Source organism: Chaetodon auriga, chromosome 21 (assembly GCF_051107435.1).
Source record: "Chaetodon auriga isolate fChaAug3 chromosome 21, fChaAug3.hap1, whole genome shotgun sequence".
NCBI lineage: Eukaryota > Metazoa > Chordata > Actinopteri > Chaetodontiformes > Chaetodontidae > Chaetodon > Chaetodon auriga.
Window position 1 is genome coordinate 3,260,560 of NC_135094.1, and position 72,089 is coordinate 3,332,648.

The 72,089-nt window shown below is 40.9% G+C and overlaps 1 protein-coding gene across 1 annotated transcript; it reads left to right on the forward strand.

The window, feature by feature from the left end:
- Nucleotides 1–7,704: 7,704 nt before the first annotated feature.
- LOC143339907 (cadherin-10-like) lies at nt 7,705–36,832 on the forward strand. The gene is made up of 12 exons (XM_076761459.1): nt 7,705–8,033; nt 12,981–13,322; nt 21,439–21,733; nt 23,751–23,870; nt 27,606–27,773; nt 27,901–28,082; nt 28,906–29,159; nt 30,175–30,311; nt 30,422–30,543; nt 31,053–31,161; nt 32,130–32,381; nt 35,557–36,832. Exons 2-12 carry the CDS (start codon nt 13,113–13,115, stop codon nt 36,045–36,047), a joined length of 2,340 nt encoding a protein of 779 aa, XP_076617574.1. The 5' UTR covers nt 7,705–8,033; nt 12,981–13,112; the 3' UTR covers nt 36,048–36,832.
- Nucleotides 36,833–72,089: the final 35,257 nt, after the last annotated feature.

Here is a 72,089-nt window from a genome sequence, read left to right on the forward strand (position 1 = left end):
CCATTTAATATTACTGTCTTAAATATCACGATGCAAATTACATCCACAATGTTCACCACTCTTAAGGAGCGCAGCGCAAAGTGTTGGTAAGCAGCCACAATGAGAACTGAGATGAGGGCAAAACTGGTTTGTAATTGAGGAATTAAAATTCACTCTTCACTCGTAATGATCAACAGGACTCAACGGGCCAACATGCCACGACACCACCAGAAACATCTCTAAATGCGCAGGACATTGCAGATTCTAGAGATTATTTTGGTAACATCTTAGCTGTGCAACACCACACTGAATCCTGCACACATTCTGCTTCATCATTGTCCTACTACACCAACAAATATCAGCAAAGACACCTTGCAGGCCATCAATCAGGTACCTTCAAGGTAGAGATGATTAGCTCATGAAATGTGACGTGTACACAGACACCTGGAACGACCTAGCTGCTTGGGCCGCAGCCATAATCAAGGACTAGAATCGTGTGTTTGTGGGAAAGTACTGCACACCGAACTGACTACACACATGAAGTCACAAGGACGACTACTCTGCCTGTGAAAACAGCTGCGTAATGTTTTTTTCTGGCTCTCAAAGGAGTTTAGAAACATAAAAAGAGCTGAAGTGAAAGCTGGGTTCTGTTCCAGAACTAAGAAAACCTCATACAAAATTCCATTTACATGTAGAATTACACTAAAATATAGCCTTGTTTCATATGTTTGTATAAGGAGGCTTAACTAATGTTGTTTACTCGGTTTTTATGTTTATAGCAGGCCTTAATGAACACCATTTCCCATAAGCCCTTGATGTTCATGGGCCAAAAGGCCACAGCTCGACAGAAGAGACCATGAATGAGTCGGGGTGTTGTGGCTAAAGAGCACTAAAGAAGTTTTCAGACAGCCAAGATTACTTACTTACTACATGTTGGTGAGTTTTACGTATTGGGACGAGTTACAATGATGTAAATGTAGTTTTTCTTCATGATCATAACAAGGGTTTGAATTTTTTATCTTGATCTTGACAGTACAAACCTTTATTTGTTTTAGCTAAATTATAAACCAAAGGTGTGGGGTTCAAAGGATTTGGGCATCTAGCAGGCAGAAAGGGGTCTAATGGAAGACATTACCATGTTGCATTGTGGGAAATGTCACATTCAGTGGTTTTGAAGCTTGAACCAAACAAGGCACAAAATGTCAGGACATCTCAGTCTTTACTGCTTTGAGCTCTGCCATTCTATTAATATTTCTCTTGTAAGTGCTCCAATTTAATGGAAGCGCATTATCAAATCACTGGAATATGTTTTTCACAAAGACACCACTTCATGTCCACATTTTTGGTTTCTTTCTTTGGGGCTTTGAAAAGTCACATTGGCATACTGTGTGACTACTTTGTGAAAAAGGATTTGAAGATTTGCTGCATCACATGGTGGAGCCACCAACATTTGACCGAGCAGATGACGCAAGTGCAAATCCCAATAATCCTTGACATCGAAAGCGCTCTGTTGTCATTTGATCGCTGTGGACATAACCCCTCCCACGTTCCTCCATTTTCACTTTGGTCCAGTTTGTGCAAATCATCCAACTCTTCCCACACACTGTCACAGAAACTCCAGGTGACTTCACCATTCAGCCTCAGCCGATGCTTCTTCTGCTGCAGAGCGGTCACAGAGCTAATTTGTTTTCAAATGTAAACTTTAAGGATGACCTTGCAAACTGCAGCCAAAGTGAAAAAAATTGACTTGTTTGCACAGACAGAGTCATTTTCTATCTTCATGACATGTCGTGCAGGGTATGTTCATGCTAAATACAGGTGTTAGTGTAGCACTCTGGTTTTTGCCCTCATTTCGAAAAAGACAATATTCCTTTTAAGTCATTTACATGGTGAATAAAAATGAATATTCCATTAATACTGCCATTTGCATGCAGCTGTGCACACTCTGAATACTCAGCCTCCCCCTTTCATTTGATCAACCACCTTCTTGAAAAGGTTGGTGTGATATTTGCACGTCCAAAAACCTGTTGACATCCAAATCTTCCATAATGTTTAAAAGCAGGGGTGTTTCTCCTCCCAGCCAGAAATGTGGGATTTTCTTTGTGCATGCGCCTCATGCAAACTGTTAGTGAGTCAACACGCAGAGCTGACTGTAAACAGGGAAGAGGTGTCACAAACTGCAGTAAAAACCCCAACTGAGACGCACATTCTGAATGCGCTGCATTCAAAGAATGCTCTGAAAACCTGAATATTATCGGCACAGCCACATGTCTTAATTGCAAAATGCAACACTCACTGTCGTATTAGCTATGCGATCACTTCTTCTCTATAATTGCTGCTGTTTGCTCTTCTTGTTCTTCATGTGTGACACAAAACATGTTGCATATGGGAGGTGTATAAATAAAGATATATTATGTAAATGGACACTCAGAATAATTATGTTTCAAGTAACAAATGAGTTACTTCCCCAGCTGAGTGCAGCAATACAGAATCTGGTAAATGCCCATGAGGAGGGAGTGGACTGTGAAATTTTTATGATGGTGGCAATTTAGTCAATAAAAGCAGATGTATCGCCTGCTGAGCACCTCCATAAGTAAGTGTTCACAGACTGAGTGAAGTGTCATCACTTTGGCTGGGACAGGAGCATCCTCAGGGCTTTTCTTGTGAAACCATCATCCAGCACTTCTTCCTACACACCAACTCCACACAAATGTCACTGTACATCGGTGGGGATTGTGCCCACCGGTGATGGTGGTTATTTCCCTGTCCATGCAACACATTTTGTGAACTAAATACAGCATATTTACACGAAATCTGTTCCTGTAGCCTACAAACACAAACACACTTGATTTGTAACTCAAGTTAATCGTTTGAACACTAGTATTAACGTGGGTAATAAAGCAGCTGTACAGTACAGATACTGCAAAGGGAAAAAGGTGAAGAGTAATTTCTGCTGGCAGCTCACCTTGGAAAAAATGAAATATTTCATCCAATGCAACAGAAAAAGATTCACTAACGGAAGAACATAGCAGCAAGCAACTATAGGGTTCAAAATGAATATATGCAAATGACTATCCATTATTACTATGGAAGCCTACAGACATCCTAAGATGCTTTTGCTAAAAAGCATGAAAAATACTGCAGTGTCTGTGAATATTTGCATTAAATCAAACTGGCCCAAATTCAACTTTGCTTTTTTCTCAGAGCTCCAGTGCATAATGAAATACTCATCACATAGCTTATGTCCTACGAGTAGATGACTTCTGGATAACCTCTTAGAAAAAGGCAGCGTTTCTCAAGCAGCAAGCAGGAAGAGTGGCCGCAGAACCACGACGGCTACAGGTGCAGTCCCTGTAATAGCTAACACGTGTCCATTAACAATTAACTGCCAAAGTGTCCTTGAGCAAGGACCTGAACCTTTAGTGTACCCTCTCACCCAGCACTAGCTGGTCTCACTAAGAGCCTCAGCTGCGATGAATGTGTGAAATGTATGTAAATGAAAGTAAGTCATTATAAGCAGACTTCACTCTCCCATTCTGTGGGTGGAATTATGGAATAATTTCAGAGAAATCTTACGAAGAGATGGCTACAGGTGGTGGCCGATGCCTCATCTCTTTGATGTTGATACTAACACAGTTAATGACTACTTGTAATTCCAGCTCCAGGTAAGATGTGCTTGATTCTTGAGTCAAACATAACATGCGAGTAATGTTCAATTATTGTGAATCTCTCTGCTTTGGATTGCAATTTTTCATCCGGGGAGACGACTGAGAAATCAACTTGGATGAGGAACCACAGCGCTAGGTGTGCTAAATCAAACGATGCTGTAAGGTATTGTGTTTTCATGCTCCACAGTTTGTAATCAGAGAGAACGTTTGTGACATTTGCGATATAATAACCCAGTCCTGCACCATCACCAAACTTCTCAAAACGATGGAGAATCGTTATTAATTTACTGCCGTGCTTTCTACTGAAGCAACAGCTCTGTTAGAGTATTCTACTCCTTCAGTTATTAAACGGGAGAAATTGAGTCACCCGTTGCACTCAACAAGAATCAGAATCCTCTCTGAAAAGGCAAATGTCGCTTTGTAATACTTAACTGCTTTCTGGCAGATGTTAACCAATGCTGCTGTATTTCAGAGAAGGGAAATTATTTGCCCACTCAGTTCTGGCCTTGACAAAACCATTTTTCTGCTGACTGTCAATTTTGTATTTGTTTCAGCAATTCCAACAATACAGCTTTTTTACTGCAAACAACGCTGTCTGAGATGAAGCCAAGCCACAAACCACAATGCACAGCTGCACACCTGCCAGTCAAGGATTCCTGTGAAGGGATACTGACTGAAACCGTACTGAATTTCTTTACAGTTTGGGTTATTCCGTAAAGTGAATGGTCGTCCTAAGGAAGACTGACATCTTTCAGCATGTGATCCATCCCCGCCGAACCTGGAGCAGCTTGGTTCAGTCAGTCCAGGAGTCGGTGTACGCTGTGGACTGGGGCCATTCGTCAACATGCCTGTTAGCAAAGAGTCCACTTGACTCACTTTATCTACTTTTAATTCAATCAATTTAATTAAAACCTTGCAAATTTGCTGTTATTTTGTTAATTGAAACGTGTTGCTGCACCAAATTCAGAATAAGCATATATTTACAAAAACCAATGAAGCTAAAGAAGAATAACATGAAACAAATTGTCTTTTTCCACTGATTTAATTGAGGATATGTCAAGAAGGATGAGCAAATTATCTCATTCTGTTTAATTTACGTTTTAGACGAGAACTCTTTTGAAATTGTTTGCTGAAAACCACACAAAGAGGAAAATGTCAAAGTCTATTGCAATATGTTTTTTTTTTTTTTTTGAAGAAAGTATTCTCAAATGAAGCTTCAATATACATCTCATTGTTCGCTTTCACACATACACACTGTACGGATTGGGGAAATTACATTAAACTGGAGAAATGCATATAAAAAAGAAATTCAAATTCCATTTCTATACCTTAGAAAAGAAGTCCATAGAAAAGGTGAAATATATGTAAAATACTAAATCACTGTTCTAATAAATGTCGAATAAATCAAAAGGGGCATCGTGAGCTCCGGCATGGTTCAGACTGCCACGCCATTGAGATTTAGATTAGAAGACCTTGGAGTGTCTCACTTTCCTTTTTGATAGCGACTGGAATCTGTTGTTTGGACAAGAAGAAGAGTCTGCAAGCCCCTCTTTAAGACCTTGAGTGTATCTAACCTATTGGAAGTGCTTTTGTCAAGCAAAACTGCGCCTGCTCAAATGATGTGTAAGGGTAATTCAAATTACCACCTAAAAAGTATGTAGAAGTTGTTGAAATAAGAAGTTAAGGCGAGTTGAGAGGAACATGAATGCTTACGGGAAGGTCAGGGCTAATGCGGAAAAAAAAAAAAAGAAAAAGCACTTCTGCTGAAAAGGGTGAATTCATGGCACAATTGTCACTGTAAATTGCTGTGATCAGGATGAGATTCTGCACTAGTTTGGAAGAGATCATGCAAATGTATAATTGCATTTTTTTGTGTCAAACGCATTGTTTCTTGATAAAATGGGAGGTGCAGAAAGCTGTACCTTCAGCCTTTTCCAGCTTGTAAAGAAGCTTCATCTGTCCGCTAAAAGCAGCAACAGGACGTGGGATTTGAGTGTTCAGCCAATGTGGTCTTGTCATTGCCATGCAGAGAGCTATATCAATAACCTATCAGCAGCTGCAGCTGTTATGCTAGCACAGCAAACAGTGGGTCGACATCCGCACTTGAGCGTTCCTTTGGGAAGGCAAGGGAAATCAGAGAACTAATCAGCAGCGGCTCGGACTGTGGAGGTGAATGCAAGTGCAACAAGCCGGTGACGCTGATGGGAGCTGACACTGAGAATTGGGAGAGGATCAGGAGACAGCCTTACTTAAGGAAGCTGTTTCCTCAGCCAGGAAAACTTTGATTTAATGTAATGGAGTCCTCATCAAGAGAGGGAGAAGAAACAATGGGAATTTGGAGATTGTTTGCCTGGAAGGTCTGTGAAATTAAGATGAGAAGATTGGAATTTTTTGCCGTTTGGCTCGGAAAGCATGTTTCTATATTTCCTGAAACAGTTGGGTACAATGCTTGCTCTTGTTCTCTGATGTTTGTTCACAGTTGTTTGGGCTCTGTAACAACAGTGTTATTAACGTCCCAGGAGTGTAGATAGCAGGTAAATTAATACTAATTCTATGCAGAGATGTACAAATTAGCCTGTTTTTTGTTTTTTTGTTTTTTTTTCCAGTGGCTTGTTAGTGAGGAACACCACGCATGCACATATGCATGCACACACACTCGCAGAGACACACATTCGCATCTATTGCGTATACACATGGGTATAAGTAAACATGACACACCTCTCCTCCCCCAGTCATACATGCAAATACAGTACAAAAAAAAAAAAAAAAAAAGCACACGCACACGTGAACAAATCCACACACACACCTACTTCTTAATCTCCCAGCACCATAAACACAACGAGGGAGTGAATTATGAACTGTGAGGACTTGGCTTGGTATCAGAGGGAGGCTACCTCGCTGCTTGTTCGGATGTTAATTAGTTTGGCCTGTTTGCATTTTTATTTATCTGCTGCAGCGACTTTGAGCTGATAATCTATTCACACTGATATTGAGAGATAAAACTTGAGCTCAGATGAGGTTGGCCAGTGAAACCGCTGCTTTTCTTAAATTATTCATCGACAGTGCAGCTCTGAGTGGCATCCCATGCATTTCAAAGTCACTTTAACCAACCGTTTATCTGCTCAAGGTACATGTTGGGGACGGCTAGCGGTATCTAATAACGCATCGCTCCCCGTCCCCCTCTGCCTCACCCCTCAGCATCAAACAGTTGCTTGATATATTAGCCCCCACTCCATCCCCTTCAGTTGAATTAAAATGCTACGTATATCACTCTCAACAGTTCGTACTGTACAGAGACGTATTGATATGCATCCAGAATGGGGCACGTAATGAGAAGAGATGACAGAGTGCCTGGACTGCATGTGCACCTGCCGCGTCCTGCCGGCCAAGTCAGCGGGACGAGAGACGAAGATGAAGATGAACAGGGCAAAAAGCAGCCACCCGACCCCCCGCCCCTCGCTGCATGGCTGATTTACAAGTTATGGCCTTTTTCTCCTTCATTCCACTATCATTGAGAGAGAGATTAGATGGGGCCGATTGCTTTAGACATCAAACATCATGCAGTCGATCTGTCATAGCAGCGGCTTTCAGCGCAGCCTCTTGTGTGGAGAGCTTTCTGGATGCATTCACAGGAAGAAAAAAGGAAAACACTCTGTGCCTTCCCAGCGTCCACCCTCTTCTTCAGTCTCTAACCTCCCCTGTTTCTCCATTCCACAGTCAACTGAGGCTCACTGGGATGTAAGGGCACTATTTTCTCCTTTACCCCCCCCTCCCCTCCCCTCCCCCTCCCTCTCCTTTTTACCCTCCCTTTGCTTTTCTTCCCCCTTTTCTTTCTCCCTTTTCTTTATCGCTAACTTGTGAATGGCAGCCAATCAGGGGCAGAGTCGCCTCAGCTTCAGCCTCGGTGACATCCACCGCCAGAAGTGATGCACTGCTAGAGGAAGAGAGAGGAGGGGATAGAGAGAGAGGGAGGGGGTGAGGGGGAGGAGGAGGTAGAGACACAGAGAGAGAGAGAGATGATAGAAAGAAAGTGTAGAGGAGGAAAGGGAGAGAAGCCAGAGAGCAGGGAGGAGAAATGGAGCGAGGGAGGGCAGGGAGAAAGAGAGAAGCATAGAGCGAGGGAGGGAAGCAGGCAGGAGACTCTCTCTCTCTCTCTCTCTCTCTCCTGCACACACACACACACACACACACTCACACACACACACACACACTCACACACACACACACTGCCATACACATTCACACCAGCTGTGCTGTTGTCAGTCTTGGAATGTAAGCACTGCCGTGAGGAGTCAGATTCTCCGCCGCTAAGCACTGCTCAGGAGTAGGAACACAGTCGCCGCGCACTCAGTGACACAGATGGATGCTAAGCTGTGAAAATCAAAGGTAAGGGCTTTTTCTGATTAATGTTTTAAGGATATATTTATATTTTGTCTGCCTCCAGACTCCAGGGGATGATCTGCTCCTTGCACTGTGACAAAGCCCGACTAATGCAGCAGTGTGGGTATCTCAGGAAAAGTGTTGCAACTTCAAAGAGGCTGATAACAGCTAAATCGACCGAACCAGCAAATGATTAGATTTGCTGTTCAATATTCTAATTTGAATTTGTCCTCATTATTTATTTATGGATAAGGTGTGCTTGGAAATGAAATGAAGGAAAGTGTGCGTGGCGGTGCCAGGGGAGAATCTCAGTAACCTGTTTTTTTTTCCACTAATTGGAACTTTAAGCTCATTAATGATAAAACAAACCTAAAAATGAGTACAAGGAAGAATTTTTAACATATGTTCACTCCTTTGAAATGTTCCAATAGTCAATCCATGAGGCAGTTTGTCACACAGTGAATAACACTACCTGTGCAAGTTAAAGGTGGGCACTGCTGTTTGGTCATACTGCGCTTTCATAAAGATGAGCATTAACTTTGCCACTCCATCCGAAGTGTTTCATCCAACTAAGTGCAATTGCGACTCCATACTGTGCACCAGTGGGTGCACGCACACCTTATGTGCATGTACAGATGCATGCCCCTGTCTATGTGCACGTATGCAGTACATATATGAATGTCTGCAAGTGTGTGTTGCATCTGCGTTTGTGTGTGCACCTGTTCAAGTGGCCATGCCAAGCTCTCTCTGCGTGTGTGTTTCTGTGTGTGTAGACATGTTTGCCTGTCTGCTGGGAGGCAGTTGGGGCAAATCGTACTTGTGATGTGCTCTGGGCAGATTTGATGGAGAGGCACTGTACCATTCATATCTCTGAGAATGCATGGACGTGTTTATCGCCGTGTTCGAGCAGCGCGACGCGAGCAGCCAACAGTGTTGCAGAGTATGTACATGTGCATATCCTCCACGGCACAAACTTAATCCACCCCTCACTCTTCTTCGCTCTCTCTAACCGCCTAGTCCTCCGGCTGCTGCCTGACACGCCGGCAGCTTTACAGTCACCAAAGCCATATTTGATGGGTATGGCAGCGTGCACCGGGTCATCCATGTAATGGCGTTTTTGTTTAGTGAAAATTAGCCACTAACAGGCTCCCTGAATTATTGTCAGATACGGGGTGACCTTTCAGTGTTGAGATGAAAAGAGGTGGGGATGCATTCTCCCACACCGGCACAGAGGCTCTCAGGAGCGTTCACACAGCTGGTTTAGGATTAAGGATTAAGCATGAATATTACTGTATAATGTTAGTGAGGAAAACACTAAACGGGAGGGAGGAACAGAGGATATTTTCCTGACAAAATTATGAAATTAATATGGAGATTTTAGTCTGTTTTAAGTGAGTCAAGTATTTTTAAATTCTTGTGGTGTCATTTGCTCATGCTAACCTGTACACACTTTGCCCACATAGCCGCTCCATCTTTAGCGAGACAGATGTTTTAGTTGATTAATAAGAAATTGTTAAAATGCATACAGCCTTCTAGAGGCATCCCAATATAAGAGATATTATAATGATGGGGTGGATTTTATGTTATATTTGCACTGTGAACATACCCTTTTCAAGAAAGAAGGCCCTCCCTCCCTTTTGGAGTAGCTTTTCAACAAGGAAGTGTGCACTGTATCACAAAATTGCTTAGAGGATTTCAAAACATGAGTAAAGCTTGCTGAGGTTTGTCAGAGACTGCAGCCAGTGGAGGCAGCCTTGGGAAGGTCTAGGGCTCCACCAAGTGGAGGTTTGTATGGGTGCCGCGTCTTGGTGCATCAACGCCCCTCATGCTAGATTTACACTCTCTATGTGCTGGCCTGTCAATACCAGCGAGCAATCACTGGAGCTGTTCAAACCGCCAATCGCATCACACGAGTTTCCTGCTCCCGAGTCGCACATATGGCGAGCGTTTGTCACAACAAGAATACCGCAGTCACCAGTCATAAATCATGTGACTGGATGAACCGTGCAGGTGCAAATGATCACCAAGACTAATCATGACACCAGTTTTATGACCTTGCAACCTCCCGTTGCCCTCTCTGCATCTTCGCCTTTTTCCTCTCCCCACTAATGTCGCTTTATTTACGGCTCTCACACAACACAGTCACTTGTTGAATTCCTCGACACTACAGCATAAGACTACAAGTAAAACGGTGCTTGAATGCCAGCAGTTTTGAAATTTGGTTGATGTTTATGTAATAGGTGGGAGGTTTTGGATGGCAGTTGCTTAATTACGGCGTCCCACCACTGAGTAACTCTGCATTTGTGTATGAACGGTTCTAGAGGTGTTTGTGTTTCTACAGCTATGTGCAGTAAACTAACAACAAGTCCATAATTATATGATTGTTTTTTATTAAAATATGACTTCAGTGAGCCCACTTCATGATTCATTTGTTTCTCCTTTGTAGTAAATGGTAAAATATGTCATAATCAGGAGGTTCTGGGAGAAAATACAGTGTTAGATTAAAACCTTACAAACAGAGTGACGTGTTTAATCACCTCTGTGCCACAGATTGGGGCAATGTGCAGAACTGATGGTCAATTTATGGTCTTATATTCTGTATAAGGACAGCTATCAATTTACTGCGCTGGAAAAGGTTTACCAGCCGGAGCCCTGCTGCACATTGTGCCTACAGTATAATTAGTGTCCAGCTAAAGTCAGAGAAGCCATAAAAGTGCTTAGTTGCAGTGCTCAGTTTAATGTTCGCAGAAGAGCCTGCATGTTCAATTTTGGAACGCATGTGCATACAAATTTATACAGACTAATGTGCCAGGCTGTGCTTTTCTAGGAAGCATATCCTGATGAACAGCTAGTTTATATCTGATCAAAGATATTCTTATTCAGCAAAACAAGAATGTATAATTTTGCAGATTACAGAAATGGAGCACAGCGGCGCTCATGCCAGAACGCGTCTTTGCCAAGATTAAGAATAACAGCCCAAGACAACACTTTAAAAGCATATTTAACAATTTTGTCCCTTCACATCTCTGTTTTTAATGCCAAGCCATATAAGCTGTCTACAACTTAATCTAATCATAAACAACTTTTTTTTTTAATAAACCCCACTATTTAATAGGCTGAGTAAGTTGAGATAATTCAGCTTGAGTCTATAGGATCTGGCATGGACTCAGCGCGCTCACTCATCCTTTAATGGAGTGTTTGGAAGAATTCTGAAAAGACACACTGGCCTAATGCTTAATAGGCACGCCACATCAAAGATTAATATCCAGAATGCTATTAAAACTCAAGGACAGGCTGGAATGATAATTAGAAAATGCAATCACAAGCATCAGACTAGATTAATTGCAAGGCGGCGTTTCCTGATTTCGGGGATGCACGTGTCACACTCATGCCACATTATGGGCATGCACAAGAAAATAACATAAAAACTGTAGCACTGATCGGCAATTTACAACACCATCTATGTTTTACCTCCTCTATTATAGCAGTACTTGACTGAACGGACATTTCAGTACTTTCTTCAAATTTAGGTTTTCTGGTTCAACGTGTTTACAGATTGGTTTGGTTCAGTTCTACCACGCCGCTGTGGCTGGAACCGACATTAAGCCTCAACTGCAACGCTCATCCACACAAAACTTTCATCAACTCAGGCCAAAAGCATTCTGAAGGTTGAGTGTTATTTGGGAATTATTGCTGATTAAACAGATTCAATTAGGTTAAACTGTATGAGTGACTAAGAATGAGCAGAATGAGCGATGCTTTACGTTGAGATCTCGTTAGCTCAGTTATTTGATTTTCTGTTCAAAGGATTGCATCCATTTATATTCCGTACTTCACATTAATCGTGGAGCCATAATACTAATTTGTTCATAGTGAATGCCTCCGCTGACACCACGGTCCTTATTTAAGAGCTCTGAACAAAAGCAGAAGAATTGCTAAACTGGAATGGGCCTTTCCCTGAGGTGCACAGTGAATGCTTGTCAGGATAGCCTTTATACAAGAAACCTACTAAATGGGCTCTATTAGAGAGAGAGGCAAGATTTATCAGGATTAACTTCCAAAAGACTATAAATTATACATGCATACCCAAATTACCTATCAGGACGAGTCCTGGTGGGGACAGAGCCTTCAGCAAAGTATCGGAAGAAGACTACCAGTAACACAAAAATGCTTTATCACAGCACGTGGCACGAAGCCTGATAGATGCCTGCTCTGTGGTGCTGAAGCAGGACATGGAAACAAGCAGCAGAGTGTTTCACAGTGGCCCCTTTGCCTCATCTCAGAAGCTTTCTGACGTGCTTGTATCGGGCTATTCAGACATGCTCACCGGCTGCGACGCACTGTTTGCGCATCATCAGTAATGCGACCTATAACGAGTGAAGTGTGGCTCACTCCTGGGTAAAGGAGGTGGCACGGCAGGGAGTTGTAGCTGCACTGATTAAACTTCATCTGAATTATGACTTTGACTAAGATGCACTACCATGGTCGCAGTCTTCTGGTGGCACGTTTACATTGCAGCAGTCTTAATCACTTCTGTGGAAGTTTGTCTAGTGACTCCCTTCTGCATTGGTTTTGCATATTTTCTTATTATCAGATTATTTACATTTTCCGAAAGAATATTCCCAAGTAAGTCTTCTAAATTTGGGTTCAAAATGATCTTATTTAATCAATTTGTATTTTTCATTTTCTTTTTTTCTGCTTAATATCTCCTTCACTCACACAGAAGGACTCCCTGTTTGCTGATCGCACAATCGGCTGCTGCCCTTGCAAAGCACAAACTGAAAGAGACATCGCATAGAGAAATTAGTTTTTGTGTTCACGAGTGTTGCTCTATTGTAGTCTGCATGCCGTCTCAGTGGTTCTTCCACCCTACAAGGATTTAAAGCTTATTGTAAAAAAAGATACATAAGTGTTATGAAAGTGCTTCTTGACTGAAGTTTCATCTTTTCACAGGGATCTGAAGGACATCAAAGAGAGGAATACAATGTCTGTTCTGATGACACTGCCTTCCAGTGTTCATCCTATCACAAGCTTATTACCATAATTCAGAAGTCATCCAGGACATTTCCCAGCTGATTGGATACCATGATAGCCAATCAGGTTCTACTCCTCCTGATGCTCTCCATCCTGTGGCCCAGCACTGCCCTGCCTTTCACGCCTGGGAATATTGGGAATCTGTTTGGGATGCCAGACAGCGACGGGAGGATTCTTCAGCGGTCCAAACGTGGATGGATGTGGAATCAATTCTTTCTGCTCGAGGAATACACAGGAAATGACCATCAATATGTCGGCAAGGTAACGTGTCCAAACACACTGTCTGCAGACTAATTATAGAAGGTTTAGCTTGTTGAAGTAGTGTTTGATGTAATTGGCTGAAGACAAATGGGCTGCCAGAAATCTGGCTCTTACAGGCACAGTTAACTGGAGCTATCAGATACACAGCAAGTGCACATGAATCGCTCTCTCTGCCTCCAGTCCTCCACAGTTCTTTTGAACAGTACTCTTTAATCACATTGTTTGTTCAGTGAAAAACATACTATTATATCTAAAATCAAAGTTCCATTTACTCCTTCTTGGGCAGATGTCATTAATGCGATGAGAATATGTCATTGTCAAAAACAACAATGTGTGGCTTTACTTCAGCGGCTAATATGAAGATATTTTCATCAGACAGGCCTCGTAATCACTGCTCAAATCTGTCAATAATGCCAAGGGTACATGAGTCATGAGCCAACTGAGCTGTTGGGAAGCCCTTATCAAAACCAGAGCCATAAAAGAAAATAGACTTCAGCTTTTCTTTCCTCCCACGAGGGGGTAAAGGGTCACTGTGACACACGACAGACCAAAAAACCCTCAAAACTCCTATTTCACAGTAATTGAAATCACTCTGGCACTACATACTTCACAAAGTGTTCACTCAGAGCGTCTGGGGTCTGAAAAGTGAAGTCAAGGAGAACTGCCGCAAACCTGCATTCTTTCTGATGGCCAGCTGGGGGCGCTGGCTACAACTAGGAGTCAGATTGTCTGAAAGCTTATGAGAAAATGACCCTACCCTAGCTGGTTTTAAGTCTGCTTCAACACAGCATGATGTTCATTTTGTAAATTATGGTCTCGTTTCGAGTAAAACAGATCATAAAGCACAGTATGGGTTAGGGCTTGGCTAGCCTGTGACTGACGAGTCGCTACCACGGCGTGCTCTCAGTCTCTCAGTCACATCCAATCAGGATAGAGGCGTAGCAGTGCTTATCCTCCCCACCTCCAACCCCCATCCAAATATGGCCACTGCACGCTCCAGAACATCAAAATGGCCACGGCCAAAATGCCAGCCTCGAGGCTTCAAAATGGTAGTAAACAAACAAATGTGGGACATCACAGTGGTTGAGTCCATGTCTTTTGTGTTGGAGGCTGCATTTCAAACCTGTATTTAAAAGTATTTGTAGGCACTCTTCTTTACTGTGTATAGAAGTTTACAAAGACAGACAAACAGACAAATGAGGTACAAATTTCATAATCTATAACAGGTCCGTGCCCAGAGAAGTGCCATTAAAAAGAGACTTGTGTGTACCAGACTCAGGTGTTGGAAAAGTGGGTTGAGACCAAATTCAAAAAATACAGCTCTCGCAGACACTTTTCTCCCAAGAATGACTAAAAAGGAGAGTTTTGGGACAATGCTCCTCCTCCCCACCCACCCAGATCAGAGAGGTTCTTGTCAGCTCACCCGTGCTAGCACTGTAACGACAGGTGTGATGGGGAACGCTACAGTTATCAACTCGAGGGAGGAAATGAGGTGACTGTCGACAGCCAATTTTCTCAGAGGAAGCTGGCTTTCATCACACACCTCATTCTCCGGAGTAAACAAGTGTCTTGTGCAAGGTTGAGTAGGGGGATATGACAACTTCCTTTGCAGAAAACCGTCATCCTGATGTGGCGAAGGAAAAGAAGCAGCGAAAATAAATGGAATAGGGAGAGGAGGAGGAGGAAGAAGAAAACATATCAATCACAAAGGCCAATGATATTCACCTTGGTGTGTTATGTGATGAAGTAGCAAAGCAAATGCTAACTATAAATGGGGCCATCCCTTGATATGTCAGCGACTGGTGTGATGCGGCTTTCTTCTCGACTCTTTGATGCTTTCTGGCGCCCAACTTCTGCGGCATGACAGCGTTGCATTCACTAGTTCCCCGCTCTTCCTGTGTCCAATATCTTTCACTATTCAAAGTGTCAGAAAAACACGAGGCTGTAATAAATTACTGAAGGGGAAAAATGGGGCAGGCACATTCTGCCACTCTGCTTTACAGAGAAAGCTGTGGTGATCGGGATCACTAATTCCATCAGGTTCACTTTGGAGTGTTAGATAGAGAGAGACGATGAAGGCGACAGACATACTGCGAACAAGTTATAAGATAGCAAGAAAACAAGCAGAGCTGCAACAAACACTCAATTAAGGGATTCTTCTGCAGCCATTTTGATCATCAATTAATCACTTCCATGAATCGATTTCAATAATCATTCTCTGGATCTGTGATGCTTCGCTGTTTTTGTTTTTGTCATATGTGACGGTCAAGATATCTTTGAATATCTTGAGGTTTTAGACCATCAGTCGGACACACATTTTAATTTCTTTTTCTTTACATTTCATCAGCCAAAGGGGTAAATTAATTAAGAAAATAATCAGCGGTTTTGTCAATAATGAAAACAATCATTACTTGCATGGCTCTAAAAACATGCAATGTGACGGATGGATGCACAGAAAACAAGCAGAGAGATGGATATTACAGCTGCAGTGGCTAGTCTATTAATCAATTAGTCAGTCAATAGAAAATTAATCAACCATTCTGATAAATGACAAACCATTTTTCAAGTAAAAATTACAAAACGTGTTGCTTGTGAGTATTTTTATGTTGCTGACTGTTGGTCAGAGAAAAGCAAGCAATTCAAAGACATCACCTTTGTCTCTGGAGAACATAACGAGCATGTTTCACGATTTTGTGGCATTTTGTAGACAAAACAATTAACCGATCAATCGGCAACATATAATCTCGACCGTTGCAGCCGTCGTAGATCTGGCAATAGACAGATAGACTGATGGATAGATAAAACACAAAGAGCCAGATAAATCGAAGCACAGAGAGAAAGACAGACAGACTAATAGATATAAAGACAGAGGCAGAACAAGAGATGGAAAGACAGATAAAAAGACAGACAGAAATAGAGAAATAGATTAGAGAGGTAGAGGGAGAGAAAAGAGATGTAGAACCAAGACCAAATGCAAAAAGCACTTTCATGCCCAGCACAGAGCCATCAAAGCCTTGATGGTCTTCCTCATAAAGATTATTTAATGGCCTTCGCAGTGCACTGTGAGAGACCTTGTTTATTTCACATTCAATCAAACCTCTCCAATCAGCCCACACACACTCACCAACTGTCACTTGAGGTTGATTTCTTGATTACGGCAATCAAATTTGATGTAAAGAACAGTCACACTCTTGCATCGCTCGCTCCTTGGCTGAAAAGGAAGCAGCAAACCACTGGGACTGCAGGAGTGCACTGCTGCAACTGCACTATATAATAAATGCAGCTTATATTGCTTATCAAGGTGTTCCAAAGACACGCTGCTTTGAAGCTGACACGCTGAGTGCTGCTGACTGATACCTCACTGAATGATAAGAAAAAGAACTGCATTAGTAAAAGGAAGGTTTGGAGCACTTCCTCAGTAGCAATTGTCAATGCTCAAAAGAAGCATAGTATATTTTCTGATTGTAAATACACCAAGCTGCGGCCGTGCCTGTGTCGAGCGTAACACCCTCAAATCTCATTTTAACTGACTTTCACGGGGCCATTAATGAGTGTGAGCGCTCACTGTGTGCAGCTGTGGTGCCCTACTTCTTAAGCGGGGCTGTGAAGTGTGAACACTTGCAATGCTGAGCAATACAACAGCAAACTTTGGATTTTGGAGCATTTGAGTGGCGTGTTTGAAGTGAGCGAAATCCTATTAAATTCTGGTACGTTGCATTGTCTTGTATAGAAAATGTGCCGCCCAGAATTTGAATATTCAAGGTAGCTCACTTTGTTGTGGTAATATTTTGCCAATAAGTACCCTTGAGGTTTTGCAAGGTCTTGTTAGATACAGTTTAGCACGAATTTTGCAGAACTTGTATGATGTTTGAAAAATACAAAGCGCACAAGAGATACTGTAAGCCGTAACTTTAACCTGCATAATATACATTATAGTACAGTGTTCCAGTAGTAACGATTTTTTGCCTATGTCTTAAGAGACAGAGGGAGGAAGAGTAATTATTCTGTATCCGTTCTGTGCTCTATTTTGCTATCTCCTCTTTGCAGCACTGAGCAATGCTTACCAGAGACCTGACAAGAATTGCCAATGATTTTGCTGCTTTACTGACAATTCCTCAGTGTTTGTGCAAGGCGATTTAACTCATCAAGGCTCTCTTCTGTGCTTCTGTTGTACGGCCTTGAAAAGGCTGTGTTTGTGCTGCAAGGCCTTGAAAGGAGAGCCACTAAATCCCTGCAAATATAGTGTGGTAGTGCTAACATTTGATTTTGTTAAGGCTGTGTGAAGACACTTTGTGCAGCACTTTGTCAAGAGTATCAATGCTGTTTTTTCCCAGCTCTGCTCGATATAATAGGTTTACACTCCATATTCGATGCAGAGTTTGGTGCACTACAACGTATGCAAACTCACCTCACATGTCCATGCAAATCTATTCAGCCTGGTTTCTACACTTTAAATCGCTGCACTGCAGGTTTGTGCCGAATTGTTCGAAGCTTTATTCATAACATTCATATTTAAGTTTGTAAATCAACGTTTGATTTCTTATTTTTTGCTTGTCTATTCATGTTGTTTAAAGCTGGTATATCTGCACATTTGGAGAGAATTAGATTCCAGTAGGATTATTTCCATCTGTGTGATCAAATTTCCAATAACTTCAGCATTCAGTCCAAAACACGAAATGTATTCAGTGCCTGCGTGTTGACAAAACTGATATTCATTGAAGAAAGTTGGTTTAATAAAAGAAGACTAACTCATTTAATCCAATCCTCAAACTGAGGATTTTGTTGAAAGATTTTTATCATTGTTTTTCTTGGTGATGATGTACATTGTGACAGCAAACATTCAACGCTCCATATGAAAACATCAACAGAAGCTTTGAATGTAAAAAAAAAAAAACTGCACTGCATACATTAAATTACACTGTTTCTCTGGGATGTCCCTGCAGAAATCAAACCTTGAACCTCTTCGCTGCTGGCACAGTGCCTCGCCAATTTAGACGTACAGGACCACTTATTTTTAGATGGCCTGTTATCTCATAATAACACAGTACAGCATTGCTTAGTTCTGCAAACCCCCTCTTTAATGGCACTATCACTCAGTGAGAAATCTATATGACCATGGGGAGAAGATCTGTTTACCCATGTGATTAGGAAGCTGATGCTATGTAGACATACAATAATTAGTAAAAATGCATGAGGTTAAGGTGTTCATGCTCCCACGTCAACTGAGGGAAATATGTAAAATACATACCACACGGTTCTGCAAAGACTGTAAAATTCATATCATCCTGTCGACGGCTTGGCTGCACAGGGGACACGCTCCTTTGATGGCTAGCTGTTTGTTGTTTTTGCTTCTCAGGTTCCTTTTAGCAGGATTAACAACCAAGACTGGAAATATGGTAATAATCAGATGAAAAACTCTCAGAGAATACAATCAAAAGACTTGAAAAAAAAAAAAATGCTCCGCCTGTGGTCTAACACAGTCTGAAACTGCACTGGCCTAATTATTACACTCGAAGCATATGTGTGTTTGAATGGTAGCAATATCAGTAATGAAATATGTTCGTATGTGGCAGAGCAGTTCAGCATCGCCTCGTGAGCATGTTCTCATGTCTCCTACAGTCCATATACCACGACATAGATGATGAATTTCAAAGCAGGGAAAAGGTGACTGTGGCGCTACAAGGCATTTTTCCAGGGGAGTAAATGTGCATAGCACAGATACAATGCCCATTTGAATGCACATATTCATACAAACACTCTCCTTCATAGTCAACAGCAGGAGCAGCCTTCACATCCATAACACGTCATAAATTCTTGGTTCACTGCTCTGCAGCTCAGGAGAGAATTTATATTCACAAACAATGAATAGATTGTCCCAGAACACAAATATACGTGGAAATTCAAGCTGAGTGATATTCACTCTTTAATAGACTTTGGGTAATGGAGTTCATCTGCGTGAAAACATTTTCAAACGCAAGCCCAAATACTGCGCACATTGTTCATTTGAACTCGACAGCATCTTGTTTCCACATACGTCCTCGTTTTTTAATTCTGCCTGAGAATAGCTAGCACTGTGGCAATGCATTTCTGATTTCCATCCAAAGTTGTACTGTTGACATCACTCTTCCAACTGCGGGAAAAAATAATTAGTTTCCTCACAGCATGCAGACATTAATATTAATAAGTTACTGACGTACATTCTGTGTCCCTAACTACATGTCATTTAAAATGTGAACCCATGAGATAGTGCTCTAAATATATCTGCTGACAGATCCAGTACAGTAATGAGCCTGAATCAAGTGTCTGTCACAGTATGCCGCCATTACTCTTCCAAGACGCTTAGAGCCGCTTCAAGGTGATGGATAGGTCAGAGGTGACTAATTTTAGCAATTGATGCTGTAGGTCAGGTTTTCATCATTTTTCAAAGGCACAATTTGGAAGAAAAATCTAAGGCTAATTTGATCTGAACTAATGGAGTATGTCACGCTCGACACTGGCGACGTTCTGTTCGGAGACTCGAACAGATAGATCCCTCAGTGGGTTTACACCATTACTTCAGTGTTCATGAGTGTCACAAAGTTTTTATACATCCAGACTTTGGTGCAAATGTAGCTGAAGTCCCCCTGGTCAAATAGTATGTACATGTACTTAATGTATTTACTGCATGGTAACACTTTATATTCTGGTCCACTAATTCACCCTTAACTAGTTGCTTATTAGCACACATATGAGTAGCATATTGGCTCTTTCTTAATCATTATAAAGCACTTATTCATACCTCATTCTATGTGACCATATTCTACTACTAGGCCATCAGGAGTTTCCCTCAGTAACCTCCCAATTACTGCTTATTGATAGTAAGTAAGGAAGTTGTTTTTACTGAATAACCCTAACCTCTAGAATAAGGCAGGGATGCACTAACTTGACTTTTTGAGCCCCGACGCCAATACCTGGGCTTTGTGTATCAGCCCGTAGTGAGTACTGATCTGATACCGGTGTTTAATTAAGAAACTGTAGGCCCCGCTGAGTGGAAGAGACTGGGATCATCCTGCCATGTGTACTTGTAAAACAAATAAATATCTAGATATTAATTCACAGACCTGCAATTTATTAAAATAAGGGTAACAGGCTCATTGCTAACGGTATCAGATGCAACTATTCCAGTCAGTATCAGATCAATATCCAATACCAGTATCAGCGCATGTCTGGAATAGTGCAGCAGTAAGTGCTGGAGTAAAGAGTGAACATGTTATTAATAACATGCTTTTAAGCAACTAGTTAATGGTGAATATGTGTCCCTAATATCTAAGTGTTACCACTGCATGTTGAGTAAATAAACCTGAGGATGCAAAATACAAATGACCTCAGTCTTGAGTGTCTATGAGGGCATGTATTGATAAATCTGGCACTTGGATGTTTTAAACATCTGGAACAAAACACAAGGCCGGCCAAGTCGATTCTAATCTCATATCTCAGGGTTCCAAGAGAAAATAGCAAAAAAAAAAAAAAAAAAAAATAGCTCAAGTGGCCAACCTAAGAGGTGTGTGAAGACTGTAGAGAGGAAAGAGTTGACAAACATTACCTGGCACCGGCGTCTGTAAATATATTAAAAAAACAATAAAGAGAGAAAGAGAGAGAATTGGCAACCAGGGCATAAAGCTAAAATTGGAGATATGTGGAGAAAGCACATTTCTCTCTGTAATGCCTACAGACAAAAGACCCTTGGGAATAATCCTAAATTGGGAGATCCATGGCTGGGCGTTTTTTATTTCATTCTACTTTATTTCATGTGTACTGTTAAAATTTTCATCCAGTTTCGCAAACAGATGAGATGTGAGCAGCGAGGGAGGCAAGGATTTGTTATTGTGCGAAGAGATGCTCAGGGGCGATGATTAGGACTGTAAATATTCTAGATAACTTTCTGTTCTTTATTTCTTGGTTTTCAGTAGAATTTAACTTTAAACACTGGTAGCACAAAATGGCAAGAGTGTGTTGTCTTGTCAGCCTGAAGTGCATGACAGAAGAGTGTGCAATACCCCTAATTAGAAGCCCATACATCACTCTGTTTGTACAAGTTTGACTCCACATGTATAAAATATGCCCCTCTTGTTTTCAGCTGCACTCCAACATGGACAAAGGTGACGGCAACGTGAAGTACGTTCTGACTGGAGACGGGGCCGGCACCCTGTTCCTGATTGATGAGAAGTCCGGGGATATTCACGCCACCAAGAGGCTGGACAGGGAGGAGAAAGCTATGTACACGCTGAACGCAAAGGTGTTGGATAGGAACACCAACGCAGAGCTTGAGCCTGACACCGAATTCAACATAAAAATTCACGACATCAACGACAACGCGCCGAAGTTTGCGAAGGAGATCTACTTCGCCAGCGTCCCTGAAATGTCTGAAGTCGGTGAGTTCAGGTTGTGTTTTCTTTTTCTCGATCAACAGAGACGAATCAGCCACAATTTTGATAACCTTAGATATTTTTGTTGTCATTGTCACGCTTTATTTAGTTGAAAATTGATAAAAAATGACATTGTTAATGGCATTCTGCAAGAAAAATTATTCAGAAAATGAAGAAAAACCCAAACGCTGAACGGTGTTCTTCATCTCAGCGGCCCATTGTGACGCCGTAGTCAATTCTTCAAAGTCACTTTTTAATTGTGATTGTTGTTTGCTTGGTCAGGCTCATTGGGCATTCATAACAAGTAATGCCATTTGCCAATTTTAATAGGCAATAGAAATATTGAAAGTTTAGATTGTCACAGTCTTTCCAATTAAAGATTTGCTTCATTGCACTCCACTTCATTCCATTCAAGTAATATAAATAAACCAATTGGCATGAATATAAACAAAGCTTATGAAAATAATGCATGCAACTTGAAATCAATCCTCAATTACGCAACCGCAAATTAATACACGGGAGCAATCAAGGGTAAATCAAAACCCAATTGTCTATTGGTGACAAATAACAATGGCCTAATTGGAATTCATAATGCACTGTTCTTAGATTTCTCAGCTGCATGGATACTGGCAAAAGGTGGGTCGGGGTCACCAGTACTCGTCTGCGGCCTAATAAACTGCCTTATATGTTCAGACTGAACACACTGGTTAATCAAGCCAGCCAGCCATGAAAAATCAGCAGCTCCTTTTTATGCTATCAGTGCTTGGACTAAGTGGGACAGATGTTCAAGGGTTCATTAGTATGCACGGAGACAGTCAGACCCAAACAGGACACGGCAGAGGTCTCCTGAATGCCAAGGACAGTATTTGCAATGTGGTGATATTGAAACGCTCGGCTGGATTATGCGGGACTTAATATGGAAGTGACTCAATGACAGGATATCTAAGAGGAAGTGAGCTCTGCCTAAGCTTACATATCTATTCATCTTACTATTTTTATTTATTTAGAGCACAAATGGCACATATTCAAGCACCTATCACTTGATTGCGGAGGCTTGTGCGTAATGTGTGTACAGGGTGCCTGTGCTTGGATTTTTAGTGATATGCAGGTGACACTGTTTCATATTGCCAAATAACACGTTCAGCACAGGTTGCTGCATCTACTCTCATCTGGAAATGTGAAAGGCACTGTCCACAAGCACATGCAAATATAATATCTATGAACATATGCAGACAAACACAGTGTCCATGAGCACATACAGATAAATGCAGTGTCCATAAGCACAGTAACTGTATTCCAGCTCCTCAGTCGAAGCCTGTCAGTATGAACCTTATGCTGCTACAGCTCTCGCTCTGACAACAGAGGTCAGGGGAAAAAAAAAAAAAAAAAAAAAAAATGCATCCGTAATATGACCTTGGTGAGCTAAAGGCAGCTCTGGTTGAATGATTTTGAAAACTGATTCAGCTACACCTCGTGTTTTGTTTTACAGAGACTGCATAGGCACATATTTTCCAGCTTCCCCTGATACATAACTGAAGATAACTAAAGGATAGAGAAACCTTTACTTCAAGTCTTGATGACGTAGAAACTTTCAGTCTCACTGATATTTAAGAGATCCATCAACTAGGACACCAGAGTTAATCAAGGCGATAATTCTTACTGAGATGCCAGAGGAGGACCCAGCTACAGCCTGCATGCACATCACTTCAGTTTCACAGCCAAGCCGGCTGCAGCAGCTAGCTGCTAGCTTCTTTAAAAAGGGAAGAAGTGAGTGCTAATGCTATGTTTCTGACTGACTGCTAATTTGCTTTTCTCCTGAGCTCTGTTGAGTGAAATCAAAATCTGAGATGAGTCAGTATGACTCATTGTATTGCTGAAAAGTGCCGTCAGGTTTACAGCAAATCCCTTCCCTGTCCATAGAAAGAAAATAAAAATAAGTGAAGTCATTTGCTTGATTGTGTCTTGACTATGTGTTGCATCAGTCGTTTGGGATTAAACTTGACTTTGCATGTTCTTTTTGCAGGTACATCTGTTGTCACTGTAACTGCCACCGATGCCGATGATCAAACGTATGGAAACAGTGCCAAGCTTGTATATAGCATCCTACAGGGACAACCCTATTTCTCTGTGGATTCAGAAAATGGTAAGCCAAACCCAGCAGGATTCCTAATATCAGGCAGGTCTGTAAACAGATCTCTTGCAGCGCTCGGTGTTTTATCTGCTTGTCAGTGCTGTTCTTCGCATAACACTCAAGATTTTACTTCACTAACACTGCAATTTAAGCTGAAATTTCAAATTCTGTAAAGCTGGTTTGTTTTTATTTGGCTGTATCTTTCAACTGATCTGGAATGCTGTTTGTAAATCCTTCATCAGTTTGTGCTTAATATCCTTCATAAGTTTCGTAGTAACTACTAGCAGGTTTCACACTAATGAGCTACTAAATTGGATTGCACCAATCAAACATGAGTCACGTCTTCACTGGAGGAGAATTCAGATGTTTTCTCACTTTTCGCATTTAATAACCTTTTCAACTGACAAGTGCTTACAAGCATCAACGGGCGATTTGCTCTTAAAGGTAAGTTACTGTTAGAAATTTATGGATTTTATTGTTACGACGTTTCAGATCAGCTGATGTCATTTGTGCAGCGTAAAGTGAGGCTGTTCAAACTTAGTCCTAGTCCACCCAATGGACATTTGTGGACCAAATCTGCCATGGTTAACGAGTCTGGATAAGCAAATTTAATTCAAAAAAGGAACATCATAATGTTTACAGTCGCATAAATCAACTGAGGTATATTAGTGCAGCCAAGCTGTGGATTAAGAACATTTTGATCTAAAAAGTTGGATCAGCCATTCTCACAAAACAGTGTTGAGTAAAAATTAGATGTAGCTACACTCTACCCTTTGTTAACTCATTTCCAATGGCCTTGCAGATAGCACGGTACACTGTCTAATGTGGCAGTAATGCTTGTGGTTTCTGACATTTAAAGGTGAAAAACTGGAGAACGAGCACATGATGAGATCATATTATTAAGTTGTGAAGGAAAATAATTCATCCCTTGACTTCAAGTTCAATAAGAGCATCTCCAACAGAGTGAAGTTTGAGAAAGGGCAAATGATGAACACAGCCATGAATTTCAAAGGAATTCATGCTCTAAAGTGACCTAAAAAGCCAGGCGACAGAGGACTTTCCCAGGTCAAAACACTGGGTGGAAGTGAGGACGCTTCACCTGCAGTTTAAGTTACTGGCCAGTCATCCTGCTCTGAAGACCATCAGCCAACGTCAGATACCCAGCCCTCCAGCCACTGTGTCAGACAGCCAGTCGAGCAGCCTGTCAATCAGCCTGCGGGTCTGGAATGCAGCCATCCAGTCAGATGAAGAGCCAAGATGCCAGCTCACACGATAATACTTCCATGGGTCAGCAGGCTGACACAAGCACCTCCACAGACCCCTCTCCTCATGAAACAGAAGCTGTTCCCTCAGTCCGTCTTAAAATCAACCTCAAAATCAGGAAGCTACAAAAGATACTGAAGCCTCGTGTGTGGACATTTAACACAACTGAAACTGGAGGCGCATAAATTACAAACAGTGCTGCCCATGAATCAAGTGCAAAACGTAGAATTTATAAAAACGACATTGTTACAATTTTGTAGAAATGTGAAGTCAAATGATTTGACTGACTACCTGCTTTTGGTGTTTATTTTAGATGACACTTTTGAAACTTTGTTCTTGTTCTTCTGTCTGATTTATTACAACCGCTTCAATCTTCAATCTTCTCCATCTGCATTCATGCTATAGACGTCTCTGGTCTTTTCAGTGGCTCGTTCCTCAAAGAGAACTTTCTCTAACTTTTTTTTTTTTTTTTTTTTTTTTGCATTTACGGGAAGTGACTGCTCAGCTGCACAAATAATAGGCTTTTAATGAGGAAACATTAAAGACGACATTTGTTTCACGAAAGTAGCGAAACAACAGTGTGCATTTCTATGGTAAACCACACATCCACAAAAAAAGCGTATTATTTCTATCACATTATTTTTACATGAACATTTTTTTAAATCATTTTATACCAAGGCCCCTTTTGATGCATTTGGATAATTGCTTTGAACTCACTTACTTCAGGACCTTGACAGCAACTGCCAGGCAAGTTTCTCAATTTATCTCTGATACTGTCTTTGTTTTTCCATCATCAAATTCTATTTCACCATCATTTAATAATGTCTTTCATCTTTTTATCTGCCCTTTAGGAATCAAATATGGGAATCAAAGACAATATATAGGGCTATTTTATCATTTTTGTTTGAATAAATCATAAAAAGCACATATTATTGTCACAACAATCCCTTTCTGACACAAACAATAAAGCCCCATTCAAGAGGCAAATCATGTTAAAACATTTTCCACCAACTACTCTGTCGCACTCATAGTTGCTCTTTCAACAAGTGATGCCAGTATGGCAAACCCGCAGTGGCATTTCTGACAGTCTTCCCTCTTCAACATGAAACCAGAGACTGGACTGGTGCAGGATGAAGCTGTCACACAGTTTGCTATGTGGAGACTGTGATCGCAAAGAAGAGCATCAACAGAGTCTTCCCACATCTGGGAATCCAGCCACTTCACTAAAGTTGTGTCTGACAAGGTGTTGCCTGGATCCTGATGGTATTTTGACGAAGTTACTGATGCGTCCTTGTAGTGCCTTAAAGTGTGCCTCAGAGTACATTCTGCATCGAGACAGTAGCACAAGTGAAATCCTAATTATCTGCTCGCATAATGACAATGGGCATGGATAGATGGAGTGGGTGTAGCCTGTCCCATATTACCTGCTGATGGCAAATGTGTCCTTTTCCATTTAGTTTGTGAAGTCGCTTGTATGTTTTTAATGTCATGAATCTTAAAATCTTAATTACTGACAACTAAGCTTTGTTAGAAGTAGTTTGCATGGTGCAACACTCTTATTTATTAACACGCAAATGTCTTCTTTGTACTTATAGAAGAAACCATTTATCAATGAACCATCTACTTTGCCTTAGACTCATAAAAGCTTTCTAAGCCATTATTCAGATTCTTTATGCGTAACATGTCTTTAAATAGACTGAAGTAATATCTGACATTTAAGGAGGTGTGCTTATTTGCTGCCTTCCCAAGAAGTAGATGTGATGATCAGCGTCGGTTTAATCTCTGGACGTTCAGTACAGAGTACAAAGCTTTGTGACACTGTTAGCTGGAAGCAGAGACAAACAGATCGCCACTGCAACATCTTCAAACTGTCTTATTTACATATTGGATGTGTTTACTTAACATGAAAAAATGTGAAAGGGCCATGTGGTTTAACGTACAGCTGAGGCAGTGAATCTGTCCAACAGCTAATAACAGCTGGCTCTGTTTACATGTAGAACCTCAGAAATGTGGTCTTCATCTTGAAGTTGCCAGTTTCATACATTTGGGGACCTTGAATCAATACCAAACTCACCCTTGGATGTATTAGCAACTCGTGACTGAGCTAACAAGATAAGCAAATACAATATTTCTGACATATAACCAAAATCACATGCAGGATGTCAAACTCCTGCGCTTTGTACACCCACCCACACAACCACCTGCTATGACTTGCCTGCAGTCCATAATGCAGCACCTCTGACACTCAAACCATTGCCAGGGAACATAAGCCAGGTGGCAATTACATTTCCCCTCAAAACATAATTGGCAAAACAAAATTAGCAGTACATAAATGCATTTTTTTTTTTTTTTTTCAGAAACATAATTGAGCACAGAGATGGAACTGATCTTAATCTTATCTCTCTTTCAGTAAATCAGATAACTTCCCAGAATGAAAATTTCCTTTAAATTGGCAAAAGTGGTGTAAACAATGTTGTTTTTCAGGCACCATCAAGACAGCCCTGCCTGGCATGGACAGAGAAGTGAAGGAAAACTACCAGGTCGTGATCCAGGCTAAAGACATGGCTGGACAGATGGGCGGGCTCTCAGGAACCACGACGGTCAGCATCACCCTCTCCGACGTGAACGACAGTCCGCCACGCTTTGCTAACCGTAAGAGGGCATTTCTCTGTGAAAGACTTCTCAAACATGAGTGAACTTTAGTCCCAAATCTCTGAGGGAAGGACGAATGTGTGCTCATGACACACAATGAATCTGTGTAAATCCCTGTCCTGAGCAGATTCCTTTCGAGTGACTGCTGTGGAGTCGACAGAGATCGGAGGTGCCATTGGCCGTATTAAGGCTGATGATCCAGATGTTGGGCGCAATGCTGAGATGGAGTACAGCATCGTTGGTGGTCATGACATGTTCAACATTATCACTGACCAAACCACACAGGAGGGAGTCATCATAATAAAAAAGGTAGCTTATTTTATGTACGAGCTTCACAGTCCTCTTTCATGTGCTTTACTGAGCCATGCCTGTAGTCTGCAACCAGCTTCAAACACAGCCGCCGTTAGCAGTCGAGTAACCATTACTTGATTGATAATGGCTGCACAATCAGACAAAACACTTCACGAGACGAGTGACATGTTTTCATACAGCTGAAATGAACCACTTCCCTCTTCAAGAAAAGTGTTTCTTTAAACTTATTTTTACACCTGCATGAACAATAAGACAAAATGCAAAACAGTAAATATGCTCCTCTTTGAATGCCATCCCTGATAATGCCCAGACTTCACAAATCTGCCATCATTATTTCTCTTAAAAGACAGTTTAATCCTTTAACCTGTAGGAGTTTCTCTTGACTCATTAAGTTTTATGTATGTTTTAATTCAAATATAAATGTGAGCTGCTGCCTTTTCATCACTACTTAATACGCACGTTTAACTTCAATAGAAAGGCAGAATGGCAAGGTTTCAGCTTAGAAACAGCCCTCTGATAACATTTATTCATATAAGAGAGACATGTGACAGAATTTATTTTTGAACTGGTGTAGAATCAGATACCCTAAGCCTGTGAAATGAATAATATAAAGCAGTCTTTTGCTAGAAACTCTTTTTAGTTTTCCCCTAGGATCTCCCAGATCAGTATTCCGCACTTGGATTTGTAAGCTAGAATTTAGAGTATGAATAAGATAAAGGCAGACAAATGAAATGCAATGAATTGCCTATCAAAATCCTGGGGGCGGACTGTTTTTATGGAAAAGTCTACAGCTTGACTTCTGATGCTCTTTCATCTCCAGGCACTGGATTACGAAAGTAAGAGGGACTATGAGTTCAGAGTGGAGGTGAAAAACACATACTTAGACGCAAGGTTCATCCACGGTTTGCAATTCAAAGACTACGCCACGGTCAAGGTAACAGTGGAGGATGTGGACGAGCCTCCCGTTTTCACCAGGAACCCTTACATCATCGAGGTGCACGAGGACACAGCTGCTGGCAGCTTCGTCGGCGTGGTGTCGGCCAGGGACCCTGACGCTGACAACAAGCCAGTCAAGTATGCCACAAGACACAGCGAGAGGTGTTTCAACCTTAGACAGGGCCAGACTGTCAGAGCCAAATGCCAAATCCCATCCCAACCCTCTCACAACAAACCCGTCCTCTTTGGGACTGAAGTACTCACATTTAAGTAAACTTCGAAATGAATCAGTGGCCTGTCAAGTTCAGATTTCCTCAGCCAGTTGGTTGCTTTATTGTAGTAATTTCAAAACTCACTGGTTCAGCTTTAATTGTGCAACTATAAAATCAATAAGAAAACAAGCAACACATGGTAGAAACATAAACTGTCCTCTCATCAGTTTTTTTTTTTTTTTTTTTTTTTTAGCGAGAGGATGGAAATGTTCCCACTTGGCAAAATCTAATCCATCAGCCCAGCCATGTGTCAGTCCGGGAGGGGGGGGGGGGGTTGAAAAGGATATTATTCATGGTTCCCTCCTGGTCATTTCCCTGTGGAAGATGGAGGCGGCCCTGTGAAGTGAATACAGACACTGTTTATTTCCCAGAATTATGTAAGCCCTCTGTGGCGCCGCACGAAGTCAGAGTGAAAGAGCCTAATTTGCTGTATCGATTCACGCGGCTCAGTGCCACCGTTCCACGCATATGGCGCCTGCTCACCGCTGACACACAGATACGCCACTCTCGGCGAATGCCACATGCCGCACTGTGTTGCATATTCAAATTTCAGCTGAATATGAGAGTCGACTATGACAAACGAGCAGGCACGAGGACAGATGTATCATGTTCTGACAATGGAGAGCGTGGAATATATTTCCTTTTGGAAACGAGTGATGTACTGTGCAAAACATATTTGTCGAGTAGAGATGTACTTCAGTGTGTTTGTGTTATGAAGACAGATCTGTACGAGTAGAAAGGATCATTACTGCACTTGATTTAAAGAGAAATATTTCAGCATTAGCTTTGCACATGTTGCAGAGACCTACAGGTGTTCACAGTCAAAGGAGTGTTCCTTTTATTTGGATTAACACTGACCTGTTTGTGTGCCATTCTTTCAGATACTCCATCGATCGGCATACAGATCTAGAGAGGCTGTTCAACATCGACTCTGTGAACGGCACCATCACGACACTGAAAGCTCTGGACAGGGAAATGTCCAAATGGCACAACATCTCTGTGGTGGCCACTGAAATAAGTAAGTGTCTCTACTTTCTAAGAAAATTCTTATGTTGTACTTTGCTGAATACCGTCATGGTCTTTTCTTTTAATTTTTAATCTATGTTATTTCTTAATCTCTTTTTTCAGATAACCCACGTCAGACAACTCGAGTGCCTGTGTTCATCAAGGTGTTAGATGTCAACGACAACGCCCCCGAGTTTGCAATGTCCTATGACACATTTGTCTGCGAGAATGTTAAAGCCGGACAGGTGCTTAAAGTTCATGGTGTTATATATGAAATCCTGAAAGAAGGATGCGTTATTCGCATTGCAACGATGCAGTAATACCTCTGCAAAGTGAAGTTGCACACCGCTTCCTCCATGTGCACGGTGCATACTGACAGATCTGTGCTGAGGGACAGTCAGCCACATGTGTTTATCGTTTTGGTTTCGAGAGACAGCAAATCCGTTAATTATCTCAACACTCCTCGCTAATTGCAGATTAGTCTGCTATGCGTCTGATTGGCCTCAGTTTATGCTCAGTGAATGTTATTATTATTATTTTTCTTTCTTTTTTTACAACAGTGAGTCTCCAGGGTGCAGTCTTGATTTGCAAGGCAGGAAACTATGAGCATAAAAATGTTTAAGATTTGAATGTAACCAGAAATAGTTGATGGAACTGCTTGCTTTCAGTCATGTGCTTCAGATTAGATGTGTTTAGACTTCCTCACTCGGAGGCTTTTCCTGTGTTTTCTCAAACTTTGCTCTGCTCTTCGCAGCTGATTCAGACGATAAGTGCTGTTGACACAGATGAGCCCCTCGTTGGACACAAGTTTGTCTTCAGCATCAGCGCCACCAACCCCAACTTCACTATCGTGGACAGGGAAGGTAAGATCATCTTTTTTAACACCTCCACATCTCCAACAACTCCATATGAACTTCATCATAAAACTTGAAAGCTGTAAGTCTTAAGATTTCAGTCTTGGCTGATTTGAGTTTGATTATGTAAATTAGAGCTGATTATATACAACATTTGACAGGAAAAAACAAATGTCCATTGTGTAATTGCAGTCTTTTGATTGACTTCTTGAAAAGTTTTTAATGTCAAGAGTTGTTTGTCATACTTCCATTTGCAGAAGAGGCATTGTGAAAGTCAGCCGTCGGGCTGTCATCCCACATCTATCCTGCATTGTCTTCCAGACAGACTTTGGTTTCTCTGTCACACAATGAGAATATCTGTAGTTGAAAACAGTGGTAATGCTCACATTGTTTTTTTCAAACCACCCTTCTGAGGGAGAGAGAAACGCGGTGGTAGCTCAGCAAGCTTGCAGTAACAATTTGGACAAATCTGTGTGTTTTCTTGCTATTTAGTACATGTGCTTCAGCAAATATTCACCAAAGCTCTTCAACTACTGGGCTGTATTGCAGGAGACAGGATGAAAAGACTGCAGCAGAGACTGGAAACTAGAAATTCCACTCTAAGTGGAATTTTAACAACCAGACTTTGGACTTTAATTAGTTTTGCAAGAAACTGTGGCCATGCGTAACCACCACGCTTTTGTCCTTTTAGAAAGAGGACTACTATATGATTACTAATTAAGCTGTGCTTGAATTTACTTTTGAAGACTATAGTGTTCGAGCAAATAACACAGGTTGTTAATGATATGCTTAAGTGTTTGTTTCAATTACTATTTAGACATCTTTACCCAAGATGCCAGTAATTCTAAACGGCCCTACAAAGTTATTACCTGCGGTCTGTCCAGGGAAACAAAGAAAAAGGAAACAGAGATTGCAATTCTTTCCTCAAAGATCATTTAGCTAAATAAAACATCTCCTCGTTTTGCATCTTCACACAGATAACACTGCCAATATCCTGACGCGGAGGGGCGGTTTCAGCCGGCGCGAGATGAGCATGTACTTCCTGCCTGTAGTGATCTCAGACAATGACTACCCCATCCAGAGCAGCACCAGCACGCTGATCGTGCGCGTGTGCGCTTGCGACAGCCGTGGAAACATGCAGTCGTGTAACCCCGAGGTCCTGCCCTTCTCTGATGGCCTCACAACTGGAGCTCTGGTGGCCATCCTGCTCTGTGTCATTATTCTCCTCAGTAAGTGCCCTCGTGTGCGAGCATCTTATTTGTTTGATATTAAAAGTTCAAGGTAATCCACTGTAAAGTTGTTTTTTTAAGTGCAATAAATGCATGAGGTTTCCAAAGTCAAAGAGTAGCTGACCAAAAGATTTTGCTTCTTGTGACGTTTGTTTCTTTGTTCAGCTGTGGTTGCAGTTTCTGCTTCAAGTGACTAATTTCTCCTATTCAAGTACATTTCATTTATATCACCCATCATCAAAAATTACAATTGGCCTTGCATGGCTTTGAAATCTATTCAATACGCCGTGTTAGATTCTCAAACCCTCCTTCATTACTGCTGCTATGCTTAAGCTTTCCATTCTAGCAAAACACGTGTAGTTCACAGCAAAAACAGCACATTTTGAAATTTGAAGTTATTTTTGAAACAATTGCTTTACAGTGTCACACAGAAGTTAACAAAAGCAGGCTTCTCGCTTCACCCACAGATGGCTCAGTGGTTGGCGCTGTCGCCTCACAGCCAGAAGCTTCTGGGTTTGATTCCAAACTGGTGCAGGGTCTTTCTGTGTGGATGCATGCATGTTGTGCGGACACTGGCTTCGAGCTGGAGTTTGTCCCAGTCGCTGCCCACGGCTCAGGGATGGGTTTAATTTCACTACGTTGTACCGAGCATGAGTGAAGAATCTTCTCTGTTGCTGTATTTAGCTGGCTGAAGCAGCTAATTGGTTGAAAATGGCATCTCAAAGTCTTAGACATCCACTTGACAGCTGAAGACTGAGGCTGAAACTCCATGTAAAAAAAGCAGCCTGTTCTTGTATGATTGGGTAGCTCAAGTACAATATAACAGGAATAAGTTTTCGTAGTTTATAGTGTGGACACATGACACACAAAAAATATGCTAAATTAGCTCTCCAGGCAGGTCTTCCTTTCACATGCTCCATGCTGCAGCCAATTCAGGGTGTTAAAGCCAATAACAAGGCCCAGAGTGAGTTTCTTCACTCAAGTGTGTACTGCTGAGTTCCCACATGAGGGAAAAAAAAAAAAAAAAATTAGTGAATATTTCACTTATAATAAGGTCTATCACTACAAACAGGACATGACTTTAGAGCCTGGAGTCCCAAACCGAAGCATCTCAATACATTAAACCATGGCTGTGACACATTAACAATGGCTGCATTAGAAATAATGCACAGAAATGATTCAGTGTACTTTTCATTGAATGGCTGTGCAGCACATGCTTGATAAAAAAAAGCTAATAAACTGAAGCTGAAGCACATGAATGCTAGCTCTTGATATCTGATGCTTCATAGCTAAATAGCACAAGAGTAGACTCATATGAGGACTCAACCTACTGGTAAAGTTTAGTAAAGGATCACTGTCATGGAAAAAGAGGACAGACGCTTGAACTTTATACACTTTGGATGACTAACCACCCACCTTGATGTCTTCCCCAGGAACTATAAACACATCATGTTACAGAAATTACAATGGCTTCAGAGAGAGGACATTATTCTGATGATCACAAGCGGCTACTCGTCAAGAAAACACAACAATGAGCCACTTAAGGCATTTCAACAAAGCACGGATGCTGTCTGCTCTACTGCTGTCAACCCAGCAGTATCAAGGACACTGCAGAAATCTGTCAACAATGATATGACCTGCTGCAAAATTTCTTTTAACATGTAAGCGATAATTAGTCATTAAAGCAAGCCCGACCAAAGACGGGTTACTTTGCATATTGAGTCAAATGTGGCAGTTCTCGCTCAGAAAATAGCCCCGACTGTGGTTCTAAGCTCCATTCATTAGCAAACAAACCCACTTAAAAAACACAGTCTGCATAGAATAGGTCGCGTGTTACATTGCTCACATCCCAGAGCACCACTTCAGCCCTCCTCGTGGTCTAATGCAGTATGTAAAAGCACACAGGGCACGACGGCAACGGCGCCTATCGTTTTATGCAGCAAAAAGCAGAGATGTGTAGTGCTTATGGCCGAGGGCACCTGCTGTATGTAAGTAATGGCTTTTAACTGTCATTGAACCTCACCTTGCTTGGCCAATCATAGTGAGGACTCAGACATTTTGAACGTAGAATGAGGGCAACGCGATTAAAAAAATATTCAATAAAAGCGTGCTCATGAATGCCTGCATGAGCTTCCTACCCTTTCCATGTGTTGAATTTGGACCCCCCCCCCTGTCATGATCCCTTGTTTTCAAGTTTGGTGTGCTATTTGATCCGCACCCTGACTGAACTAGCGACACAAGCAAATTAGTATTGACCAGCTTTCCTTCCATCTGCTTGTTTTAACTCCAAATTTCAAATTGTGGGTCTGGTGGTGGGCAGATCTTCTCTCACATAGAGTGCACTGAAGGTTAAACTCCATGCTCTCCTCTTGAGCAAAATATCATGACATCTGCTCATTATCTGACGCTTTTCGCGCTTGAACCCCCTTGACAGACTGTCTCATTCACCTCTGCTTGACTCCGACAGGCAGGCGCTGAGCTGGAACGGCTCGCCCTATCTGGTCTTGCTCATTGCAGCCCTCTGCGCTGTCTAAAAACATGGCACTGGTCAGTCACAAATGTTCCTAAAGAACCTTTATAAACAGCCACCTCCACCCCCATCCAACCCATGTTGAAGGCATTGTAATTAACACCCAGGTGGGAGGCAAGTAGACAACTACAGTGCCTGCTGATAGGACAAAAAAGGGAAAGGAAGGAGGAGGACGGCAGCACAGGTGAAGCAGGATTTGTGCTAGTCCTAAATGAGAGATTGCTTCCTCTTCTTCCGAGAGAATTATGGGTTTATTTAAAACTTGCTACCGCACAGTGCCACTCTCTGGAAACATGCTCACTCTGCAATCTCTCATTGTCTTATACTGCTGAAAAAGAAAGAAGATGAGATATGAGGCTGTGTGCTGGAGACTAAAAAAAAAAAAAAAAAGGATTCTCCAACTGCTGCGCATTTTATACAGTGAATGTGCCGTTCAAGGGAAAAAGAAAGAAAAAGCTTTTTCACTGAATCTTTAATAATAGGAGGTGAATGCCGGAGGCAGTGTTGGGGATTTATCACTGGTAGCAAATGTGTCTCCCCTCTGCGCTTTCGCTCCCCTGCGCTCTTTAATGCATGACACATGTTAGGAGGCACACATCTTATGCTGAGCTTTCTCTCTCTGTGTTTCCCACTGTTTTTGTGTAGTGATCGTGGTGCTGTTTGCTGCCCTGAGGAGACAGAGGAAGAAGGAGCCTCTGATCATCTCCAAAGAGGATGTCAGAGACAACGTTGTCAGCTACAACGATGAAGGGGGCGGAGAGGAGGACACTCAGGCCTTTGATATTGGCACACTGCGCAACCCAGAGGTGATGGATGCTAACAAGCTACGCAGGGACATCATACCCGAAATGCTGTTTCCCTTTCGGAGGACATCACCTATAAAGGATAACACGGATGTCAGAGACTTCATTAACGGGAGGCTTCAAGAGAACGATTCAGATCCCACAGCGCCCCCCTATGACTCCCTGGCCACGTATGCTTATGAGGGCAGTGGGTCGCTGGCAGAATCCCTCAGTTCGCTGGAGTCCGCTGCCACTGAGGGGGACCATGATTACGATTACCTCAGCAACTGGGGACCACAGTTCAAAAAGCTGGCAGAGATGTACATAGGGAAGAGCCCTGACAGAGAGACCTAGACAGAGCCATGAAAGTCTCTCTTTTTTTCCAAGCCCATTTTTTTCTGTCTGTTTATCTAGCTAGCTAGCCAGACAGCGATTTGTCTAGTTAGTTAGCTAGTCAGCTAGTTGACTGTCTGTCTACCTATCTATCAAGCTATCTATCTGTTTATCTGTCTAGTTTGCTAGCTAGCTTGCTGGTTAACTAGTAGTCTATTTGATTCTCATACACATGAGTGCACACATGCACAAACGCGTTCAGACAAGAAATCCTGCAATCCTTTTGCAGGTGCTGAAGTGGAAGTTAAGACTTGAACTGAGTTGAATTTTCTCATTAATGGAGATACAGTATAATTCTGTTTTTGGTCATAATCAGTAAAGATGCCTTTGAATTTTAGGATTTTTTGTGAACAATGGTGTGGACAATGTGTTTTGTAATTGACCTGAGAGATAGTAGTATTGTATACTATCAATGTTTAATGGCACTCGACCGGGTTTGGGTGGGGTAAGGAAGGAGTCAAGTGGTTTTTCCAGCCACCTCCATTAAATACTGTAAATGTACAAAGTGTTTTTAATGATGGACATCCTATATACTATTTGCTATCTTTGTTTGACAAGCAATGTTCATGTGAGTGGTTGGTGCAGTTTATTTGTCAAACTGTGAATTCATTTCATCATATAGGTGTAATATGTAATGGAAAGTGTATGTTGTAGGAAAACTGTCATACACTGGATTCACGCTGTTTGAATGCTGAGTCATTTTGTTTTATATTTATATTTTTATACTTATTTTCTTAATAAAATGATGTTTAAAAAAAAAAAAAAAAAAAAAGCAGCAGCAGCTATATTTCCAGTCCATTGCCTGCTTTGGTGGTTACTGAAAGGGTATTTCTGTAGTATTGCAGGTTTATTAAGGATACACAGAAAGGACAGAAAATATCCAAATTTGACACAGTTTGCAGGGGGGGGATAAAGCATCTGTAGAGACACAGAAAAACAAAAAGGAAAAGACATAGAAAATGAGTTCTCTTATAGTATTGAAAACAAAATACTTGTCATGTTAACATAATATGATGAGTATTTTATTTTCAACGCTGCAATAACAAAACTTCCCTCCCAGTTATGCTGGCAAACCATATGTTGGTCCTGAATTTGACAAGTTGTCTGAATTCTGCAAAAAGTCAAGAGGTGCCTAACAAACGAATATCCCATAGAGAGGTGGAAAGAAGGAAGTGATTCATGTGATACTGCAGTGCTATATGTACGTCTGGGTAGCTGTACTATACATGCAGAGTCAGATCATTCTAATCTGTATTTCTGATGACATTTAGGGCCCAGGACATGTTGCATTGTCCTCTTCATCTCATCTTGAATTGACTTGAGATGTCAGAAAGGATTTGGAAGTTATCACATCCTGTTTAATTTATGTTCTACCGAACATCCCAACGTTTGGAATCGGGGTTATATTTGCTTGGGTCTTTGATTTTGTTTGGTTTTGGGTTTTGAGAGGAGATTATGTCTTCTTCTTTAAACACTGACTTTAAGAAGACTTGCTTATTTAGTGTTTGTTAAACCTGTCTAGATAAACAATACCTGAAGAGCAACAGCATTTTCGAGACACTGTGCTGATTTGTGTAATTTGCACAGGGAAATTATTTTTCCCAACTTAAAGTATCAAACTCCATGTGGTTAATTACACACTCATCTTCAAATGGTCTGTTTTTCAACAGTATACTCGCTGATTAGTGGACAGCTGTGGAGACGACAGTACCTCGAATCAATGCCCTTCTCACGTTGCTTCACTTGGTTTCAAATCTCAGCAGCTGCCAGCTCACTGTTGCAGAGCTTCACATGTAGCTGCTGTCCTGCTTTTTGATGTATGCTTCCTGAAGTACTTCAAACATGTGTACCATACCCAGAGGGATTATCTGAAAAGTTGTCCTGTTGTTAAGTGTCCTCGTGTCCACTCAGTACGTATTTGGCATAATGATGCGTTATGATAGCTATCAGTGAAAACAGAACAGCACAAAGGAGGACTTCTGAGCTCGCTTTACGAGAGCACAAACAGCGGTTGTACAGTATGGCTGAATAAAGAGGAACTACTATAGAGGCTCAATCCATTTAAAACACTGCTAACAACAAGGCAGCTTCTGTTTTGTGCTTTGCAAAACCTCGTGACACATTTACTCCTGTACAAGTAATTAATCACTGTTAAAATAGACATTCACGCTCGCTTTGAGAAGTTGAGTCAGACCTGTATAAATAACAGTTCATAGAATTAAGAGGTGGTAATGTAAGCTAATGTAACAGCCAAGCAATAAAGCCCACGTTCAGCCATCACAGACAGCATTTGACCAAACACAGTTGGAAATTTTGCGGCCTTTGTTGCGCTGGACTGCAGTACATGGACAGATGTTTCAATTGCTTTGCCCAGGCTTATTATAATCCCCTCTGACAATAATTCAGTCCAACATTCACCAAGGACTCAAAAAAAGTTTCATCAATATCTCTCTGACAGTGTTTACACATTATATAATTCAACAAAGAATTTTCTTTTTTGCAGGGCTGAATTTCATTGGATTGTACAGGTATAGAAACTTATTGTATTATGTTAAATGTGTTGCCAGACGAGCTGCAACACGAGGGAGAGGTGGCTGTGCTTATTCCTGTGGTTATGATTATTCTAGAAGTGAAGCTGGAGGGAAAAGCTGGACCTAATTCTATGAAACCTCTCGAGTCTCTTCAATTCAAGTCCCGTCCACACTGCAGCACATAACAGATTTTCTACGTCACTCTCCTGCTTCCTGCCACCAGCCACAGCTTACAGAGTCCTCAGACCATACAACAACATGTCAACATGTCACTGGATAGATATCTTGCCAGCTTTCTTGATCTTGGGACAAGTTCAGGCATCCTGTAGCTTATTCAACACATACAAAACACTAATACACACAAGAATATCACATTAAAAACAAGAATGTAAGAAAAAGAATAAAACCACAGCAGTGAAGTGATAATGAGGCCACCAGAACTACAACAGAGCGCTTTTCCTAACCCTAACCAAGTAGTTTTTGTTGGATGAACCAAAGCAAACTGTGTTATCAGCGAGCCATATTTTAAAGTCCAACAGGACGTTGCATATTTATCATGACTAACTTGACCACAGTGTATTGCATGTGCAAAACGACGGGTCCAGAGAGCATCGTAGTTTGAAGCACATGGCCAAAGACCAAGCTGGTGTATCTGATGAGTTGGGGGAGAGAACATGTTGGATTAACAACTAACAGTGCAGGCACTGCAAATGTAAGGTGATCAGAAAGTAAAAACTGCAAAAATCTGGGAGAAATATTAAATGCAAATTGAAGATAAATATTTAAATAAATACAATACTGGGAGGAGTTGAATGGCCAGAAGGCCGAGGGACAAAAGACATCCTCAGTCTGTGGAGCAGCACTGTGGAACAGCTAGTGAGTGAGTGACCCTGATAAAGGATGTTTTGGAAGTCCTGTGTTGTAAAATTGGCTGAATAAAGAGCACACACTCCCAGTAAGTCAGTTAATGTTGCCAAGATGTTTTTTTCATTTTAGTTTTTTCAGTACATTTGGTCTATTGTTGAGTACCCAGTTGGCTACTGAGATAGCGACATGTAAACCCTCTTATAAATGTATAATTAAAACTTGTGTCAGGGGCTTGCTCATGTTGTTTGGTTGATGTAGCACATGCACATTCATTGAAATCCCCAGCCACACAAATTAGTTGTACAGCAAATCAAAGGAAATGCTCTGGATTTGACCTGCTATGCAGGGACACACGCTCAGTGAAAAGTGATTATTATTCCATCATTTCATTAATGGTGTATTCCCATTATGTTTCATGTCTTGCCACTATTTTCACCACAGTGACCTGTGGTGAGCCTGGAACACAGAGAGAGGGCTTCTGTTCTCGCCTGGTCTCTGTTGGCTTTCTAAGCAAAAAGAGAGAATTTTCTCTGCTCGCCTCAGTCACATGTGGCTGTATGATTAGAGCTTAAGTAGAACATATCCTGTTTGATGTATGAAAGGCATTTGCATGTCATATGGAATAATACATGACAGATAACTCCTCATGGTAAACCAACGTTGTGCTATTGGGGCTATATTGGGTTAAGTGATGTCCATAAAAGAAGAACTGCTGATATTTTCCTTCTGGTGGACAAGCTGCAGGCTAACAGGGTGTCTTCTTCTGGTTCTTTTTTTGTTCTGTTTTACTTTGTTTAGTGACAAAAGCAAGTCACAGAAAATGCTTTTCCTAATGCTGAGGGGTTGCATCCATGTGAGGCAGCTGAGCTCCAAATTGCAAAAGCTCTGTTCCATATGGTTTGTGCACAGCTGCTCCAAGATTACCGCAGAAATACGACAAACAGCAGGTTAATGCCATAACTTCAAGACTGTTTCAGGATGTTTTTATGCCCCCTGCCAGGCTCATGAGAAAAAGGCCTCATGTCAACATTCATAATGCATCATGTTTCACATGGGTCTATTGTGGCTGGAAAAGACTAAACGATGCAAAGTACTGCAATCAATAATGCAGGTGAAATATTGGTATGCAGACAAGATGTGACAGCACTTCTAGGCCACCTGAGGCTTTCTTTCCTTGTCCTGTGCCTGGACTATTTAAAATAGTCCTTTCAAGCACATTTCCCCATAACCAGTTACAAGCAGATGCCCAAGATACCTGGTTTCTAACGTGCCCTGCATATCAGATAAATGTGGCTGAAATGTAACTGAAAGGGTGTTATTTTTAACACATATTGATTACATAACTGTCCATTTGGGTACTTGTAGAGTCTCAGCTACCCAGCGTGAGTGCAGAATTGATTTTTCCATTAAGAAACTGAAACCCCCATGTGCCAATATAGGCCGACTGTTGCAAAATAAAATCTGCTTTAAAATAAACCACAAAGAGCATTGTATTTAAAGCTACTAATGGAAACCTACATCTATATGTGTATACGTATACATTGATGCTGCTTTGACCATGTAGTAAAACATTAGCAAGCTCTGTTCCTGCCACAACATCACTGTTTGTTTTAGCTTAGCTTAGCTTGTAACCATGCTGCCTCAGGTCTGACTTTGGTGTGTCTGGTTTAGTCATGGCCTGGCAGTTTTAGCCAGGTTGTACACCTTAGGACAGATTGTCACACGTTTGTGAGCCAGACAAGTCACAGCATGGCCAGGTGAGGGCCAGTGAGGAGAACAGAAGACTGTGAAGCTTAGCTGAATCCTGGGGACTTGGCATGTGGTGACACCGGCTTTGTCTCGTACTCCTATAATGACACTTGTGCTTCTCATAGAACGAACAATTTGCAAAGCATGAGGAAACAAACAACACACGATAACCAGTGACTACCTTGATGCTAGATGGCTCTGAACTAGAATGCAATCAAGCTAAGCTCAGAATTCAGGCTGAGATGGTCTCTTATGCATTTTTGGATCAGCTACATTCAGAGGACGGCCATGCCAGCCTCTGACATTACAACTGATGAAAACCACACTTCTAAAACTCCCGATGAGAGAAAAAAGAAGCTAAAAAGTAACCAAAGACATTGCAGAACAGTCAAGAAAGTAATTGTGCGGAAAACAATATCAGTGGTTTCAAACTCCGAAGTCAAAGCTGGTGCCAGGGTGTCTCCTTATTTCAAAACTCAAAACTCTTTGGGCTGCATCTTATTTTCAATTTGAATCTATATCTGTTCAAAGAAATATTAACTCGTGATTACAGAACAGAGGACTGAAACTGCCAAAACCCCAAATAGATCAATAAATAAATTACTCACTAAATGAATATGGCAGTAATTGCACCAAAAACATTAAAAATTAATGTAGGCATTCATTTGTAACATGTAAGAAATGAATAGTTGTCTTAATTTGCTTCTGTATGTCTTTGTATTAATTCCTTTTGCATTTTTCAGATTGATTTATGTCCTCATGTTCTTATTTACATTTCTTTATGCATTTCTGCTTTATTAAGCTAATGAGGGGATGACTTTTGAGTGTGTCATGGGGTTGCCTATTGGTTGACTGAACTCAGAGTGTACAGACGGACTACAGAAGAATGTCGTAATATTTTGAAGAAGACTGATTAAAAAAATGGATGTCAATATTTTAAACACAATTTAAAAACAGAATCCTCGATTTCTCTTAACCTCATAACAATCAGAACCTCGCGTGGAATTTCATAACAAAAATCCTGCTCCAACCATTTTTTTTTTTCCCCTTTTCTTGCAGCGGCTGCAATCTTGGAGCCACTCTTCCAGGTTTAAAGCGATTTCAGTGCTCTACTGGCGAGTAGTTATGGACGTGGGTTGAACATTAAAAAACACAAGGCAGCTTTTTTCCCTTAGGAAAAGAAAATTACTTGTGAGCACAAAGGGAATGCATCAGTGGCATGGCATACTGCCTAGTTTGTTATAATTACAAGCAAAAGCAGTTCTGAATAGGCATCTTAATGACCAAACAAATTGTTGCATATTTCAAACCCATCTGGATAATTTTCTTAGGGGATATGTAATTGCTGTTCAGAAATGGTGAATGCTATCTTTGTTGTGGTGAGTGTATGCACACATAAACACATTCACAGCACCTGAGATGATGTGTAATGCCACTTCCTTTGCTGCCGATGTAATGGTTTTCTGTCAGGTTTCACATAATGCAGGTGCACATGTGCCTGCCTTCTGCTCGTCTGTCAATTAGGCCTGTGATAGTCTATCCCAGCTCAGCTGGAGAGCTGATTTTACTTGTGCGTGGTAATATACTTTGACAGAAGACTTGATGCAATTTTCAGATTGAAAAAAAAGCATCAGCAGAGAATCTGTCACAAAGTGTCTGTCCGACACAGTGACACAGCTTGGATTTTGTAGCTTTGGAGATGGCTTAAATCCAACAAGTTGTGCCAATGTGCTTTAAGAGCCCAGCTCCTTACTACTGCAATGGTAGAATTCTTTAACTAGCCTTTGGCTCCATCTCCTGGAACCACAAATCCACAACATGCAGATGCTCCAATACTGCCATTATTTGTCATTATTCTCACAGACTGTCATTTACGATTAAATGAATGTTTCTGGATAATGAAAGACGTTTATAAGAAATGTCTGGATGGCTACTTTGTTAGATTCAGTTTGACTGAAAACAGAACTACAAACTTGATGTACAGCAGTTATATCTGCTGGAATTATTGGACAGTCAAGAAATAATAAGGTATTCATTGAATTGGACAGTTAATGAGTCAATTATACAGTATAAAAGTCTGTCTCACACCTATGGCGTCTAACATGATATACTGTGCAGTACATGGGCTGTTTGGTTTGAGATCTTTGGATGGCCATCAACAGAGGGCAGCAGAGATCTGTGAGCAGGTTGTGGGCAGCTGTACCAAACCTTTGTTGCTCCACAGACTCCCGTGTACTAACCTATAGCACCTCCAAGATATAAATTATTTTTTATAGATTGCAGTTTTCATCAAGCTTTTACACCACCCAAAACTTTATAACACAGGAGTGAAATTATCACTGAAAGTGCCTGTCGAGTAGTTCATATATACACGCAGCAATAAAAGACAATGACTGAGGGAGGAAAAAAAAATGTTGACAAAGGTTTGTCCACATCACCTATGTTGGTCCAACCCTATGTTGGTCCAACCCTAAATATATTTTAATTGCAATCAGTTGGTAAGAAAGTGAATTTGCCAATTATGCCATATTCCTCAAGCATGTGACTATAATTAAAAAGGTGAAGAACATGACTGATGGAGACTTCAAGCTTCTTCAGTGCCAGTTATGTATGAGCAGTATCAAAAAGCACTGGATGAAACATTAATACACAGAAGTCAGGTTAACTCACATCTAACCGTAAAATGTTTGTTTTACTATATTCACGCACGGTTTAGGACCAGCAGACACCCATCTTTGCTCATCTTTCTGTGTAGAAGAACAGTGAAAAGCTGCAATTAAAATGTATATTACTTATCCAGTCTGGATTAAGTGAAAATGGGTTATGACTACGTTTAATGAGAAAGGGGTCACCGGCAGTGATGAACCCACAGAAAATAATCACTCACCCCTGCAACTCCTCTTGGCTCAACAGAGCATTTTAGCATCTTTCAGCTAATTGTTTTGGTCTTACAACCAGGTGATTTCAGTGAACTTTAGAAGTGCTGGTAGGCAGATTTTGTCACTTTGGTGTAAAACCAGGCTAACTGTTTCTTCCTATTTTCAGTCTGAATGCTAATGTAAGTTAACTGTCCCCTGGCTGCAGTCACATATATTGATTTTCATTGTCACCTTCAGGTAAGTGACACATACTCAGGTACTCATACGCCAAAAATTGATTTAGTGCATTTTAGAATCAGCGTATTCATAAGCTCTCAATTCGTCTCATCATCAGTTGTGTAACTGGCAGCGATCTAACCTATACCTCCATAAATTCACACCCCATTAAAGGGAATGCTTCAGTTATCAAACAATGATAAAGCATTGCCCATACAGCATAAGGTGCTGAAATGACTGCCACAGTTCAGGATGCCTTTTCATTAGGTGACTTACATGAGTTGCATCATTCAGCATGGCGTTACGCAGATGAAATCCTGCCAAATCCATACACCCTTCGTACGGATGATTACATTTCCTGACTTGTCCTTGCTCTCACCCTGCTCACGATGAAAGTAAACAAGGTACGTAAGTGTCTATCGAATAATGTGCATGAAATCTTTATGACGTGTCTAATTTCACCTGATCTTGCTGAATCTGCCTACAAAACAATCCTCCTGCCCAATATTTGACCTCTTAATAATCAAATTACCTAAAATCACATATGGAATCCTTTCATCCATCCCAGTCCAAAATCCTCAAAACTTCATAATGTGACAACATCATGAAAAATATAGTGGTTCTGCATAAAACACAGTATATTAGGAATGGCCATTGGCTTTTTGTATGTGTATTTTGCAGTGCCAGCATTTGACAGATTACAAAATGTTCATACCACCCCCTTTAGATAATCTCTGTGACTGCAGCCTCTGGCTTTTGTGTATGGAGTGTGTTCCAGAGGTCAGCTCTGATCTCATCTTCTATTTTCTACGTTCGTTAAGCTCCATTCTGCTAAGCGTGTCCAAATAGGGTAATTCTGTGTTCAATTAAGCAGGGCCGACACAGGACATTCAACACAATGTCAATGAGATGCCACTAAGAGTGAGCTATCAATTTGATAGACAGTCAGAGAGGTGGATAATAAGCTGTTGTATGTCCCCTGATTCTGCACCACCCAAGGCCATCCCTACAATTGAATTACACCCGTGCCTTGGTAAGTCACAGCTGATAGGGCCTCATGCATTGCAAAAAGCCACCTTGCAGCCGCTGACTGACTGTGCTGTATAATTGTGCGGCTGTCTGTAGCTATCATGGCACTGTCCTACTACCAGCCACGGCCATGAAGCCAGTATAAAGACACCCGGCAGGCCACACAAAGCACTGCAGTTGTCCTTAGGCTGGTGGCCAGTGAGAGAGGAAGAGAGAGAGAGAGAGAGAGAGAGAGAGAGAGAGAGAGAGAGAGAGAGAGAGTGAGAAAGAAAGAGATGTAAAGTAGGGAATTAGGGGGATGGGGTGACTCTGCGATGCACAGCAAGCCAAATATCCCTGGGCCACAAGCCAAGTGGCCAGTCACAGGGATGGCGTGCCAAGAGAATGCCATCCGGCCAGGTTGCACAGCCAGATAAAAAGCTCCGCGGGTTGCCTGTAGCTCAACAGACATCCCATAATACAAAAGCCTCTTCTCTTCTCACTAACTAGTGCCTTTCCATAGCGCAGTTCGCAGTGACACACGTGAAACACTGAAATGAAAACCTAACAAAAAACAGAACATTCCTACGAGCAACGTTGTGTCCTAGAACATACGTTTGCATACAACTAAATTACTTTCAAAATTACGTTGTGGTGACAAACATAAGCGCTGCCTGGGTTATGTTCAGAGATTTTCTTTGAGTGAATGAAACACTACATCTATGCACCGCACAGGGGTGTGGGTCAGGGTGGATGGCCGGCGTAAAAAGTGCACCAGAGTCCAGGGTTCATGTCCCGAATCCTATCTGTGGATAGTTAGGTAACAAAAGTACTTTGCTTAAGATGTTGGTTAAACGTTAATGAAAAATATGTCTCAAGTCACTGCTTACTTTTTTTTTTTTGTACTAAAAGAGACCATGATTTTTCACTGCAGCAACCAAGCGCTGTCAGTGCCCAAACATAACCATAAAAAAGTTGAAAAATACAGTCACTGGATAGTGTATTTCAAGATTGCCTATTTTGGCAGAGAACAAATCAAATGCAATGTCGGTGAACATTTCACTTCATAAATTATTTTTATAGAAAACGCAATTCGGTCGGCACACAATGCATTTGCTGTTGCAACATAGTTGTATTTAAATGGCATTTCTGGGAAACAGGCTGTCTAGAGATAACTCTGTCCAGGTGTGAAATGGTTTGAATTTATCCCAAGGTTGGCAAAAACAGAGACAAGACTCAGCGCTTTGTTTGGACACAGCCCAGAGCCGATGCGCTGACATTTCTGTTGTTGGGCTTCGCACCTAAGCCTCTGAAAAAAAAGTTCCTCGAGGTGATCAGCATCTACCTACTGTATCTCAAAAGAGTAGAGAGATGTATAAACTACTTTGGAAAAACTTTCAGTGGTGCTCTAGGTTATGACACCGTAGGCTGATGACTGCAGACAACAACAATGGTTAGCATGTTCGCTCTCCTCATCCAGCAAGATTAAAGTAACTCTCATCCGGCTGCAAGTAACAACTGCAGCAACTACCATAATTAGGCGAAAGAAAAGTTTGTTTGTTTGTTTTTTCCAACCAACTGAAAAAAAGGTTTCCACGAAAGTAAAAAAAATTTCTAACCAGTTCTGCAATGCAAAGATATGAGCTACACTAAAACCAACGGTAGATTGTACAGCAAGACTCAGCAGACTTTAGACAAGTCCCACATACCCCTTAGTTTAGGGTGCTATTAGATCCTGTTAAATGTTTCATTATAGACAAAGCAATGAGGTGGCACGTTACACTGTTAAATTAATAAACTACATAAAATAACTTAATACTTTAAAATTTGAAGAACACGCACGATATGAGAACAATAGTGGTCGTGTTGCTGCCAGCTTCCCACATACGTGAAACAATCAGGACATTTTCCTCATATCTTTTACGAAAGGCATTAATATGTGTTTTAATTACTCGATTGAAAAATCACCAGCAGTCATTGAACGTGAGAAAACCTTTCCCTGTGTCTTAAGTACTCTCTTTCTTGACTGAGGCAGTGTTAACATTTTGTCAAGGACTTTACCAACTAATCTAATTGGTGTTACATTTTGTAAAAATGTTGCATATCATCATTTCTACTAACCCACTTCAGCGTGTTGTTTGAAATTGCTTTTATTGTGTATTCTGAAGTGCATCTACCTGGTATTATTCTTACATTGCATGTCAGTGAATGGCCCATAAACCCACTGCAACACTATGCCCACAGCTCCAACCTCCAAGGTTTGCAAGAATAAAAAAGAATTTAAAAAGTATTGAAAGATAATCAGCTTGTCTTCACTCTAAAACGTGGATTTTGTACCTTGCTGTTACAGCGTCAAAATGGCAAACATGTTTAATCCTTTCGCACCACTGATTTAAAAGGTGGCCTTTAGCCAGGATATTTAGTCAGACCATTTACAAGAGTGCATTTTCTTTTTTTGTGTTCTCAGAGTGAGAAAAAGGTGGCAGATGAGTGCCAGGATGATGTCAAAAAAGCAGCCTGAGGATTGCAGGAGAGCAGCAGGAGGGTGTAATGACAAAATTGGGAATGACAGAGGAGTGACAAAAGCGAGACAGCGGGGTGCAAGAATTGGGAAAAGACCAGAGGAAGCCACCTTTTTCTTGGAAGTACAAAACCATCATTTGTTGCTCGTGAGAGGTCTCATGAAAAGTCACGGTGCATGCAGGCAAAGTGAGAACAACACAGCTCTTCACTCTCGGAGTATTGTGCAAAGGAGATATGATGGGAAGCAGGTGAAAGCCGAATCCTAGAAAGAGGGCAGATGGGTGTTTGCATCAGCCTGATTCGCAGCTTAGGTGACTGAAGTTTTTGATTTATTTATTTGCATTTCCTCAAAGACTACTTTTTCAGTCCATCATTAGTAAGAGAGATAATTACAAAACCTCTACGACTAAGCCAGATGTGCAGTAAATAATTCTGACACTCGTACCTGCAGACAGATTAGTTTGGGTTGTAGGCGGAAGGAAACAAACCGCAAGTTTTGAGATGGGAAAACATATAAATCCTTCATGCTGGCTCTGATATCTGAATCATCAAAATCACTTAATATTAACTACTAATATCCAATGATAGAATGACAATTCATGCTGCCTTCGCTTGATGTTCAGCTTCCACCTCTTGCGTGTCTGGCCAATGAACTGCTAAATTTACTATTAACAAGAAGATGCATTTTAATTTCAAATGCTCAGTGTCATCCAATTAGTGCAAAAGCTGTGGGAGCCTGATGGGTGGATTCAATCGTCTAACCCTGGCAGTCAAAGAATTTCCCAAATTGGGATCAATAAAGTAAAGGCTAAGTAGTAAGATAGTTTATTATTTTATCTATATGTGTACTGAAGTCAATATCCAGTTTCAGTGAAATGCCCCAGATCCTTGTATAAGATTGTTATTTAAAATTTCTAACAAGGCTATTAACGTTTTTTGATTGCTGGGACTGGCAGCTATTTTCTCCCAGGGCTTACAGGCACCGAGCTCTGTAACTAGAGATGGTTTGTGGACCATTATTATTCATTCTGGCTTTACATGTACCCCCATGAGCAAAGCATCTCTTTGCCACCGTGACTGGCCAGGGATCATTTGTGCAGAGGAATGAAATATCATTGATCCAGGTAACAATTATCTCTTGAAGGCATCTCAAAAAACTTGGCAGCTCTTTGAATTAAAATAAAAGAGTCCTATTCCCTTTCCAATTAAAAAATATTGAATAAATACCCCAGCGTTTATTTTTTTTTTTTTAATGCGACAAGTCAGGCTAAGACAAAAATAGGAGCTTGCGTTAAGCTGGTGCTGTTGTTTACAGTTGTTTACACTGACTCACAGGTAAAATCTGTCCAGATAATCGATATATTTGATTGCTGATGGCGTTTGTGATAGCCATGATGGGAAAAATCCTTCACGCAATCTGCCCAAAACATACCAAGGTTCTTGTTGCTTACTTATTTCACTTATTTGCTGTCATCGTTTGCATGTTATGTAAAGGAAGAGTCCAGTCCTTCTCCAGTAAATGTGGTGAGCAGTATTTGGCACAACATGCGCAGATTTCACCTTCCAAAGATATGTGTATGCATGTGACCTCCAGAGGTCCAATAAAGGGTAGAGATGATAAAGGACACTTGTCTGTTGTTTCACTGGAAGCTCTCCTGCCAATGACGGGTGCCAGCTTGGCTAGGCCTTGTCAATACAACTCATATGTTTCATATTTATAACCCCCTCTCCTTTTCACCCTAAGAGCCTGCACTGCATTATTTATGCTGTCAAGACGATATATTGAATTTTGCTCTGACATTTCAATAAGATCGTCTGTCCAACTTCAAAGGGCTATGGCATCAGATCATAACACTTGATCGGGATTGTCAAACTTATGTGTTTTCATTTCAGATTAATAAATTACACTTGAATATACCTCCTTTCCGACACTGAAGGACTGACAGGTTCTTTCATGAGATGACTTTGCAGTGGTTTCCACGTGTCCCAAAACAGTGTTGGCTCATTGTCCTTTGTCATGTTTAACATTAAGGATCCATGAATTTTTAATCACCAACATGGTAACAGTTGGGATTCTGTATTGGCCTAGTGCTATCTTTAGCGCTCAGCTCAGTCAGAGCAGTGGAAAGGTTGGAGGGAAGTAATATGACCTTAATGTGTCAGACCCAAAGACCTCGCCTGGCTCAGCGCCTGTCAATATTACATCTGGATCAGCACTTTTGAAACAGCACAGAGGCTCCCCACCTGAATCTCTGAGGCAGGAGGTGGAGAGCTGTCCTCGTTTGTGGTTTACAAGCACTCGGCTGTATTGGCCCCTGATCTGAGGCTGCTTTCAAGCATCTCTTTCAAGGGTAGTATGTAAGTTTCAGCTTGGACATGATAAGGTGTCAATACAAGATTTATTTAAAAAGGGTTATAAGAGATGGTGTAGCAAATAAGTCAGCTGATGCAGCTTGGCACATGCTATACATCATGTCCCAGTTATCTCACACACACCACACTGACTTTCTTCTTACATATTAAGCTGCAGGTACAATGTTAAGACCTGTTCTTTGGCACATATTTAAGGTATGACCTTGGTTAAGTTTCAGGTTTGTTCATTTAATGCATATGTTATCTTGTAAAATAATCAGAACATGAGCAATATGGTCATCTTTATATTCATGGAGATGAGATGTATGAAGCTAGACCAGTGTATTCATTTCAAGTGACACATGTGGACAGATTATGAATGCTAATGGTCTTGTAGCCGTGGTCCCAGTAATGGACTGTGTCTTCGTCTGCTCCTTTCAGTCTAACAATATCTTGTTTTTAACAAGTACAAAGTGCCATAGATGGAAATCTAACAATATTTATGTGCACATAAAAATTTTGAAGATTTATCCAGTGCCTCCAACAATGTTGCTCGTGATGAACCTAAAGGATAAGGGTGCGTTTGGTTTGGGGTTTTAATGCCCCTTCAACAACTGAACTGATAAATGTTGATTTCTCAACTGCAGCTTAAAAAACTGAATGAAAATAAACACGTTTGTCTTCTGACAGATTCAGTGAGGTCCTAACATGGGAATTTAAAATTCCCACAAATAATCTAAAATATATTAAATACATCACACACATTTAGAGACGATGCTGACTTGTTGTTTGCCTTCCAGATGGGAATATTTTGCTGTATTTGACAATAAAAGCCTCCACTTAGCAGATTTAGCTCATTTGACAACAGCAGTGTGTGTTATAGGCCATTCAGAATCCAATATTGTGACTGCTGCCTCAGGGGAGGTTAATTCAATAAATATATGTTTACTTATTTATTTGCAAAACAAATGAAAACAGAATATGGGACCTCCAGTCTATACAGATGAATACCTATATACTGCATTCAATACTGCACCTCACCACCATGTATGTTTACCAAGAAGGTTTATTAATATTTAAGTACAGGTGCTGCAGGAATGGAACAATGAGTCTGAGGCAAAGACGCCTTCAGCAGCGACACCTCCTCTCTCACACACACACACACACACACACACACACACACACACACACACACTTAAAACAAATAACATCTGCTGATGTTAACGCCACCTTCACTGCAGCTGTGTTGATTCCTCATAATCCCCAAAGAATATAAACCCACACTAATGCTCCCACAACTGTCAGAACTGTTTCATCAACACAAAAAGCATTTGTTTACACTCAGCCAATCCTTTTTCATTACAAATGTGTGCAATGTGGCAACAAGTTACGTGCCTTTTAAAATTCTTGCCATGCTGTGAAAATTACCCAAAGCAGTTGTTGTTCAGGACAGGACACACTGATAACATGTTGTCAGCAGTTGATGTCACACAAATACGCTAATGGTATGATTCACATCACATACAATAATACAGAAATTTATTTATTTATTTTTTATTTTGCTCAACAGTATGCTTAAATTTACAATGTAAAGCATTTTCGATATTGGTCAGATTTTTTATGTAACGTAAAAAATGTGGGCTTCAGTTTTTAATCCAATTTCAAACTCTTAAATATCTTTAAAAACCTGTACCTCAGAAGTGCACCTGTTGTGTAAACCATTACATTGAAACCACAGGCCTGCATGTATTTTATGTGCACCTTGAAAGGTAAAATTGCAGTTTAAGCGTGACAGCATACATTTGGTGGACACACAGGAAGTAAATACTATATGCTTGTTATCGGTCTGCATCAGTTTTGGTTCAATCTCGGTTCATTTACCTGAGCCACCAGGGTTAGTCGACTCTGACCTCCATTTCTACAATCTCAAAAGCGTTCGGATTCTGCCGCTGCCACCATCTGGTCAAAATAGCTGTCGCTGGAATTCACAGCCATCCATGTTCAACACTGAAATAATTTAATGTGGGTGTATCCCAGCAGAGCTAATCTCTGATAAACTCACCTTTTCCATACCGCCCTGTTAAGTGTGAAATATTCCGGGCATCAGATATGATATCCTATTCTGGCTTTCTGCAACCTCAGAATACCATGAGGCCATGTTTAAAAAGTGAGGTGGAAAATATCACTGTGTGATGCGATTCCCACCGCTGATTGCACCTCGCTGAGCATTCACCTCGTATTTGTGATGCACTTCCTTGCCTCAACAAGCACTGAGATCCCAGAGCACTCTGTAAATTGGACAATCAGTAATGGTATTTGATGGCATTAAGAGTGGAGATGAAAGGAAGGACACTTCAGTTATCAACAGGATAATGGGGCTGCTGCCTTGCACTTTGTGCCCAATGAAATGGGATTCAGTTAATTATCCTTGCCATTAATTAGGCCATCGTATCAAGGTGAAAGAGGTTGCTCTTCATTGACTATAGACCGTACTATATTAAATTATTGGCCTCGAGAAATGCTTTTTTTCTTTTCTTTTCTTTTTTATTTGTTATTGCATTTAAATAGGTATGCCCTTTAAAAGCATGGCGACCAAATCCCACAGGAGTAACCACACCATTTTTTTCCACTCTGTTTATGTATGAATGCATCGATCTGTATGTATGTCAAATGTATCACAATTTGCTCAGTGTTATAATCCTGGTGATAATAATTTAAACCCAATGTTTGATACAATCCATTGTCTATTTTTTTTCCCGCAATAGCCATTTCAAGACAGACAGTTATGTTGTCATTAAAGTCTGATAATGCCTCTGAATGCATACGCACTGGTCTGTCCGACAGGAGCATTAGTGTTGTGTGGAAATATCATTTTTATATTGGTATGTGCATTATATGCACGCCCAGGGACAATAAATGGAAATTAGTCATGTGTTGTATCTGGTGCAAAACATTTATCATACACTATGCCTGTTTTAAATAAACAAATGAAAATGAAATGAAATGTATGTGCAGGAGTATGTATAGATTGTTATTAGTAATGTCATTCTCACATGGGATTCAAATTACCTACACATGAGACTCACAGGGAAGAAGTGCGTGCAGTTCGCTTAAGGTTACTATCTGTAATTTTATCTCACTGACAGAAGTCCCTCCTGTTTACCGACTGTGCTCATTTTCCATCCAGATACATGAGTTTCTCTTCTGTTGCATTACTGTCAGAGCAGCTGCTCTGTTTGTGGTCGATAGATCGGTCAAGTCTGTGATCTGTCATAATAAAACCCAGTTGCCATTGTCACCAACCACAGGTGTTGCCAGATCACTGAGGAGTGAAAGCCACAGCATTATAACTTTAAGGTACTGGAGTGTGTTTGTGTTCTAATCTTTCCCCTCAGTTGGTCAGAGTCCCATCTATACGTGTGTGTAACCTTTTCAAAAGCTGTTTACCTCAAAACAGCATCTGCTATCATAATGAGGTGGAATGATCCATTAACACTGTGTTTCTGGTCTTGGCTGCTGCACATTCAACTTTTTTTCTTTATAGATGCAACACATTGTCCCTATTTTCCTCTTGGGAGCCAAAATCAGGTCACCTGACTTGTGACACCAAAAAAAACATCAAAATGCCATTTAAACAACATCTTTTGAGGAGGGGTTGATATGGAAGAGGGTGTAAATATACAGGGTGCTGCAGACGTGTCATTTCAGTTTGCAGCAAGCCGTCTGAATTTGCACTTAAATGCATAAAAGTTAAGACGCAGTCGATAGCACTTGTGCACATTGGCCTATGAGAGGCCTCTGGACATACTGTCTGTCATATAGCTAATGTTTGATAATGCGTAAAGTGGATCAGGTAATTACAGAGTTATTTCTTCCTGATTGTTCAAGTGCAAGTGCATTAGCTAAAGGAAAAAAAAAAAAAAAAACCTTAAAGAAAATTATACGCTTTCTTGTCAGTTACACCCCAACACGGGCTACACCAAAGCTGAGTGTTAAATTTGAGTTGAGTGAATTTGCAGCATAATGCGGCTCATGCTCCAAATTGAAATGTGCATATTTCCCGTGTTAAGTCTCATGGAGTTGTACAATGTGAGATAATGTTCTTTTGGGAGTGCCCATGTGATGGACAGACATGGCAATTAGAATAATGAAAGGCTCTTGGAGGACTTCGATTCCTCCGTTCTGAATCCACTGACGTGTAGATACGTGGTCCCGAGTGGGCCGCCAAACATGGGAGAATAATTCATTTTTATTATCAGTGACCAAAAGGGGGTACTAAAGGTGTGTGCTTCAAAGCCTCCCTTTATGTCTTTATTTTATGAGATAACACCACTGGCACACTGGCATAGAGCTTAATGAAGAAAAATGCCAATGAAATGAAAGATGAAGTACTGAAGTAAACTTTAGTTTAATTGCAGAATAATGCAATGCAATATGAATTATTTGGCAAGTTCCAACTTAGAAGAATTAACATCGCAGTTGCTTCAAACTGTTTTGAATTTAACAGCACTAGAAGTATGCTAATTTAAACTTAAATCTGCCCCAAGAAACAGCATAGATTGTTTTTTCCTAATCTGTTCTGCAACAAGCCATTCCGCAAACCCCAGAACACATTATATCTTAATTTGGTGGCACGACAGAATCATATTATTACCGAAAAAGATGGGAACGGCTGCAGGCAAACGAAAGGGAGACAGATTTAAGATTTCCCACTATATGTCAATTTTATAATCTCTTACGCTTGCAAAAAAGATAGCTCACAGGTCATAACATATGTCATCCATGATTGCATTGGTGTAAACTTACAGTGCTTTTTATAGCCTTCAGTAATATTATGATAATGAAAATGGCACATCTGAAGTACCACAATAGTGTTTACTGTGTTGCATGGTCTCTGTAATCAAATCAAAAAACATGCCTTAGATGTAGTCTAGAATTGTACCTATAAACTATGACTCCCACATTATATTACAGTGAATCAAAAAATGAAAGGGTCAAAACATTTTTGGGATGGCTATGAGCAAAACTGTTAAAAATGTCACAGCAGAGTAAATTAAGTCTCTCACTGGGTGAAGGAAAATAGATGTGCAGTCATCCAAATATGAAACTGTAATTGTACAGAACAATCACACCTATGCAAACAGGACCCAACAGTGTGTTTGTGTCAATGTGATGCATGAATCAAGATTGCAGAAGTAATGAAAGCATCTATTTCAGAGTGCTGGCTATTGAATAAACATGGGATCAGCTTTCAGAAAATGGAGATCTCTGAAAGTGTGAAAGTAAGCTGTTAGTGACGCTGACCTTTCAGCTCGTACTGTGCAAACAAATGACCGTTTGTTTAAGCTTACACCATTGCAAATGCCCGCATTAAGTGGCACACAACTGAATAACACTCAGACACACAATACTTATAATCAGCTGCCAACAGCAGAAGCAAACATAAAAGAATGGAGGACGCGCTTTTCCCACAATTACTGATTTAATGTTCAAATTAAACCATGAACTCAACCTTTTCTAACTTTCACAACTGACAGCAAGAAATGAGCATTCACTGTTTGAAACACAGGCATTACCATTCCTCATGATAATAATTAATTAGCCATTTATTTGAAGGTGATCTCAGCACTCTGGCTCCCAAGTTATCAGCGGCCTTAATTTGTTCTATGGAGAATGCTGTTATGTTCGGCTACGTAATCTGATAGTCAATATTATCCAATCAACCACAAACATAACTTGTTGTAACAATACTAATCGCGGAACCCAGTGGCTATCGCTTCATGATGATTTGAGCTCTGGGGGCAACGTTAAGGTGCTGCCAATGGACATCCGAATAACAGACAGCAGGCCAAGACTTCCTCTTCAGTGCGCCAGTCATTGTTTACAGTCCGATTCACAGTTTGGCCAATGCGTTGCGCCTCTTTTGTTCTCCACACGGACCATTTACCTTCATGCAATGACATTTTGCAACATGGCTCAGGACGTACAGCGGCTCCTCCTCTATCCACAGGTTTAGCGGTCCCCATGTCCTCCTGTCCACATGTCAAAGTTTCCTTCGGCAAGACTGTGCACCATTAATACAGATGCCTCCTTTTCAACAGATTTCACATATTATCAGAAAGTACAACATTTAGCTGTCTTGGTGTTTGTAGAGATTAAATATTAAAGGACATGGATCAGGAACACAAAATGTGATCCAGACATCCATTATTCATGCAACACTTACACTAACACTCATACTGTATCATGTCAATACACAAGCGTGAAAGAGAACTCTTGTTTGGTATTTTGTATGCTCAGACACTATCTCTTAAGTGCACGCTGGATGTCCGCTCATATCATTTTGATGGTCATAATTTGCAATAATCATGACAATGATGACAAAATTGCACTATTTGAGATGACACTTGTTTATAACCACTGAGAGTTTTGCTGAAGGGCACCCAGACAGCATGTGAAGGCAGTCTCTGAGCGTCTGTATGAAGACTTAAACCTGTGACCTTTCCATTTTAGAACAGTCTCTCTAATTATTAAACCTTCCAACTGCACCAAGCCATCTGGCATGGGTCACTGTGTCTGACTGTTCTCATGGCCCAAACTTCTGCAGCTGCAGTCTGCTCACATGCTTTCACATTATCTTCTGGGTCTGAATATATCCTTGGGGCAACATACCAGTTTTGTTTTTTCTGTTTTTATTTTTTACTGGTGCGGGTCAGCCAGTTCTAGCATGGTTATATTAGTGCTGCTCTTGTCAAAAGCGATGAAATGTGGAATACATTTACAACAGCTGACCCCTCTGTCAGTTCAGCTGCTACATTTATTCCACTAAATAGTGGCGAATGAATGCACCGTACCACATTTTCTCTCTTCCCCAGCACTATTTCAGTGTCTCTGCAAGAACTGTGTGCAGACGGGGTGAAATAACTGAAAGTGTCCTTGTTGTTCTGTACACTGTGCTGTCTTTCACCCATTCTTTGTATACCTGAGCAACATCTGCCACTGTGGATAAAACAAACGTCACATTTGACACCTTCATTGCTCCACCATACCCCCATGGTGTAAAATCTTTTTGCTCTCTCCCAGGAGCAGGTCTTATACCCACAACATAAGGCGTCTGCCAACACCTGACATCACTGTTTCTTGAGTGGTTGAACTTGATGATCTTTGACATAAACCAGAAGAAGCTATAGGTTACTGTAAAATCTGTGAGAACAGTCCTAGACAGAGGGAGAATTAGAGAATGGGACTATTTCACAAATGAATCCTTCACAGTCTTGTCCGTCCATCCATCCATCCATCCATCTGTCCCACCACAGCCTTGAAAGTGTGTTTGTGAGCGTGTGTGGTCGAGTGTGTCTTTATGTGTGATGAATCATACTCCCAGTCTGTAAGGCCATTGTCTAGATAAAACCCAAAATGTGTTCACCCCGACTGAACAATGAGCTGATTCAGAAAGGGGTGGAAAAATAAACAGCACGTGTCCAATCAAACTTTTTTTGTTCTCAAATCTGCAACAAGCTATTTTGAATCACAACACAATGAAGGATGGCAGGGAAGGATGTGAAGTGGGGCAGCTAAGTGTGTGGATAAACACACTTGGCTTTTTTTTATATATATTTGTTAAATACATCTCAGTAATTTAGATCAACATCAGCTCCTTTGGTATTTGTAAAAAATACCCAAGTATGTGTTGCCATGATTCATCTCATTTGTGGGATTTTAATGATGCGTGATTCACCAAAATATTTTGGTTACAGAGGCTGAAATTCAAAGCAAATACCTGTAAGGCTTCTGTTTTTTTTGACAACCATCAATAGTTGGATTGGGATTCGGACTTTCAGTATCTTGTTGTTGAGCTCTTCAGAATTTGCTTCACCTCACTGTTATTGATAGACAGTGACAAAGCCATAGGCTGAACTGGTAAAATAAACATGAAGATATTATTTGCTCACCGATAAACATTGTTTTAATAACAGAACTTGCAAGTTTGTTAAACCATTAGTTCTTTGAGAAGATACAGTATTGTTTGCATGAATGTTTAACCGGCACGTTGATGAGGACTTTATTTGCTCAATGTACGTCAACACGCAGGATGTGTGATTCAGAACCAGTAAACTGTAGTGAAGACAGATTTTTCAAAGTGTTGGAGAACGACGGCCCTGCATCTTCAGTCAAGAACCAGCCGTCTGTAGCAGTTCACCTTTCTGCTGGTGAAAATGATAAGTTACGCTTTCTGGTTATTTATATCAAAAGGTCATGAGTATGCTTGTTTCTAGAAGATAAATGTGCATGTTCCTTGCCCAGCAGCCACCTGAGTGAAAAACCAGTACATTCATACATCTACCCCTGATGGACGGCAGCAGGAAGCTGCTTCCTGTTTGTTTCCTCTCCTGCCTCAGTGCCTTTTTTACTATTTTCACAATAAATAATGCGAGAAAATAAAGTTACTTGACAACCCAAGAGGGTGTACACACAGCTGCACTTAGCATAGTGTGGTATATAAAGCAGACTACCACAGCATACAGGCTTGACTGACAAGTGCCAAAAGGCCTGTGGAGGTCATCCAATAAATCCAAACTTTTGTCTTTTCTTTCCATTGGTCTCTATACGCTGCATCAACTTTGTCTCGCTTGTCTTCCTGTGCCATTGATTATGGAGGACATTTGAGGGAAGGGCATCTTTAATTGTACACAAAATAAAGCTCCCTTAACTCCTTTTTCCCCTTAGCCCGTTGTTGGATGGGAAGGGATTAATTAAGTACATCTACAACAGGCAGAGTTGACTGTGCGAGCAGTTAGTCATTATCTGTGATGGGTCTTGAGACCCAGGAGGGGAAAGGGCTGCATCGCTGTGCTGCTGACAAAATGTTACCAACTTTCTATTGAGGATCACTGAATGTTAGTTCCATGTTTAAGTCCCCCTCATTGTTTTGCATGCTGCCTTTCATTAAAAAGCAAACAGTGACTTTCATGCGATGACTTTGCCGTCAGTGTGCTGCTGTGTGCATGTATGAATGGAAAGGTGTTTTGTTCGGGGAAGCTGTGTGTCTAATCCACACAATACCCAAAACTAGGTGAGGTTTAAACTCTAAAGTAGAATGTACCTGATTAAAGTCAGAGTTTAATCATTCCTTGATTATTTCTATTGCTCTAAGCCAAATGTGCAAAAACAAAGTCTACAACAATGATGCTGATGATACTGCGCTGTTCCTATTCACAAACTGAGTGTACACTTCAAACATGTTTGTCCCATGAATTGATTGAACATATATAGTATTAATATCTCCTAAAATAACCCTTGTTCAACAGGTACATGCAGGTTTGCAGTCCTGATTTATGGCAAACACCTTGTTTTTAATCTTCTTTTAATCATTGGATAATTCCAGTGGTGATGTCTTGTGCATTGCATTAATTATTTGGGAGCAGAATAACACAGAAGCCAGTCACTGCTCTGCCATATTAATCAGATGAAGGTTTTTATTAATGTGAAAATAAATCAATGTTTTACAACATCCGCCAAAGAATCATGAATAACACAAATGCATCATTAGGCTCAATCTATTCAGAAAGTTGAGAAAGCGCATTTCTGTCATAGTGAAACAGTTTGACAAGACTGTGTTTTAAAAGGTTTATTAGCACCGACAAGCTAATGTTAAAGGTCCTTTCTGACTGGATTCTTTCATAAACCTCATTAATCCAGGCAGGGGTAGCTCAGAGGAGCCACAGTGGTCCACAATGGTAAATAACTCTGGTTATTCTGAACTTGGTTTTGATCCAGAAGTGTATGACCAGTCTGCAGAAATCTTAACTGTAGCACACATTACAGCTGTCCATTTACCTTGTGGACTCTTGGTCTCCTGCAGGCTTTTCAGCTCTTTCTCTCTTACATGTACAGGTTTCCTATTATTATTATTGCATGTCAGGAAAGGGCTCCCTTAATAGTTCACAAAACACTTCTCTTTTATATTCCTGAATATGCACAGAGGTGATGAAATTCAACAACAGATATGCCTAAAAACTGTGAGATCCACTTACAAGGTGTCACTTAGAGGCCTTTATTGGTCAACCAACAACTGTACAATAAGATTATTCAATATTTATTCATTTTTTTCACACCTAGGGGGACTGGAGTCATGTTTCCAGCCAATATTCACAATATTTTTAGCCCTAGTTTGCTCTCCACAAACTCCTAAGAAAAATGTGTACAGTGCTTTTTGTCATTTGACGCTGTGTGGGTAGCATTCATATTAAAATGCATTATTGATTAGTGGAGATTTATGGCAAATCTTAGCTGAACATTTGTTATATTCCAGACATAAAACCACAACTGCAGTCTTTAAAGGTCCTGCTGTTTCAGGTGTCAATGCAAACTGCAATAACTGCATTAATGAGACTGATTATGATATTATAACACTATTCTTCAATCATATGGCCTATGGCCTCTGTCTATCTCTCATTTTAATCATGCACAGGTTGTAAGTTCCTCTGTCCTTTGATATGTTAATGTCATGTCACAACAGTCTGTTGTAATAGAACAGACAAAAACCAGACACCACAGCTGAGTGCTGGTGTTAACGTCTGCCCTGCATGATTCAGAACAAATCGTTGTATTCCAGCAGCTTTGATTCTCTAGGTGCCTGTCAATCTGCATTTCTTCCAAAATATTTCATTCCTCTCGTGGTGCCAGAATGATATGGCCTTGAAACTGTTACCCCGCAGTCAAAATGCACGCAGTAATTCAAATCTCTGCATAAACTAATGCTGTCTGACAAGCTATATGATAAGATTAACTTTATTTCATTTTCCTACTTTTTCCCTCTTTTTAATCTCAGAACATTACGCCTGTGGCAATATCACAATATTTCACCTTGAGAGAGGCATTCTAAAAAAGACAAAAATGAAAATCCACAAGATGGACGATTTTGGCCCACAAAGCACCTCAAAGTCACATACCTTAACATGAAAAAATGAGGATGGTACCCTATCAGAGGAGAATGACTTATTGCTGCATGGCAGCCTATGGACAATCTGTCCTGTGGTATAATATGTGTGTAAATGATAATGTTAAAGGTTATTGTCATGCTTCGCTAGTGACTGAAAATACATTGCCTCTCTGGAAGCTGGCTGATCATTAACTCAAGGTGTCAGGAGACACACATTTGCTCAGTGGCATTCTCCAAAGCCAAAAAGGTATGTAATGCTTTTCCTCCAGAGAAAGGCATAAAAAAGATGCTCCTCTTGTCTGATGTATATCAGTGCTGAATATCTCAGAACAAACCGCTGAATATCTGAAGATTTTGCTTTAACCTTGAGAAGACAGTGTTTTCTCTTGTTGTTTCTTTAAAAACTTCCAACTTCCAGTAACACTCATTCTTCACCATAGGGTTCAGTGTAATGTTTCACAATATGCATGCCTGCAACTCAATTTCCTATTGAAAAAATCTAATTAGATAATAGTTTTTGAACTCTACTTTTATGCTGTATGCTAACATTGATTTTAAACCGTAATGGGGACACTAATTGACATTCAAACGCAGACACAGACAAGAATGTATTTGCCAAAATCAAAAGCACTAAGAGAACAGAGCAAGAGGAACCAGGGACATGTAATTACTGAACACAATGGAGCTTTTGAGCTTGACCTCACAGGGGTGATGAATGGAGCAAGTTCTATCCATGACATACATGCAGAGAGTCATCAATGTTTGTGGGCAACTGCAAGGTATGAGGTAATTAATCATGCAACATGGACCTTGATTTTAATTAACAGTAAAACACATGTTCTTGCCTGTCTTTAGGGAAAGGACTGGTCTGAGAGCAACTGTCTCAGCCTTTGCAATATTTATGATCTGCCCACTGCAGCTTTTCAGCTGTAATCTGCTGTACTTGACTGAGAGCTGTTGACACAGTTATGACATGAAAATCCCTAAGACCTTCCATTTTACACTGTTTCCAGATAGATAAATCAATGAGTAACACAAACATCACCAGAACACTGTCACTGACAGTGACATTTCACTAGTAACAAGTGACAGAAAGACTCACAACAGACTGTACAATTAAAAAAAATAACATTGTGATTTGGTCTGCTACCACGTTCATAATTCATGATTTCTATGAAGGTCAGGACAGCTGCATCACACAGTAATCAATAATCAACAATTCTCCAGTATTTCTTCCATTGAGGCAAAAACATTCTCCCAAAGTCAACATAGAAACAGCTTCATTTCTGTTACCAACAACGTAGTTAATTTCCACTTCAAGTAAATGTGGCGTAAAATTACACTTGTGTCCTTGTCTAATGCGACTAACGGTAACTTTACGGCGCGATGCTGGCTGTGCATGACAGTGTCATCATCAATGTAAACACACATAGTCTGTCACAGGCAGTGGTTCTAGCACAGCTTCCCCACAGTGTTAAAACTAAACTGCAACAGCGTGCAGATCACTGGCAAAGCTCAAGGGGTTTGGCATGACTCTGCATTTTATGCTGAGTCATTTTGGACGTAATAAAAAAATGTATTGCTATAATTATGAATGAAAACAGGTCGAAAGCGATTACTAATTAGTGTCATATAATATAGAAATGAATGTTTGTTTTGAGATGGCGTGTGCAGCTGCTCTGATGGCACATGATCTATCGCCCAACAAAACCCTTTGTGCAAAAAGATATGGGCCTGTTTAACACATTGATTTATCACAGTGGAGCTCCAGTCGACGGTGCACTTTTCAAAGAGAACTACATTGCGGCGGGTCAACTCATCACATCTATATAATCATTCATGTCATAGTATTCCGGCACAGACGGTGAGTATTCCTGGAAGCGCTGGGATGCCTCCCAGCCACGTCGTAGGTTAAGTTACTGAGCCAGGGGGATAATTGTATCAAGAATGAAGGTGTTTCACATAGCTACGATGACACCTGTCTCAAATACAGGCAGCTCGGCAGCTGGAGGAACAGAAGGCCTTGATATGAAGAAAAAGTAGATGCTCCTCGGTTGGTTGACCCCAAAGCTTGAGCCAAATTATTTACAATCAAAGCTCCATGTCATATCTGTTTAACATTCAGGATAGGAGTTATATGCTGCAGTGGTGCTGAATGTCAATTGGAAAGACATTCTGTTCTGAGCGTGAGAGCAACGGGCAAAATGCTGGCAAAAGTTGTGAGAAATATGAAAAGTAATAGAAGGCAGCAGATGTAGTGCTTTCACAGGGCGCGCAGGTGCCAAAATGAAATGCCTTGACTTTTGTTGTCAAGATGCACCAAATGTTGTTCTATCAAATCATTTGGCAATGATGCAGCATGTGAGCTGAACAACCTTAAAGAGGCTTCTTTGTCGGCCATGCATCTCAACATGTGACCGTCCACATGAGCACAAAACATAAGTTGGCTCCAAGTTATTCCCTTCATTCACTGAAGTGTCACATTCATAATTCAGGCACAGAGAGAGAGAGAGAGAGAGAGAGAGAGAGAGAGAGAGAGAGAGAGAGAGAGAGAGAGAGAGAGAGAGAGAGAGAGAGAGAGAGCTTCTGTTCCCCTAAGCCAAACAAGCCAGGCAGCACAGAAGAGAGTCCCATGATAACACCAAGAGTGACGACTTCAGGGCTTTAAGCTGATGGCCCACGCTCCCAAGACTTAAATCAGACAGCAAGTGCAGGGGAGCAATAACCAAATACTTTACTCAATTCTGGATTTGAAGGTTTTTATAACAACTCATGTACAGTTTTTGCTGTCCAACACGTCGCCACCGCAGCGTTAGTGTCACTAACCTCTGTGACTCAATGCAATTTGTCATTCAGCACTTCTTTCATTCGTCTTTCTGAAAGAATTAACTGTGTTCCCAGGGTTTGAAGGACGTGGAGACGTTTGTGGTTTCAACAAAGGTACAACAACAATTTCTTTGCATACACAAAAACTCCCTTGAAAATCTTCAAGTGCACCTGCAATGGCACGTCATCATAACTTCTTTTTCCCTCCATGTTTATGTTTGCCTCCCACACTCTCTTCTAATGTCATTTTTAGCTGCAATGTCTGCTGTCTTGAACCTCTGTCTTGCTTACAGCCATGTCTCAACTGGAATCTGGAAGCTCTCGTTTCACTTCAGCTCTCTATGTTTGAGAGACTAAAAGTCTTTTAAATGTCGAGTTCACATACATTTAACTGTTGTTTCAGCTGTATATGCAACACGCATTGTTATGGGGGTCTTCAAGTAAGACACTCTTGGGATTATTCTACATGTTTAAGATAACCTGTGGCATCTTTAACCACTACTGTACTACAGAGCAATGTTTTGAGAAGTGGATGCCTGTATTAATTGTATTTCATGCTCCAGCAGGTGTATGAGAATGCATGCACATGCCACATGCACTTGTACTGCCAACAGCAGGTGGCCAAACCTTTCTGGGCCCCATCTTACACCAAGTGTCACTGCTCGTTTCTGGCAGATGATGTTGTCATTTTCACACCCAGCATCCACGTCGTGTAAGTAACAAATGTACTTCTGTGAGGCCATTGGGCGTGCTGGTTTTAAAACACAGGCACACCTGGCTTTTAAAGGAAATAGGAGAGGATACTTTGATTGGTTAATTAAATCACGTCACAATCAAAACACAACTATGATGAATGAAGAGACTACATTCAATGCTTTTGCGCCTTGCTTTGCGCCAACATTATGCACCATTCAGCGAGCAAAATGGAGTTAGACACGCTCTAAATGCACTTGCGTAATGCACTTTCGGCCATGCGCTATAGATGGTTTAATTAGGGCAGTCTGTTCTTTACTTATACGCATGAGACTTGATATGAGAAATTAGCTTCCTCTTGTGTGGCTTCATTTGTTTTGCTCCAGACAGCACAGTCTGCTGAGATTCACATGTCAGCAACAGGAGAACATCACTGAATAGTTTCCATTTTTTGTTATGGAGGTGTTTGGCTGTCCTTGTTCTGAGGGCAGCAGATGGCGAATGGAAGCAGCGAAGGAAGAAAGCAACAGAGCTAACCAAAGAAGGAAAAAAGGAGGAATGAAAAGTGAGGTAAAATGTTTAAATCATAGCTGACACTCGTTCTTGGTGAACAAAACCAAAGGTGAAATGAGGATTTTCGTCAGATGTGGTACTCTTTTCACTCGACAAGGAAGTTGCCGTTTACTTTTTCTGTAGCACAGAGCGCCAGAATGTATTATTCAGATGTGTTCCACAATATACTGGAGGTAATTACAGTTAACCCAAGTTTTCAAGTAAACTGGATGTCAAATAATGGCTGCGCTGTATCTAAAAGACAACCACAGAGAAAGACCAGAAACTAATGAAAATATTGTGTCAACAATGCATGTTCACAGCACAGGAAATGCATTGATTGTGGGTTTTCAACCTTACTCACTTAACATCAGAGTAAAAAGACCTGTTTTACATCAGGTACTTTCTTGAATATGTGGCTACACCCAGCAGTGATGTCAGTGTGCTGACCACAGCCTGGAGTACACTGCATCATTGCAGCAAGATGAGAAGTTAAAGCAGCTACACACACGCAAAACAGCCAAAAGGAATGGCAAAACTGGGTGGGCATTTTTGCTTGTTTTATTACTACAAAGTAATCATAAAATGCCTTGTCACAAATTGTCTGAGTCTAAACCAGGATTCGATTAACAACTTGATTCGTGAAGCAGAACATGGATCAGAATCAACAAAAGTGTCATGATTGTCTGTGTTAAAATGGTAATGTGTGCATTTAACCATTAAATGCATTATCGTGAGGCATGCTCTCCCCACGAGGCTTAAATAAAGTCTTGCATCAGCATTATAAATAAAATGCCATTTCTTATGAACTTCCATAGCGTTTGTTTGTTGCAGTGGAATAACTGTATTGGATTTTCCCATTACGCTATGCAAAATTTAGCCATTAGCACTAACCACAATTCATTCCGTGGAACATATGAAAGGGGCTGTTGCAGTTCATTAGCATAATATGGACACTCATAGTGCATCAATCTGCACCCATTACCACCCCTCACCCCTCCCCCCAGCCCTAGCACTTACCCCTCCCACCTCACAACAGTAAAGTGACCAACTGTGAGGACAAATACGGCTGCTCTGCTCGTCCAGTTCAAAACTGGGATGTTATGGCAGATGGTAGAGAGGGGGAGAGGTGCATGACCCAGCATACTGATGAAACTGAACTGAATAAAAGCATGAGAGGGATGTTGGCAGAGAGTTAAAGGTGAGAACAACATTGAAAAAGAGAGGGGGGCTCTGTCCAACAACAACCTACATCAATGCATACGTCTTAACAGCGCTGGCTTTGTTTGAGGTTATTCGATTATCTAGATTAAATTTGTTAATCTCTGTCTGCAGTCTCATACCATATCGGTTACATTCCTATCACATCTGGCTCTACGCTGGCATCAGGGCCTTGCGAGAGACACCATCGCACAGTTGAAATTCAATAATGCAGTTTTAGGGCTTGAGTAGGATCTAATTTCATGCTAGGCCACTCATAAAATTGTTGTATAAGCCATTGTAATTTTACGTTTTTTACATAGCTTGCAGAAGCATTCTCTGTGAACCCCATATAAAACTCACATCACGATTTAATACAATTTCAATGCAATCTTTACTGCTGATTGCAATAAATCCTAATATGTGGCTTCCTCTTTTGTGTTTCATTAACCATATTTGCAAATAATGCATTTGCACATTTGGTTGAGCTGGTTAAGAAACAACTCAAAGTACAAAATGCATTTCTGGCAATTGTAATTCTTGTTCTGCGAGCAGATTGGAGCATTCTAACAAGACCCTAAGGTTTTCTGATGGAGATGTAGTCCCCCTCCTGACACCTTGTTGCTGTTGTGCTGCTGGCGAGAAGGCAGCATGTCAGCAGCACCACACCAGCAGCAGTTCTCTGTCAGTCTCTCCACTGGATCAGCTCACACTGGATCAATTCAGCCACAGTACCGATATGCCCTCAGAAGCAAGCTGGCATATCTTACAGCCCACTACACAGTAATGTAGTGAATTTCAGGCTCGCTCTTAATTAAAAGAACCTGGTCCTCGTCCTAAATCAAAAGAGACCAGCCTTTCCACCAACAGGCTCCCGCTGTTCCTGGGGCTGAAACTGTGAGTCATATCATTAGTCTGGCAACATTTCACGGTTGAGTTGTACATATTCACATTGTTTGGGCAGAATAGGTCCCAGGAAGACTAACACTTGGCACTGCTAATATGGCACGACAGATCCCCCCCCCCCCAAAAAATGAAATGGTTGAAAAAGATAAAAAACAATAGTGCATTTCTTCTTAGTGTGAAGAACACTGTATGAAAACCTGCTTTTTTTAACAAGCAAAAACAAAAACATGAGCCATTCTTTGTTAAAATTGTTTTGGGGAACAAAAAACCTTCCAGCAAAGACTGATTGAGGGTGGGTTTCTTTTTCTTTTTTTTTTTTCGTTGACATAGATGGTTTCTAACGTCAAACTGGAGTGACCATCACTGAACAAAGGAGACACTACTTATCAGCCACCTCCAATGCAGTCCTGAGATCCCTCCCCACGCAGCTTAACTACCATTGACACCATGACTCATGTGACCCTAATGACTCATATGATGGCTGTGTGCGACCTCAAGGGCTCACATGGTGTGAACGATCCTGCAAGAGGACAAATGCCTCTCCTCCTCACGAGTCAGAAACCTCTTCTAGAAGCTCAAGAAAGAAGCTCAAGGAGATTGAGTTGCCTCTTAAAGCTCTTTGAAGTACCATGACCTGGATGAATCTTTAGACAACAAATGTGATGTTATTTAATTGATCAAATATCTCCAATCATTCCAGACCTCTGATCTTGAATAAAAATCAGATGCGGACTTTTGAGTGGTAAGTTTGAGAACCCCTTCTTCACCCAATCATGTGATCACAAAGTGCTGAACCTCACCTCCTCCCTCTCTTGTGAATGACTGAGCATTTCTTGGACACCCTTTTCACACCCAATCATGATACTATCACCTGTAACCAATCAACCTGTTTGCCTATGGAATGCTCCAAACAGGTGTTTTTGGAACATTTTGAAATGTGTTGCTGCATCAAATTCAGAATAAGTATCTATTTACAAAAAATCAATGAAGCTGATGAGCTCAAACATCAAATACATCGTCTTTGAACTGTTTTCAATTGACGGCAAAAAGGATTATCTCACTCTGTTTTATCTAAATTTTGTTACAGCGTTTCTGGAGTCAGGGTTGTAAAACAAACAGACATCATCACTAGTGTGTGACAATCACAGCTGGAAAATGAAAAGTGCTGTGAGGCAAACAAACTCCATTAATAAATATAGTGTCAGAACATTCGATGGACACATCTGAAAACATTCATTCAAATGGACATTTTTTTTCTTCTTTTTTTTGAATGTCATAGCTAGGGGACTTGAGATTGACTGTTACAGGAAAAAAACAAATCTTTCCTCAGGCTAATTCACTGTTAAAGGTAATGGCTTCACTAAAGTGAATCTTTTTGTTGTTTACTGTCCGCAGTCATGCCAATAGAAACTTCCTCCATGGCTGTTATGGTCTCTCAAAGAAGATCCAGAGGAAACATCAGTTACAGTGAAGTCTTCAGTTGTTGTGGATGATCTCATCATCAAAAATATCATGACAATTTGAAAAAAAAAAGATGCAAACAGAACAAAAGGCCATGCTGCCCCATGAATTTGTCACTCTTTAATTGAAATATCAGCCAAATCATTGACTGCTTCATTTGTCAGTCAATACATATCCTACTTCAAAGTCAGGCTGCGTCCATGCTAATGCTAAAACTGCTTAGCATCACTTTAGAAATATCTGTGCACATCACATGGCCATTCAGGTACACTGGGCATGCATGTGCTGATGCAAACAGGAGCAAGTTGTAGACAATACTATTACTGTATCAATGTACAAAACCACTTCTCAATGCTAATAGACAGACGGTAATTTAGCTCGTGAGGCTACTGCTAGATATCACATGCAAAATGGCTAAACACACAAACAACAGGCTTATCAAAGCTATCATGTACTAGCAAACTATAAAACATTGATGCATCAAATGTTTCCATGCATGCAGGCGCGCACACACACACACACACACACACACACACACACACACACACACTATTTACCTTGTTGCAGTCACACAGAACTTGCCTTGCGGGGTTGTACACAGAGACTTGGGCAACGCATGTGTGAGAGGGATGACAGAAAAACAAAGCTGAACCGTCGGTGCAGACATCCTGTTAAGTGGCCAAAACTGCTCTGTACTGTGCCATTTTTGCTCGTCAATCTAATATTTACTTGAGTCTTATAATGTTGCCTCTTTGTGAACAGTTCCAGCTTCCACCTGGCCACATTTGAATTTGTGAAACATTAATGGAACTGAGGAAAGAAGCCACACAAATACAAGCGATGAATGTTTCCAAAGGTGTTTTTACACAACTTAAACCACTGCACTTGTATTAGCTTAATACTAAGGTTAGTTTTCCATTGGACTGCTGTTAAGGTATCACACCCTTTGTTTTTCCTCTTAAAATATAATGTTGCACACATACAGGTACACACCATGCTGTGGATTTTTCTCAAAATGTAAGAGTAAAGAAATACAGTTCTCACACCAGATTAAATGACCTTGTCTTGTACAAACAGGAAGCTGGCCTCAGAACAGTTAGTGGCACATATTACTGTGCCCTCTAGTTTTTGAGTTGGGAGCAGTGTGACAGCATGCCCTGCTGCCACGTCTACCCTCTGAACAACACAATCCCTAATAGCTGTAATTAAGCACGGCAGTATTCAGTTAGACCGTACAGAATTATTTGGAAAACTGCAGTTTTTAAAGTTCATGGTTTGGCTTAGAGACTTCATTGCAGTCAGAGCTGTTCAGAAAATATTTCTAGACAGCATTTTGTCATGAATCACATTTGCTGCAACAAGCAAAGTGTCCGTCTACATCAGTGAGTCATGATGAAGCATCCTTAAGCAAGAAACCGAGCCGTTTTTTGCTCACTCATGTTCTGGACAAGGACATCAGCTTAATGTCTGGAAATGCAAATGTGTACAATCCAGACATGTGCAACCAGGAGAACACTCATTAGTCCAAGCAGGGAATGTTTATTTATCAAGCACAATTCAAAAACAAAGGAAACTCAAAGCGCTTAAATACTGCACATATTGCAAAAAACTTCATAAATGAGAAATAAAGCATATGACATTAATTCAGGGAGCTGGCTCTGGCACTCATAGGTTTCAGCAGCTACATGGAGAAGGAAACAATATTTTTGTGCACCTATTCCTGCTCTTGCTCCTGTGAAATGTAGGTGAGCTTGAATCTGAAGTTTTAATTATGAAAGCGCTGCCAGTCTGTACACTGTGGTACTCAACAAGATCAAAGTGAATTCAAGACCCACCTACGCTCTCATTTCAGATAAGTTACAGAGGAAAATCACTGGAGTAAGCACTTCCTTTGTTTCAGAATCACAACGTGTTTCAGGTAATGTTTTGGCTGTTTCTTAACTTCAGCAACTTCAGAAATTATAATATACTGTAACAAAATATTTTCATTGAAAACATCCCTCAAAACATTGCTGTGCTGTAATTATCGCTGTATTTATCTATTTGAACCTGTGTCTGGCTCTCAAAATATGCCACCCTATGAATATCACTGGAGGCCAGAGGAAGCTGCATGGTGAACAGAGTTAACACCGCCCACCAGATTAAGGCTCGGTTGTTGAATACAAATGGTAACCATAATTAGGGAAATTGAACCTCATGATAAGTTGACTGTTAAATGGAGGAACTGGCTAACGGTGAGTCACTTAGCGGTTCGTTAGCGTGACCTTGGGTTGGCAGAATAATGAGAAGCCTAAAAATAACTGGCAAGAAAATTCCTAGAAGATTAATTATCAAAACAACAAAAATACCAAGTGTTTTACACACATTAGACATATCGCCCCTTCATGGTCCATCCATCCAATTAATTTACTGTAAGCTGCTGTATCATCTCTAAGGATGGCAATCTGCACACAATAATGCAATAGCAGTGTTTTGTTTGGGAACGTAATTGCTCTATAGATAGCCTAGAAGAGAACAGAATGTAATTAAACCCTAAAGGGCTGTGCTCACTTGCTACCACTGTATGTGCTATCGTCTGGATGAGGTGATCTGAGCATATTTTCAGCATAGAGATTACTCCACCCATGATGCCTCTGCAAGGCCAGCATTTATGAGGTGGCAGGGGTGAGCCCTTCCTAGCTGCTGTGTGGATCGGGTCTCTGAGGCGTGCAGTTGGGGGATATCTATCTCAGATCTGTCCTATCAGCACATCGCAAACACACAGCGACGCCACTGTGTGACAATCACAGCTGGAAAATGAAAAGTGCTGTGAGGCAAACAAACTCCATTAATACATATAGCGGCGCGGAGCACTCGATGGACACAGATGTCAGAAAACATTGATTCAGATAGCTTTTTTTTTTTTTAATGCCATGGCTAGAGGACTTTAGATTGCTTGTTATAGAAAAAAATTCTCCTCGGGCTAATTCACTGTGAAAGATAATGGCTTTGCTATATTGAACGTTTTGTTGATGACTGACTGCTGACCACAGTCATGCTAATAGAAACTTTTTTCCATGGCTGTTACGCTTTCTCAAAGAGGATCCAGGGAAAGGATCAATTACAGTGAAGTTGTCAGTTATTGTGGAGTATCTCATCATCAAACCGATCATGGAAAAGAACATCTAAACACAACGAAAGACCACAGTGTCTTCCCACACAACTAAAAACTGACTGCTTACATCCATTAGAGATTTCAGACGAGCCTACTTGTCGACTGTCAAAATCATCGACTCGCCACGCGTCCTCACAGACTGAT

What these genes read in the sequence shown, in the direction of transcription:
- LOC143339907 (XM_076761459.1), top strand. Translation starts at nt 13,113, where the DNA reads ATGATAGCCAATCAGGTTCTACTCCTCCTGATGCTCTCCATCCTGTGG. An exon ending in GAGTCATCATAATAAAAAAG is followed by an intron (nt 28,083 to 28,905) that starts GTAGCTTATTTT and finishes TTTCATCTCCAG; the next exon opens with GCACTGGATTACGAAAGTAA. An exon ending in GCTGACAACAAGCCAGTCAA is followed by an intron (nt 29,160 to 30,174) that starts GTATGCCACAAG and finishes CCATTCTTTCAG; the next exon opens with ATACTCCATCGATCGGCATA.